This window comes from Thermobia domestica, chromosome 15 (genome assembly GCF_964235325.1).
Source record: "Thermobia domestica chromosome 15, izTheDome1.hap1.1, whole genome shotgun sequence".
Lineage (NCBI taxonomy): Eukaryota > Metazoa > Arthropoda > Insecta > Zygentoma > Lepismatidae > Thermobia > Thermobia domestica.
Window position 1 is genome coordinate 186,075,856 of NC_137468.1, and position 72,089 is coordinate 186,147,944.

Below are 72,089 nucleotides of genomic sequence, written 5' to 3' on the forward strand. Positions count from 1 at the left end.
AAAGCTTTCTTGTTTGAGAAATGTCTTTGTCCCGTCAAAGAACCAGTTTACCCTATGTTTTGAAAGGAACATTCACATAGACTTCAAAGCAAATTCAAGTCAAATTACTCACTTTGGAAAATCTGCAAGTTACTGCTGCGCAAAGTCTCATGGAGCGTCAGAAGTTTGCCCCAAGATGTCATGTCGATCATTTTTTAAAATTATAACGATTAATTTTTGAATCGCTAAAGTATTTTCTGAACGATTCTCAATAAAAAATTAACTTCTTCATAATTTAACTAATTGAATTTGAAATTAACAAAATCATCTGATTGATTTAATCTTTAATTGTTTAAAGTTTTAATACAGTCTGGCTTTCTACAATCATCTCCACTATCATGTTACAGATATTTAACCATTTCTTACTTAGAGCTTTATTTATGGTTTCCATTTCGTACTATCGTTAATAACACTACCTAAGTATTTAAAATTAGTCACCTATTGTACTTTCTTTTCTCTGCAATTGTTAATGCCTCAATCACCCCAGCTACCATTGCCTTATTTTTTCTTATTTATTTTAATGTTAAAATATTGTCAAGTTTTTTCTTTAGCTTTTCTCACATTATTTTAATTTTCCATTTAGATTTGATTCAATTCTAAAATCGTCACTCATGTTATCTAAAAAGCAAATATCACAACCGTTCTCTTTTCTATCAAACTCCGTAGTCTAGGGGTTAACAATAGATCCTGTTGGATCGGAAAGGTCGAGAGCAAATTATTACTGGACTTTGTCTAATGGTACTAGTGGATGATTTCTGGCTTGGTCACATGTTCTGAAAACAGTGATTTTTGGCAATATGGCCGCAAAGGTCAAAGGTCACCGAAAACTTAAATTATATCAGAAATCTTTGAATATATTTAAAACGGTTGAGTTTTTTCAAAAGTAGCTTTCTACAAACTTGTTCAGAATTAAATTGTGAGAAAATACACTATTTTTACCTTTTTCTCCAGTGGCGTAGCGTCATCAAAAATTTAAGGAGGCACTAGCTTATATCCTAGACTATCTTATAAAAATCTGGGCCATACAAATATCCATATGATAAAGAGGTAAGTAGATATTTCAGAGAAGAAAGTTGGGGCATGTACCTTCCTGTTCTACCCTCCCCCCGACGTGTCATTCTTGCCTAAAACCTAACTTTATCGCAGGAATGCGCGCAAAGTTAAATTCTGGTAACCACTTCGCGCATCTATCTATAACTTCCACCAAGAAGAGAACATGAAATCTAGCATCGCAGATTCATGTGACACATTATTGGTTTTGTTTCAGGAAAAGAGGGTTCCCCGAATGTCACATGGTGGTCACTCTTAATGAGTGTGGCTTTGAAAAACGAAGAAAACTCTTAGTCACATTTTAGACTGTCAAAGACTGATCAAGTGCCAAAACGCAAAAATCACGAGGAGAAATTGCTTCAGACTTCATGTCTTCACAACTTTTAAATGTCACTGAAGAACAAATTGTTTGTGACAACGATTGTGTTTGAATTCTAGCTAGCTTTCTGTAGTCTTCATATTTGCCTGGTCTCAACCTTTCAGACACAGTGAAAGCCTCGACCTTCCAGATGCTAATTCTGCCACATACCACTACAGATATGAATGTTGTACACACGACAATGTTTAATATTTTGGATGCGGTCCCCAGAATGAAAAATAATTCAGGTCTTTATGGTGTGACGAAAGAAATTATAGACTTTCAAAAGAACTGCAGCTCTGGCCCGACGAAGTTTAAAAACATTTCCTAAGGGCCTAGGTCTGTTCCACATTTCTAAAGTTATCATCCATTTCATTGGTAACTATCTGAATGAAAGTGGAGTAAAAGAAATGCTAACTGAGGCAGAAATATTTAGGACAAAACTGGTTGAGAGAGTAATTAGTAGTAGTCACTACTGTAGTGGAGTTCAGGGTCTATTTCTATTCCTAGAAGCAATTCAAATTTTACAACGACTACAATTTTTTCGGAAATCAGATCCCAGAAAATATATGGATGTCATTCAATCCGTGAAATGTCTTCAAGATGCATGTGAAGTTGAAGTCTAATATGTAGCAGTAGTACTTTCTCATATCGAAGTTTCCAACATTATGTAACCCACGATGGATTATTCAATTTATATGTGAAAAAACGGATGCAATAAGTCAAAATTTTGGATTACATTGATCAGTGTTGTATTTCCAGTCTTAAGAGATATGATTCGAGCTCGACAGAGACGGCAATTGAGTGCTTCATTTGTCTGCTCTCCGACGGGCCCTTTAACTGTTCTTTGCGGTCTAAAAATACTGCTTAAATAGGACATTATTACTACTGGAAAATCCTGCATTCTAAATATAGGTAAATTTCCTATTTAGGAAGATGCCGAAATGAATTTCTTGTTGGAAAATAAATTATGAATAGCGGCGGATTCAAAAAAGTAGTTTGATAGGGGCTTCACTCACAAAGACTTCGTTTCTTTAGAAGTCACTAGACTTTTTTTTTTTTTTTTTTTTGGAGGGGCTTGCAGCTTATACGCATAGGAATGGTTAACATTGGAGTTTTAAAAAAATAAATCTTGCAATTTGTGTGGGCTTCAGTGTGAAAATCCCAAATCCCGTAAATCTTCCACTGATTACGGTTGCGATAATATTCTTGGACATAAGGAATAACCAAGGCAAATCAGTTCACTGGGATCTTTTTCTGTACCGGAATGTGGTTCCTGTGCCGGTACCAAAAAATACATAATTTTCTTTATAAATATCGATAATTCAAACTAAGTACTGATAATAGTACCATCGGTCTAATATCAATATTTGTAGATTGCATGCAGTATTGCGTAGAAAGTAAAATGTATAAATACTGAAGGGAAAACATTGCACAGAAACGTTGTGTTCGTATGTTGAACATACATTTTGTATATTGCGCAAAGTAACCGCAGTTAAGCAAAGTAACCGCAAGCGCTGAATGGCAAATTGGCAACACAGCTGACGTCATTCACTTCTTTTCCCTAACCAAAAGAAGGGTTTCCTCCCTCAGAGGGCGGCAGGGGTTGCGCCGAAGTATAGTTCGCATCGTTTCTGAGGGTACAGGTAGAATAGACAGGCTCTAACTGGTGCCACCTCCCGAAACTGGATCGTAGAGGTTAAATTGAGCGCATAGACGGAATCATTGAGTGACAACCGGAGAGAGGCATTGTATACACGACTCCAAAAGTGCATTACAACCTGCAATTCTCCTTTTCCCGCAATAGCAAGCAACCCAAAAAACTCGGCGCTTCGGTTGGTTGCGAATTCGAAAGGCGTTGGACCAAACCTCAATTTTGTAACAAACATATCAGTGTGGCAAACTGCAAATAAGAGAATAAAACAAATTGGTAAGAATGACAACTTTATTATTGTGACGGAGTTGAATAACATCAAAAGTTACAAAATGATTGTACTTAAGAAGTTCAAACAAGATGAATGGCAAGAAACAGATATCAGAGGAAACCATTTCTCTCCTTCCATCCCGGAAGAAGAATTTCATAAAAAGAAAAAATACATAATTTAAAGGTTTAATATAAAACCCAATCCCAAAATTTTCAAAGCTGACACCCGGAAGGCAAGAACAACTGAACCAAAGTGAATGAAACTGTGCAGAGATATTGCAGACGTAAAATGAGGGAACACGGGTTTCGTATTTTAAAGGAGAATACGGTTGAGTGGGGTACGGACCCCTCCAAACATTTGATCACGAAATATCAAACGTGCTACTAACAGTATATCAGATGTGTGTAAAGGACATGAAGAATTGCAACGAAACTTTATGTATGGACAATACGCAAAAAATAAACGAATACGTTTTTTTATTTTCTCCGGAAGAGCCGTCTCAGGGGCAAAAGGCCCAACCAAAAATTTTGAAAGTTGACGCCTGTAAGGCAAAATGAAGTTAACCGAAGTGAATGAAATTCAGCGCAGATATTGTAGAGATAGAATGAGGGAAAACGGGTTTTGTATTTCCCTGGAAAAAAGGGTTGGGTGGGCCTCGGACCCCTCCAAACCTTTGATCACGAAATATCAAAAGTGCTAGTAACAGTATGTCAGATGTGTGCAAAGCACATGAAGAATTGCAACGTAACTTTGTGTATGGAAAATACGCAAAAAAATAAACGAATACGGGACTTTCGTTCTACGGAGAAACGGTTTTAGGGGGAAAAGGTCCGCACCTGAAATTTCGAATGTTGACGTCCGAAAGGCAAGAAGTGAAGCGAAGTGAATGAAAGTGTGTACAGATATTGCAGACGTAAAATGAGGATACGGGTTTCTTATGTTTCTGGAAAAACGGTTCGGTGTGGCAGGCACCCCTCCAAACATTTGATCACGAAAAATCAAAAGTGTTAGTAACAGTATGTCAGATGTGTGTAAAGAATATGAAGAATTGCAACGACACTTTGTGTATGGACAATACGGAAAGAATAAACGAATACGGATTTTTTATGTTCTGCGTAAAAGCTGTTTTAGGTTGCAAAAATCACCACCCAAAACTTTTAACGTTGACGCCCGGCAAGAAAGGAAGAAGTGAATCAAGTGGATGAGATTGTCCGCAGATATTGCATAAGTAAAATGTGGATACGGATTACATATTTTCCGAGAAAAAAGGGTTGGATGGTGCACGGACCCCTCCAATCCTTTGATCACGAAATATTAAAGTGCTAGTAACAGGACGTCAGATTAGTGTGAAGGACATGAAGAATTGCAACGAGACTTTGTGTATGGACAAAACGCAAAAAGTAAAACGATACGGTTCTTTTTCATTTTCTACAGAAAAACGGTTTTAGGTGACAAAAGCTCCCACCTAAAATTCTGAAAGTTGACGCTCGAAAGGCAAATTAAGGTGAATCGAAGTGAATGAAATTCTGCACAGATATTTTATAACATCAAGTGAGGGAATACGGGTTTCGTATTTTCCTCGAAAAAAAGGTTGGGTGGGCACGGATCCCTCCAAACATTTGATCACGAAATATCAAAAGTGCTAGTAATAGTTGTCAGATATGTGTAAAGGATATGAAGAATTGCAACATAACTTTGCGCATGGACAATACGAAAAGAAATAAACGAATACGGGATTTTTATGTTCTGCATAACGACGGTTTTAGGTTCCAAAGTCCCCATCCAAAATTTTGAAATTTGACGCCCAAAAGGCAAGACGAAATGAACCGAAGTGGATGATATTGTCCACAGATACTACAGACGAAAAATGAGGATACCGGTTTGATTTTTTCCTGGAGAAAACGGCTGGGTGAGGCACCGACCCCTCCAAACCTTTGATCTCGAAAAATCAAAAGTGCTAGTAACAGTATGTCAGATGTGTGTAAAGGACATGTAGAATTGCAACATAACTTTGTGTATGAACAATAGGCAAAAATGAAACGAATGTTTTTTATTTTCGGGGTAAAAACGCCTTTTATGGCTAAAGCCCCCGTCCAAAATTTTGGAATTTGATCCCGAAAGGCAAAAAGAAGTAGACCGAAGTGAATGAAATATGCACAAATATTGTAGAGGTAAGATGAGGGAATACGTGTTTCGTATTTTCCTCAAAGAAAAAAAACCGTTGAGTGGACCGAGGCGTTGAGTGGCGTGGGGAGTAAACCGAAGCGGATTAAATTGTATGTAGATATTGGATATGTAAAATATTGCCTTTCCTGTTTCACAAGTGTCCTGTCTCCATCCGATTTCTTCAAATTTGACAGATCAACTACACGCACAAACAGTATAGCGTATTTTATAGTATTTCAGGAGGTACGTTTAACCCTTAGAATGTTTTTGCGCATAAAGAAAAAGACGTGTCGACTTATTTCCAGTTTGCTCTTGTCTGCCAAATTTGAAGCAAAACTGATACGGTCACTTCAGAAACACAAAAGGGCTTATTTTACATAGGGTCTATATAATATCTGCACAAAATCTTTTCCTTCGGGCCACTCCTTCCTTCACTATTACGGTATCATTAATTCTTTTTTCGGATGGGGCCTAGGCTCAACACTGTTTTTCCACAAAAAATAAAACACGAATCATTTATTGTTTTGCAAATAGTCCCAACGAAGTTTCGTTGCAATTTTTCATATTCTTTAGGAACTTCTGATATATGCGTTTTTTATCCTCGTCACCAAGACTAGCGTTACATCGCTGTGACGGGTATGTGACCGCGCGGTACTGCAAGGAAGGGATAGTTGTATAAGAATTTGTGATTAATTTTGAAGAGTTTTTATTTTGACTTGGTAATTAACATAGGTATATGGAGTAAAGAGACAGATTTGAAGCATCAGTGCACTGTCGTCTCTGTAAAATTTCGTATTCTCAGATTTTCTATTTATTGTTTGATATGTTAAGTTAAACTCCACAACATGTATCACTGATATGGTAGATCGTATTGTTTTTTTTAAATCGTGTCTGTAACGTGTCAAAACATTTATCTCCAGACATGATGTAGAGAGAAGAGAAAGAGATATATCTGTAATATATGTATATGTGATTTATGAAATAAGTGTAGGAATTACGAAGTTAAAGGACACGTAAGAGAGTGAAAAGGAGATATAGAAGTCTGAACTTTCAGAAACGTCCTAGATAGGTGAAAATACAGTTAAAAATTGCAAACGATATCACGTAATTTATCTTTCTTATATTCTAGTATACCTTTTTTCACATCCAAACAACTCTATCAAGAATTACGAGATAAAAGTGAATAGAGAAACACTTCCATCTGAAGGATTAAACCAGAAAAAATCTTTTGACTCAGACTAGTTTCGAACTCACAATGAATCCTTGAATCCATGAGTCAGCGCTCTACCGATTGAGCTAACAACTTGTAACGAAACACCCTTAATCCCTTTTCTTTCAGAATGACCACCCCGGGGCCAAATCCGTACTCGAAAGAATGAGAGAAGAGCACATATCTAACCTTCAAATTACAGACCCGCCCACCGGGGAAATAATCCTGAAAAAAGTGGGGAAAGTTTTCGCCGGTACTGTATTAAAAGGCCACGTAGCACACCCAGATAACGTATATGTATCACTCTCACTTTTAGTATACAAAATTCAAGCAAAAAATATTTCAGTTATCTTAGGAAGTTACTTAGTAATGACAACCCTACTATTTCAAATTAACAAGGATAAACAATTTATTATAAATGAAGATAAAATAAAAAATAAAAAATAATAATACACAAAATATTAACAATTGGATAATAATAAAAAAGCCTATAGTTCCTGGTGAAAAACAGCCTAGAATACATTTTTTCTCATAAGCGCCATTCCAAGATGGCCTACAGCAACCTCCAATTTTCTCATCTTTAAGTAGTCAAATTTTTCAATCAGCAAAATTTTACACTTGCTCGTGTCTAAATATGTCAATCCTTAAATATTAATCTTTCAAATACATTGAGTATACTCACGGAATCCACTGAGAAAAATATTTTTCACCATTTTTCACAAAAAAACAGATAATTTAATTTAACAAAATGTAAAGAACAAACACTACGTACCTTAAACAGTGACCAACTGACGATCTACGTCAGTTGATCCATGGCTTCCATTCCAGGTTCGAAACCAACCAATCACAATCCGGATTCTAGATCACGAGGGCCTCGTCATTTTACATTACCAGCTGGTACCAGATCTTCGAATATAATTTTCTCAAATGATTACACACCTGTTTGAGACCAGAAAGTTAGGATGGAAAGGGCAAAGGGAGAATAATATCGTATGTCTCCATAAAATAAAAGATGGCGCCATTTACTTCCTAATAAATCCATAATGATGAGTTACATCTTTATATATACATACATCACTCAAATCCGTATTACATATTTGTGACAATCCATGTCGTCGCGAACTCCTGTTGTAAAAAACTCATTTCTACAACTACCCGTTGATGAATGGTGTGTATTAACCAAGTTGGCCGAGATAAGTGCTTCATATAGCTATTGCTATAATAATAATAATAATAATAATAATAATAATAATAATAATAATAATAATAATAATAATAATAATAATAAGAAGAAGAAGAAGAAGAAGAAGAAGAAGAGAATTTTAAAAGGCGCATTTGTTAAAAGTTTGTCTTGCCTAGTAAGTTCAAATTTCAACATGAATGTCTATTACACAGAGGTTCAGAAATGAGGCAGAGAGAGGGAGAGAAAGAGAGAGAGAGAGAGAAGGATAGAGAGGAAGAAAAAGGAAAGGGAAAACAGATAAATGTGGAATTTTAAACTTAGTAAGAAAAGAACCTAACATTTTAAAGTTCTATTATCAGAAATCCAACAGTAATATAGAAATAACGTTTGTTTTTATATATTTTTCAGGACTTTTTGAATGTATAGAGGATACTTGAAATATTCATTAAGTCACTTTCATAAACGATAGCATACTCAGTTTCCAAAAGAAACTGTAGATCTCACAGACACATCTCAGATAATGTCAACAGTTTAACACGTGCTTTGTTTTCGCGTGGTTCGGTTGTAAATTCGGTAGTATTCATTGGAGGTACTAATGCAAACTACATTCTAATAAACCCAGTAGGTAGCGTAAATCATATCTTCCATTCCAGACCACTAATGCAAAGTAAACAAAAAAAGAAAGAAACGAAAAGAAAAAGAAAGAAAGAAACAAAGATATAATTGAATGACTGCTATTTTACTAGTGAATTTTTATCAGAAATTTCCTATATTAAAAGTCCAAACCGTAATAATAATGAAAAGTTACAAATGTTCAAATGAAAAATTGGATGTTCCTTATAGATGTAGCAGACCTTGCATGTTTCAAATTTCAACATGAATAAATCACATTGAATTTTAAGATGGAATCAAATTTGTGTCGAACTAGTATAAACAAAATTTTGTTTTCAAATAACGAAAGAGGTTGCCATTTTCTAGTCTTTTCCGAAGAGTTATCTGTTCTGAACATCCAGCATCACTACCATCTCTTGCGGATATAACGTTGTGATTTGCACAGATAAAATGAACACGCTAGAGCTCAAACGGATCATAGTGTCAGTCGGATGATGTTGATTAGCTTATGGACCACCACTGGGTCGAGGATTCAAACCAGTAGAGTCCCGGTAATTTGACTGAGACTCGGTAGCCCAGATGATAAAAATTATATTTTGCTTATTCCGTTACCTTTAAACAATATTTGGCGATGTTATGCCTAGAGCACGAAAAACTCGACGCTGAAGTTACCAGTTAATTACATTCTCCAGACCAGGTCTATCGGTCTCTTGCTCCGTTTTAACTTTGGAACACGCACACGCACATGAAGTGCGTGTGTACGTGAGAGAGAGGGGGGAGAAGTGAAAGATGCAACGACAGGATAGGGAAACGTCAAGAAAGAAAGAAAGAGAGAGAGAGAGAGACGAATATAAATATGAAACATGCTTATCATTACACTGTATGATGAAGAACACACACACTGTTTATTTGAATTCTCGCCAGTGATGCTTTGTAAATTCTCCAACAGAAGATAAATATCTGTTTGCAGCCATTATTTTATGCGAAAAATTTATATTAAATGACGGAGAATTGAGCCTACATTTTCTGCTTCGAAGTCTGGTACTTTACCACTACACCACCGATTGCTTTACCCAAACTGTGCTTGCTCTGTGCAGCCATGTTTATTATACAATAATACAGCTCATGGACGTAAAAGTCTTATACTACGCTCATTAGTGCATTACGAGTAACAGAGAAGATATGTAAAACTGCTACACCGTATGTGATACTAATACTACAACTACTGCAGCTGATACTACTATTACGATTACGATTATGAACGCTAGTGTTAATACCACTATCGCTACCACTGCTACTACTATTACTACTATCACTACTGCTACTACTCATTACTATACTAATACGACAGCGAATACCACTATTGCTATTACTAGTAATACGAAAACAAAACAATGAAAATGAAATCTTTGTGTTTTACGTCCCACAGTTATGCCGGCTAGGCTAAAGGAGGCGGTGATGATGAGAAATAAATGAAATGGTGGAAGGAATAAAGTGGGAGGGAACGGGAAAACGCCTAGAAACCCCCCACACGGTGTTTGTCCACCGCAAGGTTCACTTGGCGAGAGCTGGCATCGAACCAGGGACCCCATCCACTAGAGATGAACGCTCAACCACTGAGCCACCATTCCAGGAATACCTAATCAACCCTGGCATCTTGGTGATTTATTTGATCATTATATTTTGTTATATTTGTAGTATCATACTATAAATAATACAGGAAGATGTAACACTATTTGGTATTTGCCTTGCTAATTGAACATTACTACAAATTGTACTGATCTTATGAGCACGCCAGTTCACGGTTTTGGCCTCCGTGGTCTTATGGTAGCGTACCAAATTCTACTTAGTAGGTCAAGTACTTGACTTTATCATACGTTCTTTAGGTAACTACGGCTCAGGTCGTATGGATGATGATGGGATGAATTGGTGGAATGAAAACAGTGGGAGGAAGCGGGACCAGCCCGGAAACTCCCAAGCACACGATGTTTGTCCACCACAAAGCTCACATAGCACAAGCAGTGATTGATCCGACTACCTCTAGCACCTGATGTGAGTGTTTTTCCTACTGAGCCACCGTTGTCGCTCGTAGATCAAGCATCGGTTCACACTCTATGCAGACCGGCCATAATAACTAGCATTTCTCCGTTTTCTTCTATACTTAGAAGGTAAATTCGGTATCACCAGATATGTCAATTCTGACGCGAAGTCGTAGCAGTTGTAGTAGTATTAGCAGTGGTCCTAGTAGTAATAGTAGAAGTAGTAATAGTGGTAGTATTACAGTACTTTGCAGTCTTGAATAAAAAGTCAGCTTCCCAAACACATTCCGATTAGCATAGGCCGACAGTAAGAACGTACGAACACGGCAAAGGCAGGGGTAATGGAGGACATTTAAAAACAGAATGACAAGATTAGTTTCCGATCCGTCTTTCAGAGTGGCCGGGCCCGGTTCGGACCTATAGCATTTGTGCTCGGCCCATAATGTTCCCTACCCGGTTCGGCCCGGTTAGGGTCCGGTCCAGTTTGATATTACTTGAAACGGGCAGCTATTCAGTGTCCAAATAATAGATTTTATTTCCTTCGTTAACCTTCTACTCAAACAGGAATTGGTTCAAATTAGCAATTTCCGGTTTGAACGTTTGTCGATATACAAAGAAAATGATAACGGATATTGAGAAGTGGTTTCTGCAAACGATTTAGAGTCTAAAGACGACATATCCTGACTATATATAATACTCCAATATATTCGGCTGTAGTTAGAATTTACTATAACTCTGGTTTCAATAACGGTTTCAACGTTTATCGCTATAGAACGAAAACGGCACCATATAGCGAGAAGCAGTTTGAAGCAAACAATTCAGCCTCTCAACAAACATATCGTTACTCTCCATATAACTCTACCAAAGCTGGTAATTGTTCAAATTTACTAGTACTTTTGGTTCCAATACTGATTTCTGTAGAGCAAAAATGTTAAAAGATATTAAAAAGTAGCTTTTTGTAATCGATTCATCGTCTCAAGAATAGCCTCCTTCTTCTCCGTGGGAGCTTTGATCAAAGCAGAATTTGTTAAAATTAGCCATATTCTGTTTGAACGTTCCTCGCCTTAGAACGAAAACAGTAACAGATAGCGAGAACATCTTTGTCCAAACGATTTAGCGTCTCAAGGCAATATACCATAATTATTGTCAACACCCTGCCGGAACAGGAAGTGGTTCAAATTGACTATTACTTCCTATTTCAATTCTTTTTTTTTCCATAGATCAAAACAATAGGAGATATCAGGATACGGCTTTTTTTACGATCAACAGGAAGTGTAATATCGATTCTATGATGGAGCTTTGGCGTGGGAGGCCTGGGTTCGATTCCCGGCGGGAGCTCATGTAGTTCGGATTCACCGTTAATCAGTAGGTCCACGTCTCATATAGCCTCGCTGCTGAACGGGACGTTGAACTCAAAATCAAGTTAAGTCTATGCTGGAGCTCAGGAAATCAGCACTTATAATTACTTTACTGTTAGGATACAGCTGAGTTGATTCACTATGTTTTATGTTATCAAATGAAGTATAAATATTTCATTGAGATTTTCCAGACAAGATTATTGGCGTGGACAGCAAACTGTATAGCGAAAAGAAAGATAGAAAGTAAAGGGTTAACTTTAAACGGCCCGCTCCAGTTGAAGTGCTTATACAGAGACAGGCAGACAATGAATGACACGGAGAATTAGTCGTATTAGCAAATGCTAAAACTAATCTTATGCTCTTACTCACTTTCACTAACGTGTCTGCTCACTACGGACGCATCGTAAGTATATACATTAACATATAGCCACGAGAGAATATATAGGCCGAACTCTGATTTTGAGTACAGTGTCAAAAGTTAATTTCCGTAAACTGTAAAAGGCAGTGATGCTCAAGCAATAATAGTCCACTTATGTTCTATTAAATCCACTTGTTTTATTTATTGGATATTAGAAATATTATGCAAACTTGCAAACTAAAATGAAATATAACAAAAATTAAAACAAGATGGTAATCGATACAAATATTATGACATGCCCGAGTATGATGGAAGAAACTATTTGTTTACTTCTTGGCCAACCACTAAGAGCATTTATAAATCCATATCCTACTTTTTATGCGCAATTAGTACCTTCAATATTCACGAACGACGACGAACTGAGGGGTATGAGGACACCGTTGCAAGTAAAACTATAGTCATAATATTATAGTTCAACTAAACAACGGTGAAAATAGTGGGGAAATTAGAATGAACAATACTGAACAGTTTACATCGCTCATTTTGAAATACGGCTAGCAGATTATACTTACAAGAAATGACAAAAATCAGGGAAATTTGGCGTTATACTAAGCATGGTTTTTGGGGGAAAGCGAGGATCTCCGGTGGGGATATTTCAGTTGATATCTTTGGGGGGGAACAAAATGTGATTGAGGAGGACAAAACCCCCTCATCCCCCCCGGTAATTCGCACCCTGAAAGCAAGGGTTGTAACAGCCAAGGTGGGTAATGTTGCCATTACCGTCCCTTCTCAGAAAAACTAAATCTTTGAAAATCAGGAAAGAGAGTTTTACGTTCCCTTCCCTCTACTCAAACAAGTAGCCCCTCCGAGAAGAGTTTCCCGGGCCAGGTATGTGGTTTACAACGCCGCTTAACGCACGTAAAAATGTAAGCTACTGAAAGAGAATGGTATGCTAAAGTTCAACAAATAATAATAAGTCTTCAAAGGTTGCAGGAACATAACTCTACTTGATAAACAACACAAAAAGAATTCCGATAGCATTAACAAATTTTATTATTATTGTTAAAAAAAAACGTAATGTTGAATCTAACAACGAATTTGTAAAGTTCGTAAAAGTTTGTCCGATTTTGAAAAATATTTTCAACTACTAGTAGATTTAAACAATTTCGATTCATGCAAAAACTACAAGAAATTTATAATTACTGAAAAATTTATCAGGCACATGTTGCATGAAGTAAAAGTCCAAGATGGCTCCTGCCTTATCACAAGACATATTCAGCATAAACCATATTTGAAATACACATATTTATATTATAGAAATTCAATACCAATATTTGAACTGATGGTTCAATTAGAATATTTATCAATTTTCTATCTACATGTTTTTTTTTATATATATATACTCACGGAAAAAAACCAGAATAGATTTTAAACTCACAAAATAAAATATACTATACACAATTTTAAATATGGTATAACACATACCTCGCGAAGAGAACAAGTGACGGGCCCAATCACTTAATTTCAAAGCTCCTTCATCGGAAGGATAAACAACCAATCAAATTTAAGTATAGCAATCACATGACATTGACAAAAGACTAACCATAATACCAGATCATTTAAATTAAGAAAACACCAACTCTCTATCGCAAAAATATACTGTAGTGGAATACAGGGAGAAAAAAGGAAGGTGAATAGGTTATCAAAATAATAATAATAATAATAATAATAATAATAATAATAATAAATATAGAAGGAAACAGTATAGAAGGAAACAGCGCTGTTTCTAATCTTAAATTAAATCCCTCTTTCATTCATTTTACCCTATAATACCAATGTAAAGATCACTACGGCACAACATCCCCCTCCAAAAAAAAAAATTCTTCAGAATATTTTTCATTTTAAACCAAAACACATATGTATCCTCGTCGCCATAAGTGCCTTTACATCGCAGTGACGGGTATGTGACCGCGCAGTACTCCAAGGAAGGGATGGTTGTATAAGAATTTTTGATTAATTTTGAAGAGTTTTTATTTTGACTAGGGAATTAACATAGGTATAGGGATTAAAGACACAGATTTGAAGCATCAGTGCACGAAAAGATTCGTATTCTCAGTTTTTCTATTTATTGTTTTATATGTTAAGTTAAAAACCACAATATGTATCACTGATATCGCAGATCGTATTATTTTGTAAAATCGTGTCTGTAACCTATTGTCAAAACATTCATCTCAAGACATGATGTAGAGAAAAGAGAAAGAGATAAGACATCTGTAATATATGTATAATTACTCAATAAGTAATTATAAGTAAATTAGACTTAATAAGTAATTGTAGAAATTAGTTAAAGGACACGTAAGAGAGCGAAAAGGAGGTCTAGAAGTCTGAACTTTTTAGAAACGTCCTAGATAGGTGAAAATATAGTTAAAAATTTCAAAAGGTATCATGTAATTTATCTTTCTTTTCTTATATCCTAGTATACTTTTTTCTTTCACATCCAAACATCTCTATTCAGAATTACGAGATGTTTGTGAAGAGAGGTGAAGAGAGAAACATTTCCATCTCAAGAATTATATCAGAAAAAAATCTTTTGACTTAGGCGAGATTCGAACTCGCAACCCTTGAATCCATAAGTCTGCGCTTTACCGATTGAGCTAACAATTGCTGTTGCAAAAGCCTGATTTCTACAACTACCGGTTGCTGAATGGTGTGTATTAACGAAATTGGCCGAGATAATTGCTTCATATAGCTATTGCAATAATAATAATAATAATAATAATAATAATAATAATAATAATAATAATAATAATAATAATAATAATAATAATAATAATAATAATAATAATAATAATAAAGAAGATGAACAAAATTTAAAAAGTCGCATTGTTAAAAGTTTGGTGTGCGAAGTTAGTCCTAATATGAGATTTTATTAATTATATATAATAAATGTAAGCGTGGTTTATTCGTGCGTGCTACTCAAACTGCGCAATTCATAAGGGTTGTACGCGTATGGTACAGTAGTCTTGCGTCCTCCAACCGTGAAGAAAGATTCGGTTTTGAACCTATGCGTGTCCTAAGAGGAAGGAGGAGATTCAAAGAAAGAGAAGTGGTTTAGAAATTATGCAAAAATAGAATATCTCACGAGGTGAGGTGATATAGAGTTCAGCGTGTCTTTCAGCTGTGACTCTATACAAGATATGCATCTATGACGTAACGTGGAACCCGAACCACATGACTCCTGCCGGGAATCGAAACACATATCACCTCTAGCTCTATCATGGGAGACACAGGGACATGTAAAAATAATCGAAAATAAACGATATTAATGTTAAATCCATAGTTTTCGAGGTCCTAAAAATTCCTAATTGAAAGATATGAGTGTCTATTCAATAGTTTTCGTGGTCGCTGAAGTGAATAATGACACTCCCGATACCATAAAAGCCCAAGTTTTTATTCTTCGTTAGCGGCAAGTTAATTCATTTGCTCCTGCTGGAAATGGATCCGTACTATTTCATTCCGATTCAAATATGTATTCTACTGGGAAGACTAATCTCAAATATATCTTTGAAATATAAACCTATTCTTCCCGTGCAACGCCGGGTATTTCAATTAGTAAGAAGAAACAATGAATATATTTAATGGAAACAGACATATGTATTTTTGAATGTTGTATATGAATTGCTAATTCATACTTTATCTAGTAGAAAATGATGCATCCATTATATATTCTGAAGCAATAGGGAGAACTATTGGAGGTGTATTTTATTTATCTACTGTCGAATTTAGTGTGGAATAATTTCAAATAATTTATTTCGAAACTATCGAGACGAGACTGAGACCGCTATTTGTCGGTTGAAAGGAGACTAATACTGTAAATAGTCTCGTATTGTCTCGTTTTGATACCAGTCCTACTTTGGGGTTTGTTCTCTAGTAACTGGTTGCGTAGTGCACCTACAGTATATAAGACGTCGTATATTTAAATGTTTGAGAACTTACCCCACCTCCACTTGACGGATCGTTCTAACTAAAACTACCAGACCGTTTATGTAATTTTGCGTTTAAGTACAGGTCCTATCCTTATGTCAATTATTTTCTTGCAACAGAGAATGAAAAATGTAACAGTTATAATGTTGATCGCGCATAATCCTGTATAGATAAAAGGCACTTTATAGAGTGTCGAACTCCGTGGTGTAAATACAGTAGTTATTGGCTTGGTAAGTTCATCACTGAACGCGTTTCCGTCATATCGTGCAATGACGTCACCTTTGACACATGCTCGGGACAGGACCACAGCAGGAGTAACGCTGTTGTTTGCTTACTCGGTGCTGTTTATTCTCTTTGGAACCTGATGTGAAATTACTGCTTTCTCCTTACTTTCAGCTGTTTTTGCTATTTCTAATTTTGATGTTTATTATATTAGTGGAATTTTATTCCATCATGGAAATATATTTTATTTCTTTTTAAATGTAAATAAAAAGAAAAGTCTATTTGGACAAGTTTCCCCACAACTCTAGAGGTATTGTCTTGGGTGCGCTTTTATTTTCTTTTCGTTTAGGGCCGCGGTGGCTCAGTGGCAGAGCTTTCACCTCTAGTGCTTGGGGCCTCGGGTTCGATCCCAGCCCCCGCCAATTGAACTTTGTGGCGGACGAACACCGTGTGCGTCGGTTTCCTCGGGGTTCTCCTATTACCTCCCACTCTCTTCATTTCATTCATTACTCATCATCACCGTCTCCTTTAGCCTAACCGGCACAACCGTGGGACGTAAAACTTAAAGATTTCATTTCATTTCTTCAACACAAATGCAATTAAAACCTGACTCTGAGAGCGCAACAATGTTATCTTGTTCGAAGGGTCAGTGATTTTGTGTCGAAGGAAATGTTACGCGAAGAGACAGGCTGCGCGTGGGCTTACCTCGTCTTACGTTTGGCAACATTGCTCTTGGTCAAGTGGCCTATTGCTTATGCCTTTAGGTATTTGCCCTAAAGCCATACAACGAGCTGTGTGCGTTCTGTTACTCCCTCCCTGCCCCTCGCGGTGTTTGCGAAAATATTATTTGCTTTTCATGCATTGAGATAAGGGGTAAGACATACCTTGGGACAGGAAGGGAGTCGAGGTCGCTGAGATGATTAGGCGTAAAGCTATCAGCTATTTTCTGTTAGTGGTTTCTTCATATACGTCTACCAAGTTAACGAACCTTGACTTATCCGCGTACAGTAGTTGGTTAGTGTGTCCTCGATGGCTATTTTTACTTTTTCCATGATCATCCCATACCATACAGTATTTTTTATGTTTTGAAAAAGCTTGATTTTATCAATTCGTTAAACAACAATGTTTCTTTTTTTCTAACCATGTTTCTTAGTATTATCCTCTTCATTCTAACTAATTTAAATATTTTCAATAATTCAGAATTTTGACTAAAAAATGTTACAATGATCAAGATTTGTATGAGAAGAGGAGCCTTCATTTCTAATCATTGTCATAAACGGAAGGGAAAACTTATAAAAAATTGAAATAACTTAGTAGACGTAGAAAATCGATAGAAATAATGAACATCAACTATTAGTTGACTGTTAGAAGTATAGTAGATATAGTTCTCAACCCAAGTAGAAGATGCACTCTTTGCTTCATGAAAATAATAAACATTTTTGAAAAATAATTACAGAAAAGTAATTTGAAGACATTTACTGAGCGAACGAAGGTTACTGGTTAGTGTTGACGCTTCGTAATTGAGAGTCTCCCGGTTCAAATTTCGATACGAGGCATCCTGACTAGTGATTTTGCAGTACCACTGGGCGAAGACCAGGGTACCTTTAATACATAAGCTTTGGCAAATTTTCTTGAAATCTTTGTTCTTATGTTGTTAATGTTTCAGTGTGAAATGGCATTTTGCTGCATGGAAAATATTTTTAGTAAACAAAATATAGTAGATGAATGGTTAGTGCAAGGAACTCCTACTTGTATGTCTTAGGTTCAAATCCCGACTGTTCTTATTGATTTTTTCTTTTAGCTACGCTCATATGTTGCACTCCAGAAGTTCAATTTTGAATTAAATGTAGTCGCAGCTAGTTTAAACTGAAATTATTTTCAAAACTATTTGCTATTACATGTTTTTGTTTTACTTGCGATGTTTCAACTTTGATATTAGATCTTAGAACCCTAATGTAACTCATTTCCCTACGTCATATCATGATGAATGCTTTCACAACAACGATAGTCGGGCGGTAATACAGAATTTCATTGTTACTGCAGGGCCGGATCTTGAAGCCTGCGAACTACGCGTTCGCCGGAGGCGCCAGGTGAACAGGGAGCCAAATTAGAAAAATGAATTTTGTTTTAAATGTAAATATTTATTTAAATAAATGTTATGATGAAAAATTTTCCTCATATAGCTTCAAATAAATATTGTACAGACTGAGATACAGACAAAATACATCAAAAGGACAATAAAGTCGAATCTTTGCGTGGTTGGCTGTAAAACACCCTTTACAAATGAAATGGACTCGTACATCAATTGATGCCAATACCACACGCACAAGTGATGCCAGTTTGAGGAAAATTTCCACGGCACAGGATAGACTTTTTTAAAGAGGGAAAAGGGATATTTTACGAATATGAGATAAAATGAAGGTAAATTTAGCTTTCCAATAGATGTTGTATTAAGCACTATGACCGTAGAGCTAAAGACAGTGGTATAGTTTCCACAATCCCACCATATGCACAAAATACAAATATAACAGACTCTTCATTCCTTCCTCAACAATCCTTCCGACACCTTGCAAGAGAATATCATTGCCAAATATGTCTTTAAAATCCGAATGGATCAACAAACCTAAGGAATTCAACGCAAGTATTGTTTATGGATTGGGTGGCATTATCACAGTAGAAAGAAATGTCTCCAAGGGTGCTCCTCCATCTTGTCTTAAACAGTGTCTTCGCATAGTACTTTGGTTCAATGACCTCAGTTAAGGGTTGAGAAAGATCACCGTAAATGAAATTCACATTATAAAAGTTGAAGCAAGCATGTTCGCCCAAAAGGGGACGAGGGATTAAGATTTTCTTAATACAAATAAAAATACCAAACGTAATATACCAACCAGGAAGATGACCCCTCTAAAAAATTCTTCGGGCCCCCATGGAAGCAAGTAGGCTTTTCTTGTCCATTCGCCCAGGGAGTGGAGCGAATACTAAGAAAACACGGGCGGTACAAATGGAATTTTTAAAAATCATTTCTGAGGGAAATTTTAACTTAAGTTCCTAATGGCTCAAATCGCTGTCCACTGCTTAATGCTCACTTGGTTTAATATCTATTAGTTCATTTGTCGTTCGTCAAGATTTTCATTTCTATCCTAAGTCATTTCGTTTTTGTTTTATTTTTTAAATTTATAATGATGTGTGCTTTCACTTTTTAATAGTACTTTGTTTTTCATATAATAATAATGAGCAACGATATAAAACCAAGTGAGCATTTTATCGAAAAAAAAAAAAAAGCTACAAAACATGAAAGAAGATAAGAGGCAACCGAAGGCTCTAAAAGGTTTCTTTCGCGTTCTGGACAAAATCATACAAATGTTGAGGTGGGGAGTTGTCAATACCAGTCACTGTTAACGAAGCATTTGCAGGTCGACATTCTTTTGAAACTGTAAGGTTATTTTACCTGATTGCAGTAGTTTAATTGTTGAATTAAAATGGGACGATACGGTCATTTCTGTTACGGGTCTGAATTAAATTTCATGTATTTCAAAATATGTTTGAATACAATTAGTTTTCACGCGGCATATAAGTATATAACTTGAAAGGATATAATCGAAAGCGATGAAAGGTCATTTGGATGACAAGTAGTTTTTTTTTCAGTACTCTCACTTTCAATCACAGCAGCATATACAGATGCTTGTTTTATTATAACAGTATAACAATAATAATTAATCCATTCTCTGTTATTAAATTTAGATGGAGCGATATTTTAAATTAGTAATAATTCTAATGCAAAGTAGAGTTTTGATTATTAGTTACTTGTGTTCAGGGATGCACCGACATAGGTGCTAGGGATGCGCACGAGACGAATCGAGACAGGATTTTCCAGACAAAATTCGAGTCGAGACACGGTTCTTCCAATAGAGAAATATACATTTTTCGAGTCGAGACATCACTTTTACAACACATTTTCGAGACGAGACAGCTACACATCTTGTCTCGTGGGCATCCCTAATAGGTGCAGTGTTCCTTTCAGAAAAAAATCTTCCGGGGGGGTACACTTAGTATTCAGAGGGCCACTGCTGCTACTCTTTTATTTGTTATGATATTACAGACGTATTATTTTGATCTCCTCCTGGGGAAAAGTGGCCCCCTAAAAATATGTGTGGACGAAACACTGCACAGGTAGTCTGAGAGTCTGGATCCTTCAATTAGCACAATTTCAGGGGCAGATACACAAAATTATTTGCATTTGTAGGCTATTCCGAAAAATCTTCGAACCCGAAAGAAAAATCTTGGGTGCATCTTTGCTTGTGTTTACATTGTGTTACTGCCTGATTTCGTACGTTTATGTTGGAAAGAAACATGAAAGAATTGAATTGTTCTATATGCCTAAAGGGCCCTGAAAAGAATTTTTGCGAAGGAACCTTATTTTAAAGTGCTGCCACTGGATCGAGGACAAATTAAATATCAATTAAGACACACACTTTTGTCATTTGTTGTGTATTGAACTAGTTTAACTAAAATTAATAAAGAATTATTTGAAATCAAGTATATCTCAAGAACGATTAAATGGACTAGCTTTGATGGCCATTGAAAATTACATTCTGAATGAAAGTGATATTGATGCAGTAATAAGAGATTTTGCCAAATTGAAAGCCAGAAAAGTGTCTTTATAACATGAACTTTACAGTAACAAAGAAAACTATATATTCCGAAAAATATATATTCGACAAAAATAAAGGATGTTTTCGATTTTATTTTATTTTATTTATTTATTTATTTGCCTGTCACCCTCCCACTCTGACCTCCATGCCAACCAAGGCTTAACTTGAACTTAAGCAACATCGACAGCGTCACTATTCATCTGCGATCACGAAATCTAATACCATAACGATTTCGATATTAATATTGTTCATATTGAGTACTTTTACATGCCACTTGCCCCCTTATTACGGATGGCTTCAGTGTCTCGCCCCCACAACTATGGAGCAATTTCAACAATCTTACGTATAGCTATAAACCACCATCTGTAAAATAAATGTGCGGGTGACCTTTTTCGGGGAGGAATTCATTAGCTACTTTTCCAATATCAATGTGGTGGCTTTTTTCTCTTTCCATGCTAAAGATTGCCGAAGAGCTCAACTGCATTTGCACCACTGTCCTATGAATATAGATTTTAATGGCATTTACTTTACTAAGTGCTTGCTTAGGTGTTACAGGAAAAGTGAGATTCTGTTATAAATGAGTAGGGGTCTAAACAAATACGGAAAACTATTAGCAATGACACTACTCGAAATGAGTTTTCGCAATATAATGGAACAGTATTTTATTCGAATGTGAAGGAAATCATTGCATAAATTGGCCCTTCCCCTCCTTAGAAGTCTAAGCTAAAATACGTATCTAATAATTTTGAATTAGAAAAATATGCATCGAGTTTCATATCCTTAACTTTAAGGTCTCCTGAGTTAAGTAAATGAATAACCTTCCTGCTAACGAAAGAGTAAAGCTTTGGGCTTTAATGGTATCTGGAGTGTAATTATTAATTTCAGCAACCCCGAAAACTATTGAATAGACACTCATATCTTTCAATTAAGAATTATTAAATTTTCACCCCTCCCATTAAACCTCCATGCCGATAATGCTAAACTTTGATGTGAACGATATAGAAGGTTTCATAATTCATGTACTCAAAAGCTATGGATTTAACATTAATATCCTTTATTTTCGATTATTTTTGCATGTCCCTGTGTCTCCAGGGGCGCCCATTAAGGGAGTAAGACGGAGCGATTGCCCCCTCTAGAGGAAATTATACTTTGCAAGATCGAAAACCCAAAAATTGTTTGAATATTTACCCCAAAATTTGGAACTATATTTGAAATGTCGCTTATACTTGCCCCCTTTGAAAACCACAATATGGGCGCCCTTGTGTGTCTCTCATGATAGAGCTAGAGATAATAGGGGTTTCGATTCCCGGCAGGAGTCGTGTGGTTCGGGTTCCACGTTAAGTCGTAGATGCACATCTTGTATAGAGTCACAGCTGAAAGACACGCTGAACTCTATATCACCTCACCTCGTGAGATATTCTACGTTTGCATAATTTCTAAACCACTTTTCTTTCTTTCAATCTCTTCCTTCCTCTTAGGACACGCATAGGTTCAAACCCAAACATTCTTCACGGTTGGAGGACGCAAGGCTACTGTACCTACTCTTATGGGACTAGGTAGTGAGTTGCGCAGTTTGAGTAGCACGCACGAATAAACCACGCTTACATTTATTATATATAAATAATAAAATCTCATATTAGGACTTACTCTGCACGTCAAACTTTTAACATATGCGACTTTTAAATTCTGTTCTTCTTCTTCTGCTTTATTATTATTATTATTATTATTATTATTATTATTATTATTATTATTATTATTATTATTATTATTATTATTATTATTATTATTATTATTATTGCAATACCTATATGAAGCAATTATCTCGGCAAACTTGGTTAATACACACCATTCAGCAACCGGTAGTTGTAGAAATCAGGCTTTGCCAACAGAAGTTGTTAGCTCAATCGGTAGAGCGCTGAGCCATGGATTCAAGGGTTGCGAGTTCGAATCTAGTCTAAGTCAAAAGATTTTTTTCCTGATATAATTCTTGAAATGGAAATGTTTCTCTCTTCACCTTTATCTCATAATTCTGAATAGAGATGTTTGGATGTGAAAGAAAAAGTATACTAGAATATAAGAAAAGAAAGGTAAATTACATGATACCCTTTGCAATTTTTAACTATATTTTCACCTATCTAGGACGTCTCTAAAAAGTTCAGACTTCTAGACCTCCTTTTCGCTCTCTTATGTGTCCTTTAACTAATTTCTACAGTTACTTAGTGAATCACATATACATATATTACAGATGACGTATCTCTTTCTCTTCTCTCTACATCATGTCTGGAGATGAATGTTTTGACAATAGGTTACAAACACGATTTTAAAAAATAATACGATCTCCGATATCAGTGATACATATTGTGGTGTTTAACTTAACATATAAAACAATAAATAGAAAAACTGAGAATACGAATCTTTTCGTGCACTGATGCTTCAATAGCAGTGAACTGATGCTTCAAATCTGTGTCTTTACTCCCTTCACCTATGTTAATTCCCTAGTCAAAATAAAAACTCTTCAAAATTAATCACAAATTCTTATACAACCATCCCTTCCTTGGAGTACTGCGCGGTCACATACCCGTCACTGTGATGTAAAGGCACTTATGGCGACGAGGATACAATACAATATCGTAATGAGCATGAGATGAAATGATGATGAAAAGGGTTAGTAGCGAATGAATGATGATGAACATGAACAATAAATATACAATTCAAGAAACTACAATTTACCTTACATGGTTCCACCATACACATTTCTGGGCTCTCTGTAGAGCTTAGCTAAGGTAGTATGTGTCACGACTATTTTATTATCGTTTGTTTTGCATTTTAATGTATTTACCGTAGGTTTAGCTATCACAGTAACAGGACCCCACCAATTAAAGGCTAATGATTTTGTAATCTTATCCTGTAGGGATGACTTTTGCTGTGATTTGATCAAAACACGATCACCGACAGCAAAGGTGACAGGAACAGTACGCTTATTATATATCCTTCGTCTCTCTTCCCAAGCTTTGTGCATGTTTTCTAAAGCTTGCTCCCATATAGTGGCATTATTAGGGCCATCAATATCTTTAGAGGAAATTTTCCACTTAACCATCAAGGTATCTATAGGATCTCTCCCAAGAAACAATCTAAATGGAGAAAATTTCAACTCTGAATGTTCAGCAGTATTTAGAGAAAACTGCAGTTGGTTTATAAAATATGCCCATTTCTCCTGTTTTCCATTCAAATAGGATTTCAGGTTAGTTTTTACTAATCTCACGTATTTCTCGACTGCATTTCCACCAGGAAAGTAAGGAGAGCTCCTAATATGTTTTATTCCATTTCCAAAGAGAAAATTCTTGAATTCTACGGAAGAAAAACACGGACCCCTATCGCTCGTAAGAGAACGACAAAATCCGAAACGACAAAAAATATCATTCAGGGCTTTGATAACAAGCTTGCTCGTTGCATTACGTAAAGGAACTAAATGAAGGAATCGAGACGCATTATCGAGACAAAGTAGAATGTATCGGTATCCATAACTACACGGGAGAGGCCCAGCCAAATCTACGTAGTTATGGCCATTCACTTCAGAACAATATTCTGAGATCAACTGCCCTTGAGGAAGATAGTTTCGAGCCTTCGAGAGTTGGCACTCATGGCACCCTCTCACATACTCTCGAACTTCGTCGTACATGTTCTTCCAAGTGAAATACTTGGAAATTTTCTTGTAACTCTTCAAAATCCCAAGGTGAGCCCCATTAGGTAACATTGAATGATAATAACTTAATAACATAGGGACAAGTAAACGGGGAACCAAAATCTTATAAGGTGAATATTTTGCCTTAGTATTTTGATACAAGATATCCTTCACAATCTTATAATCTTGGTATTCCCCACCATGTCCAACCACCTCTCGATAAATATCTTTAGTATCAGCTTCTGTTCGTTGATGTTGTACAATATCTGTATGTGACAATGGCAAACTCCATAGACTAAACATACAATTCTCCGCGGAATTAATGGAACAAGGATCAACATCTACATCCGTGGGATTGATTTCATAAATCCGCGTCAAAAAATCCACTTGAAAATTCTTCGCACTCGAAATGTGCACTATTTTGAATTTAAATTCAAATAAATTCTGTACTATATTACCATAACGACCTAAATTCTTCGGATTACGTAACATGTGTACGAGAGCATTATTATCTGTAAATATAGTAAATTCGTTACTCAAGAATGAACGAAAGCGCATTACCGCATTTTATATAGCAAGCAATTCCAATTGATATATTGTTCTATTAAAATCAGCGGGTTTTAAAGTCTTACTGAAAAACCAAACTGGTTTCAACAAGCCCTCGTCCGTTTTCTGAGACAAAATTGCGGCTTGAGATCTCAACGTCGAATCTACATGCAAATAAAATCTTTTATTTAAATTGGGGATGTACAAAATAATCTGTTCCTCAAAAGCTTGCTTTATTTGCTCCAAACAAGAGTCCTCTCTGGGACCCCAAACAAATTTCTCACGCGGAGAACGCATTCTCGATAAGGGTTCGATAAGGCCCGCGAAGTCATTACAGAAACGAGAATAGAAATTTAAAAAGCTCAAAATCTTCACAAGGCCACGTCGGTTTTGAGGGGGTTTAATATCCCTAATCGCCTGTAGCCTTTCGGGTAACATCTTAATCTCACCATCCTCGATCAAGAAGCCCAAAAATTCAATTTTTGTCCTCAATATCTTACATTTGTCGGGAGAGAGAGTGAGGCCTCTGTTCGAAAAACGAGAGAGAACTTGTTCAAGCATGGAATTGTGTTCCTCAATAGAACGTCCATATACGACAATGTCGTCCGCGTAGAATTCAACCCCCTTTCCTCTCAAGTCTCCCAATATATCGTTAAGAGCCCTCATTAAAGCCTGTGTCCCAATGCAGATTCCCATCGGTACTCTATCGTACTCATATAATTTGTCTTGTACAGCGAAGGCAGTGAGCTGTCTACTCTCAGGGGACAGCTGGACCTGGAAGAAAGCTCGACGAGCGTCAAATATTGACATAATTTTTGCATCAGAAAGCGAACTAATACACTCGTCGAGGTTCGGACACGGGACCCCATCTCCACAAATGATATTGTTCACCCGAGCGAAATTTACTACTAGCCTGGAAGATGAATCCCTATTCTTAACTAGAAAACAAGGAGATCTAAACTCAGAGAGTGAAGGACGAATAACATTATTTTCCAATAATTGTTCAATAATATGGGATAATTCCTTCTGCTGAGTTCTAGAAAAAGGGTACTATCTCTCACGTATCACTTCATCTGATTTTCTTTGGATATGGTATACAAAATCACTAATGCAGCCTATACGATGAGTGATCACATTATCATATTTACTCAATAACCTATCTACATAAGCCCCTAAACTCTTATCTTGTTCCAATAACTTTTTATCTATACCATCAATAATTTTCTTTCTCTCTTCTACAGTAATATCCCACTTACTCTCATCACCTGACTGTAACATACATAACAATGGATCGCCCCCTATTTCATTATCATAATTGACATTATTAACATCACAATTTACACGTTTCCCACAGACGTTATCGTCATTTACTACATCACAAGTATCAGGTCGCGAAGAAGGCCCAGGCACGGGCTCATTTTCTAACATTGAAATATTATTTTCAAAATTATAGTCCGAAGTAACATTTGTTTTTCTTTTTAAATTTGATGAAGGCAAATGAAATGTCCTGGAAGAAAAATTTTCGCTGCAAGAGTACCTGTAACCATGTAGTCCCACTGTGTCGCTCCTGGTCGGCTTAGAAGGCTTACGGCTCCTTATCTGCGGTGCCCTGGTCGCATCCAAATCTTCCCTACTAGGATGTTTACTTCCGTTGTCAGAATTTCTCTTACAAGTCCAGAGCCTACAGGAATGAGGCGAAGAATCTCCCAAGAAAAGTTTTGCGGCAGCTTCGCTCACACTCCCCTCCCTGGAAGGATAAAAACCAGCAACAGACTTCTTTTTGTTATAAGTAAGAGGGGAGGGGGGAGAAGGTTTTACTAAGGGAACTTCTATTTTTGACTTTGTCCAATATAACGTGTTTTTATCAAAGTCAATACATAATCCCTCTCGACGAAAACAATCGAGTCCCAAAAGAATTGGATATTCAAGATTTTTCATCACATAAAGCTTGCACTGAAACTTATATCCATCTATAACCAAGGGTAGCAACACTGAAGGACGTAACACTAATGCTTCTCTGTTAATAGTTTTTCCACGAAAACAGTCTTTATAATTAACACGGACTTCATCTAAGTTCTTAACTTTATTAAAAAGGTCCAAACTAATTAAATTAGCCGTGCACCCACAATCTAAGGCAGAGACGACTGAAAAATCCCCAACTTTAAGGTTCACCAAGGCAACGCCCCCACTATCTTCTACAGAACACACTTGCTTTTCATTATTTCCAACAAACGACATAGATGAAGACGAATTTTTATTTAAACTACAGTTCCGTTTTAAATGCGGACCGCCACAAAGAAAGCACGCAACAGTTTTTTGTTTTTGTTTATTTGTAAAGTTTTTATTCACAACTGGCAACCCTACGTGAGAACGCACCTTAAAATCAAATTGTTTAGAATAGAGTCCATGAAAGGTATAGTCGTTAACCAATCGGTGTAATTCACTCATAGTTTTAGGTTTCTGGTTATAAAATAACCTCCCTTTAATTCGAGGCAGAACGCCACTGGTAATGAAACTTATTAATCTCTCATCACCACAATTTAATTTAAGCAAGCGATCGACTGTGACTAAACGGTTAACAAAGTCTTTCAAGTTCTCTGCCTGGCCTTGGGGCTTATACATATATTCAACAACTATGGATTGTATAGCACATTCCGATAATAAATTATGGAAAATATAATCTCGCGTGAGCTCCCAGGTACGAAGCTGACTAGGCAATTCCAATAATACATTTTTTAAAGGACCTGATACTTTTCCTCTTAAAGAATACAGTAATGCCGGAAAAGGAAAACGGTCTACATTATAAAACTCATCTATTTGTTTAACAAACTCATATAACACTATAGGGTTAGATCCATCACAACTTGGTAAATTATCAAAGAAAGATCGAAGTACCAAAGCTGCGGAATTCTGTTCTAGTTTCGAAAAACAAGCATTCGAAGAAGAAGTTAAGTTACATTCCTGACCTTGCACATTCTTATCAACTAGCGAGCCAGCAAAAGGTGAATGAACACTTGGTACAACAGGCACCGTGTTTGTATTACTCACAGGTGCTACGTTAACTACCTCCTGCTTATCAAGGTCAACAGACGACTGTGGGTCAGCTGTTTTATCTGCAAGGAATATATAGAGTAGTAATTTTGCTTCTCCTTCTGATAACGTTTCTACACCTGTCTTTGGTCAATTGGATTCATTGTAACAATTTCTTTCAAAAATATTGATTCGACCTTTCTTTGCTTTGCGTGTTCTACATTTTCATTTTCCTTAAAAAGTGGTATCTCATCCATAAAAAAGGAACTATCACCACCAAAAGCCATGATGACTATAAACAAGTAAGCAAGGATATTGACTAACATGTGCCAAGAATTGGGTTCAATCCCGCCTGCTTTATTTTACCAATGAAGACTATAACTGACTTTAAACTTCTAAAGCATACCATAAAAAAATAAGACTTGTTCTCTTCTTTTGTAACAGCCAAGGTGGGTAATGTTGCCATTACCGTCCCTTCTCAGAAAAACTAAATCTTTGAAAATCAGGAAAGAAAGTTTTACGTTCCCTTCCCTCTACTCAAACAAGTAGCCCCTCCGAGAAGAGTTTCCCGGGCCAGGTATGTGGTTTACAACGCCGCTTAACGCACGTAAAAATGTAAGCTACTGAAAGAGAATGGTATGCTAAAGTTCAACAAATAATAATAAGTCTTCAAAGGTTGCAGGAACATAACTCTACTTGATAAACAACACAAAAAGAATTCCGATAGCATTAACAAATTTTATTATTATTGTTAAAAAAAAACGTAATGTTGAATCTAACAACGAATTTGTAAAGTTCGTAAAAGTTTGTCCGATTTTGAAAAATATTTTCAACTACTAGTAGATTTAAACAATTTCGATTCATGCAAAAACTACAAGAAATTTATAATTACTGAAAAATTTATCAGGCACATGTTGCATGAAGTAAAAGTCCAAGATGGCTCCTGCCTTATCACAAGACATATTCAGCATAAACCATATTTGAAATACACATATTTATATTATAGAAATTCAATACCAATATTTGAACTGATGGTTCAATTAGAATATTTATCAATTTTCTATCTACATGTTTTTTTTTATATATATATACTCACGGAAAAAAACCAGAATAGATTTTAAACTCACAAAATAAAATATACTATACACAGTTTTAAATATGGTATAACACATACCTCGCGAAGAGAACAAGTGACGGGCCCAATCACTTAATTTCAAAGCTCCTTCATCGGAAGGATAAACGACCAATCAAATTTAAGTATAGCAATCACATGACATTGACAAAAGACTAACCATAATACCAGATCATTTAAATTAAGAAAACACCAACTCTCTATCGCAAAAATATACTGTAGTGGAATACAGGGAGAAAAAAAGGAAGGTGAATAGGTTATCAAAATAATAATAATAATAATAATAATAATAATAATAATAATAATAATAATAATAATAATAATAAATATAGAAGGAAACAGTATAGAAGGAAACAGCGCTGTTTCTAATCTTAAATTAAATCCCTCTTTCATTCATTTTACCCTATAATACCAATGTAAAGATCACTACGGCACAGGGTACCATAATTAACGATATACAGTAAGGGGTTAATATGAATAAATTGTTTTCTGATGAGCAGGCCCATTATACTACTAGAAAATAGTTTGTTGATGGTATGTAATATTGGAGTTCTTTCAGATCATTTTGCATATCCTACGCTTCTCTATATTCTGTATTTTTAATTTTACATAACAACATTGTTATTATTATATAATTAGTTTAGCACAATAATAATAAGCTTCCATTTTTTCTAATGCCTTGGGATGGGCACGAGTCAAGCTAAAACTCGACTCGAATTCAAGTCGAGTTTCGAGTCTAATCAAACGTAATTTTCTCGAATCGAGTTCCGAGACGAGTCACTGTTTTTGATGTCGAGTTTCGAGTCGAGCCGTTTGATAAATGGCTCGCTCGTTCCGCTCATTTTAGAAAGACTTCCAGCAGTTATGCACAGCATAGGTTGGAAGGTCATATCTATATCAACTTCATGAATTAAAGGGAACTTGTATTCCTCGAAAGTCATTTGTTTTGTCCTTCAAGGTCAATAGAAGAATGAAAACGCTGATACTAGGAGTATTTTAACACGCGACTCACTACAGCGATATAACAGAATGCTGCCTCCGGCTGTTAATAAAAGGCTTGACTAGCTGGAACTCGCCAGTATAGTAGCAACGTTCTATGCCAAACAACCATGTTTTGTGTAAGAAATGCTAGGGGTTGTTCTGTCCATGCGAGCCGACTACGTAGGTGCTCCCTGGCTCCAGAACTCACACAAATAATCTTGTCTGGGCGCTGCAGGCAAGATTTTTAGGTTCATAGATACATAATAAAATAAATATTTCTCACTTGCCACTATCAAAAAATAAACAATTAAAACATCGAGATGGAAGTTAAAATTTGTAACCTCTAAAGCATAATTGTTTGTTTCAAGTTTGTGCAAAGGCAGCCAAGGAACACTAAGTTAGTCACTTTATACTTTATGTCCACAACAAAATCTTTGCAATTTCTTTCTGCAATAACATTAAAATTATTTTCTTTTATGATGATTTTTTAAATTTATATAAATGTAGTATTCTCTTTTAGTAACGTTTTAATAATATCATTGCTTCTTGCACTCATTGTGCATAACGTAACTTGTTGACAATATACATTAAATATCACGATTGTATATGTTGGGAATATGCATTATAGTAATTAAACTTGAACACGGGTTTAAACCTGTTTCTTTACGTTTAAGTCAGGCGTGTTACCGACTGAGCTAGGACAGCCCCAACTTATCCTTATATTACCGATATATTTTACTTTATCCCAGCATAGCCCCTTATGACAGTTTTCATAAAAGATTTTAACTGAAAAGAAATCAATAAAAAATCTATACTCCCCTGAAAACATATAACACACCCCGCCATTCATATGGACCCACATACATTTTGGAAAGTCGGCGCCGTTGGTTCTATCTGTTGTGTTTGAAATCAGTGTTTCTTTCAGAAACTATGTTCCCGGGGGGCACATTTCGTATTCCGGGGGACACTGTTGATATTATTCTATTTATTATTATACTATACACGTATTATTTTGGTCTCTTCCGGGTGTACTCTCACAGCTCCGGGCGGGCAGTGCTCCCTAAAATCACTTCTGGAAAAAACACTGTTTGAAATACACCTAATCTAATATAAATAAAATAAAAAGTTTGTTCATGTGTCTGTCTGTATGACAAGATTTGTGACTGTCTGGTCTCGAAAATGTGCTGCAAAAGTGATGTATCGACTCGAATTCACGGATGACTCGAAAAATGTATATTTCACTATTGGAAGAGCCGTGTCTCGACTCGAATTTTGTCATGAAAATTCTGTCTCGACTCGCCTCGTGCGCATCCCTATATGTATCTTTGTGCTGCCTGCAGACCAGACGAGAGGACCGAGAGTTACCAAATTTTGATCTCGGGTACCTTGGTCCAGACCCCAGATCAAGATGAAGCGTTCTTTTTTTTAATCGAACCAGGGGGTTTCAGGAGACCTTTACAGGGACATGTAAAAGTAGTAAAAAATGACTGATATTAGTGTCGAATTCATAGTTTTGGTGGTCTCTGAGATCAATGTTGAAACTCCGACTGCATTAACTTCCAAATTCACCCCATTTGGTTGCGGGTCGGGGTACCGGAGGAGATACCCCGATATGTAAAAATAATCCACAATGACCGATATTAATGTCAAATCCATAGTTTTCGCACTCGCGGAAATCAACGGTGATACTACTACAGGCGTTGACTTCCAAATACAGCCACCATGCGAATAATGGGTTTTGCAGTAGTTATTAATAAATGCAAGAAATAAATTATTAATAATAAATGGGAATAGATAGGAATACATTTTGAAAGAAAGAAACGAAAGTGTAAACATACATAACCATATCTGACTTTCCATAATCTTTCTTAAACAACGATCACTAATCTAACAAGAAGAAAGTAGACTTTGGTAAATTAACTTCGCTGTCATTTTTCGCGAGGTAGTATTGCACATTTAAAATATGAATATTTAGGGATGCGCACAAGTCGACATGTGTCAAATCTCGACTGGAATTCGAGTCGAGACTGTTCGTAAAAATCTCGACTCGAGTCGAATATCTCGAAAATCTTTCTATAATTTTTAATGTTATTTTGAAGAAAGTATTCACTCAGAAACAACCTTGAAACCAATTCCAGCATTTATTACTTTAGAAAGATACAGAACGGATAAATCAAGATTTAATTTCCAGCTCAATTCAGTTAACCCATTGCTGCCCCTTGGCAACTTAAGTTGCCACGGCAATTTTTCGTTATAGCGCAGAAATTCATAGATTGACGTTGCAGGTTTTAACCATGAAGTTACTTTGGAGTGTGTTTCGTCATAGCATCGTTGCATTTTCTTTGTATGATATATTGACGTAAGATTAGCATTGTTTTTGGCTAAAATGTGTTTTGAGGAGATAGGCTCAACTGGATTGATTTCAAAGACTCCAGAAGGAAGGATTGAAGGTCTGTAAAGAAAGAGTTAACTTGATTTTAATAGTTATGTTTTCGCAGTGTATTTTCTCCCTCAAAATTGTAACTTTCCAAAATGTTCCCTTTTTTTGAATATGTATGTGCCATTTGGCAACTTAAGTTGCCGGCCTAAAAAACAAGAAAAAATAAATATTTTTCAAAAATATTATAATTTCTATTTTAGAGTACTATTAAGACCAAATAGGTGAAAAGAAACTTTTCAAAATACCAGTGGGAAATTCTGGGCACTAATGGGTTAATTAAAACTAATAATTAATGTCGTGATATTTGGTTTTAATAAAATAATAATAATAATAATAATAATAATAATAATAATAATAATAATAATAATAATAATAATAATAATAATAATAATAATAATAATGCTCTGGGGAACATTCACGTGAGCATCCATGTGTCTAGTGGAGCTCGAGCAAGGCACAATGATGGCCGAGGCGTATCGCACACTGCTTGCAGACTATGTACACTCCTTCATGACAACCATGTTTCCCAACGGTAGTGGCATTTTTCGACAAGAAAATGTACCATGTCACAAGACCAGGAGTGTGATGAAGTGGTTCGAGAAATGTTCAACAATGTTCTATATCTGTTGACGGTGTGCGAATTACAAGGAGGATGAGGGAAATCCCCATTGGTAATACTGGATGTTGCTATAACCAAAGAATTCCCTCTATGTCAAAGAACTATGTGCTGTGTAATTAAAATGCTATGAGTAGTTCTATCTGTAGTGTGTATGAAATAAATTATTAAGAAATGCAACATATGTGGCATTCCGATTCCAAAAATGGCTTTGGATCGAATAACATCATAAAACAATAAAAATAAACTAAATTTTATTGTCAAACCAGCATCCACTCAAAGTCAGACAGAAAAGGACTGACACGTTTGTGTCTTTGTTCGGAACAAGAAAACTCATGAAACAATGGTTAGTCACTAATGAAACTGGCATTAAGAGAACTTGTATTTCTATAAAGGATTGTTATGTATACATATAACCACCAGCCCTCGGAATGAAATTTTCTGAAACACTGATCTCGATGCATGGTTTATCATTTTACTTGAATCTGGAACACTATCACAAAATATTTAAACTTAAATCGATTGGAAAATAGAAATGAAAGCTGTTTGTAAGAATCATTTAAAAAACTAACTTTAGGTATTCCTTGTTTATAGGATAGTCCTCATTTGAAATAATAAACGCTGGTATACTTTCGAAGGCAATAATTTATTCCGAGCTAATAAATTTTTAAACACTTTCAAAAACTGTGTTTGCATTTTTGAGACATGAGACGAGACGAGGCACTTCAAGAGACGTCTCGTCTCGTCTCAGAAACCAAGCCGCCGAACCAGGATATGATCAAGGTAGGAACTAAAGCATAGTTTCTAACTTTATCCAGTGTAAATAAAGTAGGATTGAAACCCATTTTATCCAGTATATACCAAAGGAAGGGCGATAATTATTTCATAACTTCACACACGGCACGATCAAGCACTGAATCTATTGAAATCTTACTACGTAATAATTATCGAATGTCTGCACTTTTTCTATTAAAACTTATAGTATATTCTATCATAATATAAATTGTCATTCATGAACTGTATGCTAATGTAACTCATGATAAAAGTGTTTTGTTTTAAAACAAAATGAAACGGTTGAGGTGGACTCTGGCGAGTAGAAGACATGCAATTTATTAAATCGCCTCGCAACCTACTTGGACGCACACTTAGGTTACACTCTTCACCTTTTTCCCATGCTATCTAAAGTATCGACTAATCTTAAATTCGTATTGCCAATTCGGGTTTTCTAACAATTTATCTATTGCAACTTAATTTTGATGCAAAATCCTGACTTAATTAGCATTTAAGAACTTTACAGTGTGCATTAAAATGATGACAGAATTATAGTGAAATCTCAGTTTCAAATTTCATGCCTACCTTGAATCCAAATACCTGTGCCGTCATTTCCTTCAAGGTTGAAAGGAGCCGAACTTGCAATATATCTCAATTTTTCGCTTAAATAATCTTTACTTCCCACTATTTGTTCATAAAATTTTAAAGAAAAAATCAAATGAAATCTTTAAGGTTTACGTCCCACGTTAATGGCGGTTAGGCTAAAGGAAACGGTGATGATGAGAGATGAGTGAAATGAAGAATGTGGGAGGAAACGGGAGAACCCCGAGAAAACGCACGAGCACGGTGTTTGTCCACCACAAAGTCCACACAGCGCGAGCTGGGATCGAACATGGAGCCCCAAGCACCGGAGGTGAACGCTATACCACTGAGCCACCGCGCCTCCAAAATTTTAAAGAAATATTAGTTACTAACAAGTAACACTTCCGATGTGTAACACTTCGATTTTGATAAAATTTGGCAGGTAGATATTACACATGAAATAAACGAATACGTGTCTCCTATTTTCTGAAGAAAAACAGTTTTAGAGTGCAAAAGCTCCCACGCAAAATTTTGAAAGTTGACGCCCGAAAGACAAAGAAAGTGAACAGAAGTAAACGAAATTTTACACACATATTGCAGATAAAATTAGGGAATACGGGCTTCGTATTTTCCTTAAAAAAAAAACGGTTAGGTGGGGCATGGAACCCTCCAAAACTTTCATCACGAAATATTGAAAGTGCTAGTAACAGTATGTCAGATGTGTGTAAAGGACGTGAAGAATTACAACGAAACTTTCTGTACAGGAATACGGGTTTTTTATATTCTGCGGAAAAACGGTTTTAGGGGGCAAAAACCCAACCCAATTTTTTTTTAAATTGAGGCCCAAAAGGCCAGAAGAGTCAATGAAATTGTGCACAGATATTGTAGACATAATATGAGGGAATATGGGCTCTTTATTTTTTTGAAAAAAAAAAGAAAACAGTTTAGGTGGGACACAGCCCTCTCCATAACGTTGATCGTGAAATATCAAAAGTGCTAATAACAGTATGTCAGAAGTGCATGAAGGACGTAAAAAATTGGAACAACACATTATGTAGGGACAGTATGGAAAAGATATAAGAATACGGGTTTTCTATTTTCTGCGGAAAAAAGGTTTTGACTGGCAAAAGCTCCTACCCAAATTTTTGAAAATTTAGGCCGAATGGCCAAAGGAAGTGAACTGAAGTTAATGAAATTGTGCATAGATACTGCAGACATCAAATTAAAGAATACAGGTTCCTTATTGTCCTGAAAAAAAAGAAACCAGTTTAGATGATACACAGACCCCTCCAAAACTTTGATCGTAAAATATCAAAAGTGCTAATAACAGTATGTCATAAGTGCTTGAAGAACATGAAGAATTGGAACAACATATTGTGTAGGGACAATACGCAAAAAAAAAAAACGAGTACGTTTTCTTATTCTGTGGAAAAAACGGTTCTAAGGGCACAAAGGACACCACCAAAATTTATAATTTGAGTCCCAAAATGCAAGAAGAACTGCACCGAATTGAATTACATTGTGCACAGATATTGTAGACGTAAGATGAGATAATTGGGTTTCGTATTATCCTGGAAAAAAGCGGTTGAGTGAGGCACAGACCTTCCGAACCATTGATTACTAAATATCAAAATTGCAAATAACCATGTCAGACGTTCCTAAAGAATATTTCAAATTGCAACGAAACTTCGTATATTCCAAAACAATAAATGAATCGTGTTTTAATTTTTGCGGAAAAACACTGTTGGGGCCTAGGCCACATCCGAAAAAAAGTAAATATTTCCGTAATAGCGCAGGAAGGAGTGGACCGAAGCAAATGAAATTGTGTGTAGATATATACACCCTATTTGAAATAAGCCCGTTCGTGCTTCTCAAGTTTCCCTATCCGGTTTGCTTCAAATTTGGCAGATCAAGAGCAAACTGGAAATAAATCGACCCGCATTTTTGTTTATCCGCAAAAACATTGTAAGGATTAAAAGTGCCTCCTGAAATACTTTAAAAAACGCTATACTGATTGTGCTTGTAGTTGATCTGAAAAATTTAAAGAAATCGGATGGAGACACTGTGGCGACATGGATTGTCACAAATAGGTAATGTGGATATGGGTGATGTATGTATACATAATAAGGTAACTTATCATTATGGATTTATTAGGAAGTATATGGCGCCATCTTTAATTTTATGGAGACATACGATCTTATCCTCCCATTGCCCTTTCCACCCTACCTTTCTAGTCTCAAACAGGTGTGTAATAATTTGAGAAAATATATTCGAAGATCTGATACCAGCTGGTAATATAAAATGACGAGGCTCTTGTGATGTAGAATCCGGATTGTGATTGGTTGGTTTCGAACCCGGAATGGAAGCCATGGATCAACTGACGTAGATCGTTAGTTGGTCACTGTTTAGAGTACGTAGTGTTTGTTCTTTATATTTTGTTAAATTCAATTATCTTTTTTTGTGAAGAATGGTGAAAAATATTTTTCTCAGTGGATTCCGTGAGTATACAAATGTATTTGAAAGATTAATATTAAAGGATTGACATATTTAGACACGAGCAAGTGTAAAATTTTGCTGATTGAAAAATTTGACTACTTAAAGACAAAAATTGAAGGTTGGTGTAGGCCATCTTGGAATGGCGCTTATGAGAAAAAATGTATTCTAGGCTGTTTTTCATCAGAAACTGTAGGTTTTTTTTATTATTATTATCCAATTGTTAATATTTTCTGTATTATTATTTTTTAATTTTATCTTCATTTATAATAAATTGTTTATCCTTGTTAATTTGAAATAGTAGGGTTGTCATTACTAAGTAACTTCCTAAAATAACTGAAACTTTTTTTGCTTGAATTTTGTATACTAAAAGTGAGGGTGATACATATGCAATATCTGGCTGCGCTACGCGGCCTTTTAATACAGTACCGGCGAAAACTCTCCCCACTTTTTTCAGGATTATTTCCCCAATGGGCGGGTCTGTAATTTGAAGGTTAGATATGTGCTCTTCTCTCTTTTTTTCAAGTACGGATTTGGCCCCGGGGTGGTCATTCTGAAAGAAAAGGGATTAAGGGTGTTTCGTTACAGAACAGTGACCAACTCACTTAAAATTCTCTCACTTAAAAAATTTAATTATAAATTAAGTTGTTTATCTTTCATGTTCATGTCATATAAAGTTAGGGCTGTGTATGGAAACACTTGCTCGAATAAATTAATTGGGTACCTTATAGAGTGTCTTTGTAGGGCAGTTCAAGGAATTGGTTCCGGGGATCGAACCCATGCTATCTGGTATATAAGTATAGAATCGTATACAAAATAGAAGAATGGCTGTAGGTGGTGACTCTAGTTTCTTTCTTGAAGAAGAGTTTGTATACGAAATTCCTGTGGATGTTAATGCGTTTTTGAATATGACTATAGACGAAAAGCAATCAAAAATATTGTCTATGAATGAAAGTAACGCTAAGAAAATGCTGTTGGCCATAACTGATAACAGCAAGACTGCACCTGTCGGTTCGGGTGTTGTAGTAGGTCTGGGTAGAGGCACTGATAATACAACCACACAGCAAGGTGGAAGTGTATGTGTGCAAACAGTTGGCAGTCAGCCAGGTCATTTACCTCTTAGCTCGGTGAACGATGAAGACAGAGCTGAACCTCTATCTGAATTGATTCAAAACAACTGTTTTAATAAGATGGAACAGTCATCAGCATTTTTAGTTTTACGATCATTCATGGAATCATTAGAGAATTGTGATGGCACGGATCCCTTAAAATTGTATCAATTTATTCAAAAGATTGATGAATTTTGTAATATTGAGCGTTTTCCTTTTTCTGCGGTTCTGTATTCATTGCGTGGAAAAGTTACGGATCCACTACAGGAAATGCTGAACGAGCTGCCACATACATGTAAAATCTGTGATTTTGCACGTGATTTTGTTTTTCATAATTTATTATCAGAATGTGTTATTCAGATAATAATAGTAGAATACATGTATCGCCATCAAGAGAATAACGAGGATTTAAAAGCTTTTGTAAAGCGTGTAACCACTGTTGATAAACTTTTGAAGTTGCGTTGTGGGGACGAAAAGCTGATTAGTTTTATTACCAGTGGCGTTCTCCCGAACATAAGGGAGCGGTTGTTCTACCATAGAAAACCCCAGGCTATAGATGAACTTAATAAACTAGTTAGTGAATATAGATATCATGAACTTTATATGAAGCAGTTTACTTATAAAATGAGGTCCCAAACAGGGTTGCCGGATGCTCCGGTAGGGAGTCACTGTAAGATTTCTCGTAGAACTATAAGCTGTTACAAATGTCAGGGTCCACATCCAGTGAGGCTATGCCAAGAAAATAAATCTTCCAAAACCTTTTCTTCTTTTTTTAAATAAGACTAATAGGAACTTAAATCGTTTAAATAAAAAGGATGATGCGGCGTGAATTGAAGTTAAAGTATGTGGAATTGCAGTGAATAGTTGTTTAGATAGCGGGCGTGTGACTAATCTTTTGAATTTGGAGCTTCTCAATAAAATTAAAAACTCTAGTAATGTGCAATGAAATTATAAAGAGTGCTTTAAAGGAAAGGCTATAAATAAAGAATCCTGTGTGTTAAGACCTTCAGTTTTGGTTCCGTTTACGGTGAATAATTACACATTTAAATGCAAACTGTTTTTGTTTAAAGATTTGGAATTTACCATTGTAACTGTATCAAAATTTTCCTTAAAATATTTTTTGTATAAACGCAAATTCTGCGTTAGTGCATTATGTGACGTTCATCTGAATTTGTACACTTTGTGTGGCATATGTTTCTCATTGATCGTGCTGCCGCCTGGTGGTGCTAAAAGACAGGGTAGAAGAAGAGGAAAAGGAAAGAAATGAGAGGCAATAGTTAGGGTTTCGATGTAAGTGTGTGTGTGCAAGGAATGACTCGACCAAAATTCTAGAACAGAGTCGAGTCTAGTACCCAATATACTTTAAAAATATATAAATATTAATATACTTTTTTTAAAAAAGTTCGACATTCGTAAAACCACGTAAACAATCAGTAAAAATAGTGTTGATGATGCGGATATTTTGGTGATTTTTACGTAAGTCGTTGTCAAAGTAAATCAGCCCCAAGTTATATTTTATAACGACAGGGGGGCGTGATCGAGATTACGAGTGAAACAAACGACTTCGCAAGTGGTACTTGAAGGTAATGGACTCAAGATTACTGACTAAAGCAAGAATGTCTGATTAACATGTTTTCTTCGACAGTAGTTGCAACGTAATAATGTTAATACGTCAGCCAGGAAAGACTGTTGCATAAACATTAAAAATTGGAAGAAAGGACAATTTCTACAAGAAGATTATTCCGGATTTGTAGTGTGTCTACCAAAATGTGGTTATAGTAACAGGCGCCACGACGAATTAGAACTGCTTTTGTAAACGATTTCAAAACGTTTTTACGAACTTACTACGTAATTGGGGCAATATATCCAAAATAATCAATGTGTTACAGGTATGTTTAATTAGTGAATAAATGGCACTCTAACGTTTAGATTTGTTTGTCTTCTCTCTTTTTAGATCGCATGACGAAGTAAGATTATGGTTGTTATGTCACTTGTAAGTAATCCATGAAAGTAGGTGATGTTGTCATCTATTTTTCATAACACGCCTTAGGTCTTCGCCCAGGTGATTCCGTCCGAATCTGGACCGTTACGGTGAGGTGTATCACGCCTTCCTTGAACGATCGTCGTGGGGACGAACTTTCTGAACCCACAAATAAAATAGTGCAAAGCTATATTATTTGAGGGAGAAGAGTAGAGAGTTCTCCACAGTGGCCGGTTAAGGATGGTGTGTACCGGGCAGCGCTATGCTGTACCGTAATAGAATGGCGTTTCCCTCCAGGGACGGATCAATTAATAATAATTCACGTTTTTATTAATTGATTCGTAACGGATGTAACATCTGGGAGAAGATCTAGGTGTAATATTCGACAGGTTTTATTTCTCATGATATGCTATATGCGCTAACTTGAAGATATTATTGATATTTATTGTGTTTGTGAATTTGTAACTTGTAGTCATGGCAGAAAGTGAAAATTTAAGTTTGCAAACATTGCTTGAAGCTATTAATAAAATTAACGATGTTGTTAATGATACTAAACAAGAACTCAATGACGTTATTAACGAGTCGAAAACTGAAACCCAAGCTCAGATAGAAAAATTTTCTAACGACCTTACAGGTAAATTAGAAACGTTAGAACATAGAATGGATGGGCAAATTCAGACGTTGTCGACTGAGTTAGTACAAATGAGAAGTGAAATAGACAGGGTTAGTCGTACTTGTGCGGATAACTTTGAAAAACTGTCAGCACAGTTTCAAGAGAAATTAAATGTACAAGAAACAAAAGTTGATGAGGTTAAGCTTGCCGTGAAAAATAACGAAGACAAAATACGTTTAGTCAATGCTAAAGCTAATCAGCTAGGAGATCAAGTTAGGAACACCGAGGAACGTATTATAATGATTGGAAATACAGTTAAGGATTTAAGTTCCGATGTCAATTTAGTAAATGATAAAGTTGAGCGAGCGCAGGAAAAGTGGGAGAACACGAAAGTAGAATCTTGAAGTTAGATCAAAATGTTCGTGAGATTTATGAAGTTAGTATTGCTACCCGTGAAATAGCTCATCATACCCAAACAATGATAGATGATGTAAAGGGTGATGTAGAGAGCAAGTTTGATATAGTAACCAAGAGGTCAGAAACTTGCGCGTAAGCATGATTGAAAGCCAAATTAGGTCATCAACGTTTGTGGGAAATGTAAAACCCGAGGTAGAAATTAAAGAAGAAAAAGTTGAAACCAGTGTGCGTAAAAACACCAACCCTTTTCTTGATTATGACGTCAGTCCGGTGTTGAGCGAAAATGATTCTTCGGATTCTCACAGTGATAATAGCTTTGTTGGGGTAAAAACTATCAAACGGAGGAAAAAGCGAGAAAGAAAAGTAGCTATAAAGTTAGGAGATTTAGAATCTTTCGAGAAATTCTCTGGTCACGAAAAAGAATTGACTGCCACTGCATTCTTACGTAAGTTTGAAGATCAAGCTTCGCTTATGTCAATTTCTCGTAGTCAATATTTGGACATTATCAAATTTTTGTTGACTGGTTCTGCGCAAAATTGGTACATAAACAATTGTGTTTTTTTCACTTCTTACAATCGTTTTTGCCGAATTGTTCAAATTAGAGTTTGAGAATGAACAGGTTCATGCTAATAAATTAATGGTATTGCAATACAAACCATATGATGCAAAAGTCGACGGAAGTGTGTACAATTTCGTGTCATATAGATGTAATAAAATTTAAGAAATTAATCCCGACATAAAAGAATCGTTGGCTATCAGTATGATTCTCAATTTGATTCGACCTTACTATCGACGTCAGTTAACAACTTTGTCTACTATGAATTTGTCTTCTGTATTGTCCGTTATACAAAGGTTAGAAGCAATTCCCAGGTCTGATAACCGTAACAACAGCAATAATCATAGGTTTCTGAAAGTCAACCAGGTGTCTGTTAATAAGAACGGTAAGCGTAAAAGTAATCAGAATAACGTTAATGACTGTGATGAGTCAGATCAGGTACATTCAGACGAAAATTCAAACAACAGTAGTAATCGGAAAAGAAAAAATTCTTTTAGTAGAAACAAAAAGAAAAAGTGGAATAATGATAGTAGTTCTGATAGGCATGAAGAAAGTGTGTGTTTTGTAATCATGGTTCAAATGTAGATAATAACAATGCTAATGTAAACCAAAGTGAAGCCACTAGTGGTGTGACTAATAGGCCAGCGAATGGTAATTCCCAAACGAGAAATTCACCTCAGACCGGTTACAGTAATGGAAACTTTGTAAATCCTTCGAATTTTGGTAATCCTACTGGGTTTAGGCCACCGAGTCCGAATTTCACTAATGTCGCTGCAGGCAATTTTGGGTTTCAAAATAGATTTCCTCCCCCAAACTAGAAACACCCTGCCTGAAGAGTGCTCATAGCAGGGAATTAATTCAAACGTGTAGTAATGAGTTAAATAATGCACTCCTTCCAAATGGTCAGACTGTTTTTGTAAAGCTTGATAAAAATTTAATAAATTTAGCACAGTGGGATGATGTTTTCTCATCTGACGAAGAGGAAACTAAAGATTTTTGTAAAACTAATGTAAATTCATGTGCCACTGCTGAAATTCCTGTCAAAATCATGAACGAAAATCTGTATGCTCTGTGCGATTCAGGTGCTTCGGCTAGCTTGTTAAGTTACAATGCGTGGAAGAAAATATCTAACATAGTGTCAAACGCTGTATTACAACCAGCTCCTCAAATTGTTCTAGTTTATTATAGTGGAAAAAGAACAAAATCTGTTAAGGGCGAGGTTACCCTCTGTGTAGAAATTGGACCTGTAACTTGTGATGTTAGATTTATTGTTGTCAGTGACCTTAATTGTAATTGTCTGCTAGGCAGAGATTTCTTATCGCTAGCTAATGCGAAATTAGACTTTGGCGAGAAATCTGTTACTTTAGGTTACGACACTAACACTTGTAAGGTACCAATGAAAGAGTATGAGCACGGATTTGGTAGTGATCCCCTTCAGAATAATGAAAATAAAGGTAAAGTAAAAATACTTACTAGAGAGAGTGTTAATAAGATTGGTTGTTATTTAAGAAAGGCGAATTGTGTTGACACTGATTCTGCTATTGAAAGCGAGAACGAAGATGTAGTCGAACCTGTGCTAGAGTGTCCGATAATTCAGAATTTAGAAATTCATAAGAAACAGCTGACGCAGGAATGGATGGATAGTTTGTTAGAAAACAGTAAAGCATTTGAACATGTAGAAAGGTATACGTTCATTAATGATTTAAATGTAGAGCAAATAAAACAAGCACGTTTGAACGAAGCTGCTGAAGTCAATTTTTTGTATCATTTTTATGGGGAAGAAATTCATAAATTGGATGAGGAAATTCAAAAGTCTTATAATAATGTAACAGTAAATCGGGATGTTTGTAATTCAAGTAAAGTTACTCGTAATACCCAAAGTCACTTTCCTTCTGTTACTGAAATTAGAACAAAAGTTCTTGAAATTGAAAATTTATCTAATGTTCAAAAACAGCAACTATATGATTTGTTATTGAAACATAGATTGGTTTTTAGCGATTTGACAGGTAAATGTAATAAATTCGAATACGCTATTGAAGTTGAAACAGACCAACCGATTGTAAAACGCCAGTACCCTTTACCCTTTAAATATAAGGAAAATATTGAACAGCAAATAGTGAATGGCTAGAATGTGGCGTGGTGGAAGATATGTGTTTCTGTGCATTGTCACCCTTTGTTGTGTGTAACTAAGAAAAACAGTAGTAAACTTCGTACTGTTGTAGATTTAACTCAATTGAACAAATTTGTGAAATTAAAGCAGTTAAAAGTCAATAAGATCGATGATCTTCTCATCAAATTTCAAGGAATTCAATTCGTTTCTTGTTTAGATTTTGTTGGAAGTTATTTACAAGTATGTTTAAGTGAAGAAAGTAAACAATACACAGCCTTTTGTTGGAACGGTAAAGTGTATCAGTACACTCGAGTTCCGTTTGGTTATATAAACGGAGGAGCTGCTTTTATGTTGTGTTTGAAAGCTGTCCTTGGGGCAGGTTTGTATGAAAAGGTAGTTTTATATATTGATGATATCTCTGTAATTTCTGTCTTTTAAAGAACAGTTACAATTTTTGGATCAAATATTTCAGAAAGTCTACGAGGCTGGCATGACTTTAAATCTACAAAAGTGTACTTTTTGTAACACGAAATTTAGTTTTTTGGGGTTTGACATCAGTCCGCAAGGCTTTACAAAAAATCCTTCTTATGTTCAGTGTATCAAAGATCTTCCGAGACCTAGAAATTTGAAAGAAATACAAAGAGTTTTAGGTTTGTTCGAGTTGTGTGCCAAATTTGTTGAAAATTTCGCTCAAAAATCTGAACTTTTGTTTGGTTTGCTAGGGAAAAATAAAAAATGGATCTGGGATCAAAATTGTGTAGATAGTTTCAATCAATTGAAAAATGATTTAGTTCAAGAAGTGATGCTTGCACATCCTTTGTTAGATCATGATTTTTGTTTAATTACAGATTGTAGTTCAGTTGCTTTGGGAAATATTATTTTTCAAGAAGTAGACGGTAAGAAACATATTTTATGATTTTATAGTAGAACGTTAAAACCTGCAGAGAAAAATTACACGGTAACAGAACGTGAATGTCTTTCAATTGTAGTCGCGCTTAAACGTTGGTCTCAATTGTTGTATGGAAGACATGTAAAAATTTACACAGATCATAATTCATTGGTATATTTACACAAAATGAGACAGTGGAATTCTAGACTTGCTCGTTGGAGCTTACAAATTCAGGGATTTGGTGTACAAATTGTGTATATTAAAGGCCGAGATAATCAAGCTAGCGACGCATTGTCGCGTATTATTCTGTTTCCTGAGATTGAAAAGTATGAAGTTAATAGGTACGAAGTGTTGCCTTCTTGTTTTAAACATTTGTCTGTACAAGATTTTATCAGTAAACAAAGAGAACACCTAGAGTATAAAAATATTATGAAGTACTTAGAGAATCCCAATGATCCTTATATTAAGGTTAAGAATAGAAATATTGGTGAATTTTACAAAATTGAAAATGGAATTTTGTTGAATCGCAGTTATTATTTTCCTAATCAATGGAAAATTTGTATTCCTCCTTCACTTGTGAACGATGTAATTCAAAATTATCATGAACAAGGGCATTTTGGTTTCGAAAAGGTTTTAGGTTTTATAAGTGATTGTTGTTATTGGAAATCCATGCGTAGAGATATCAGCAATTATTTGCGTGATTGTGTCGTGTGTAAACGTACGAAAGTTGAAACTTCGCCACCTGCTAGACCTTTACAAACTGTAGCTGTAAAGAATGTAAGAGACATGGTCTCAATTGATTTGTTAGGACCCCATCCACCTTCTCATACTGGAAATAAATTTGCATTGTCAATTTTGGATGTATTTAGTACATATTACACAATGTTCCCAATCAGAAATACAACGACCAAATGTGTTTTAAGATGTTTAGAATATTACTATTTTGTAACCATGGGGATTCCAAAATCCATATTGGTGGACAATGGTGGATATTTTGTATCGGCAAAATTTAAATCTAAAATGGAAGAGTATGGTATTAAAATTCACTATGTAACTCCTTACCATCCGAAGAGCTCAATTGTAGAAAGAATCCATAGGGAGACGAATAGGTTGTTCAAATTATTGTGTAACGAAGAAGATACTTCTTCGGAGAGATACATACCTCAAATTGTCATTTTGTTAAATTATTTTGTATGTAGTAGTTTAGATGTCAGCCCTGCTAGCCCTCATTTAAATGTAAGAGCAAATTTATTCTGTGTTGAAGCATTTTGGCATTGTAACAAACGAAAGCTATGATGAAAGTGAACCTGTAAATTGGGAAAATAAACTCATACTGGCTGACTACCGCAGAAGTGAAAAAGTTAGAAAGAGAAACGAGAAATATAATGCATCCCAAGAAAGAAAATATAAAATAAAAGAAAATGATTTGGTATTTTTGTTGCAATCACATTTGAGTTCAGCAGTAGACAAAAAGTTTCGCAAGTTTTTCTTGCTTTACAAAGGTCCCCTGTTTTGTAAAAATAAAATTTCAGATAAAGTCTGAACTTGTAGATCCTTTAACAGGAGAATCTTCTGGCGTACATTCTATTGATCGTATGATAGTGTGAAGACCCACTCAGAAAACTAGTAACATCTGGTTAGAATTAGCTAAGAAACATATACATGAAAAAGAATTTGATTCTGTAAAAGAAAATAGTGAGAAAATTGATTCTTGTTAACCGGAAACTTTAGTAAATGTGAATTCTTTGAATATAACGAAAGTTAGTTTATCTGTTTTCAATAACAGCGAAAGTAATAAGTTCAATGTTCAGTTGTTGTTGAAAGAGGTACTAAAATGTGACTCGTATTTGCAATATTTAAATGATAAGCTAGATTGTCGGTATCGCACTCTTATATTAACCTTAAATCATTTCCTGAATCCTAAGCTAAACAGACGTGACGTGTAAAAAAAGTCACGGACATGATTGTTTTCTAAATGCTAATATGTATGAAACTGTTGTTCATAAGTATTCATATGTAAAAGAAATATGAGTTAGAAACTCGTTTACATAAATTATCGTATTGTCTTGTTGATGCTTTGCGATAAGTTATCAAGACCAACTGTAAGATCTTAAATCACCAATTGTACGAGGTGACTTGTTTAGCAATCATGCATTATTACAAATGTAAACGATGATAAGCTCTGATTTTATCAGAGTAAAAGTAAGTTTTTATGTGTCAGTGGAATACTGTAACACGAGTATTGAATTATGAATGGCAACTCCCCCCCTCATTTATTTTTAACCTTTGGGTTCATTTTTCTATGTTGTTTTATATTCCTGCCTCACTAGAAGGTCTTGTTGCCATTTCAAAGGGGTGGGATGTAAATATAAATGTAATGGGGAAGGGAGACTTAAAAATTTAAGTGGATAGGAGCTCATTAACGTAAAAGTGTGGCAGACTTACTTCTATCCGGCCTCACTCTTATTGTAACAGTACTAAAGAGTGGTTATAAATTTATTTCATGTAGTTATTATGTTTAAATGATGTATAATTCTTGTATTTGTGAATAACAATTTTGTTTTCGTAACTTCTTTGTCAGAATAGCGTGAGAAGTGCAAGTATGCTTCGTCGTTTATGCAATTTGAGTATAATGTGTGTAGAATAAGTTTGTTCATTTCCTTTCATGGAATATTGAGATATATTATTCAAATAATGTTTGTTTTATCTATTTGTTGAAACGTTGAGTAATTCGTAATGATTATTTGTTTATGTTCTCTAGTTTTTGCATAATATCGTAAAGTAAGTAATGTGAATATTTTACTTCTAAATAATGCCATGATTTCGTATAATGTTTGTGTTATTTTTAATAATAAGAGCGCATATAGCAATATTGTAATTCAAATGTCAAAGGTATATCATGACAATTATTTGTATATCAATTGTGAGTCATGCACATATAAATATTTAACTTAGTGACAGTGTAAAAAAAAACTTTACACACTTTACGAACTTTACATATAAAAGCCCCATAAACTTTTATGTATGTGTATAAATGCCCCACGCGTTTGTCGTTTTTCTACGTTAAATGAAACTTTTTCATCTGATGAAGTGTGACTCGACGAAAGTTCTTATAAAATTCCTAGTGAACTAGTGTTCATCTTAACTTTGAAACAGTGATGATTATTGAAGTGAAACTACAGTCAGGGTTCTTGAACGTTTACCATTATTCAATGGTGCACGTATATTCCTTTCGACCGCCAATGTAACTGTACCAAAATTTTGCTTAAAATATTTTTCGTATAAACGCAAATTCTGCGTTAGTGCATTATGTGACGTTCATCTGAATTTGTACACTTTGTGTGGCATATGTTTCTCATTAATCGTGCAGCCGCCTGGCGGTGCTAAAAGACAGGGTAGAAGAAGAGGAAAAGGAAAGAAATGAGAGGCAATAGTTAGGGTTTCGATGTAAGTGTGTGTGTGCAAGGAATGACTCGACCAAAATTCTAGAACAGAGTCGAGTCTAGTACCCAATATACTTTAAAAATATATAAATATTAATATACTTTTTTTTAAAAAGTTCGACATTCGTAAAACCACGTAAACAATCAGTAAAAATAGTGTTGATGATGCGGATATTTTGGTGATTTTTACGTAAGTCGTTGTCAAAGTAAATCAGCCCCAAGTGATATTTTATAACGACAGGGGGCGTGATCGAGATTACGAGTGAAAGAAACGACTTCGCAAGTGGTACTTGAAGGTAATCGACTCGAGATTACTGACTAAAGCAAAAATGTCTGAATAACATGTTTTCTTCGACAGTAGTTGCAACGTAATAATGTTAATACGTCAGCCAGGAAAGACTGTTGCATAAACATTAAAAATTGGAAGAAAGGACAATTTCTACAAGAAGATTATTCCGGATTTGTAGTGTGTCTACCAAAATGTGGTTATAGTAACAGGCGCCACGACGAATTAGAACTGCTTTTGTAAACGATTTCAAAACGTTTTTACGAACTTACTACGTAATTGGGGCAATATATCCAAAATAATCAATGTGTTACAGGTATGTTTAATTATTGAATAAATGGCACTCTAACGTTTAGATTTGTTTGTCTTCTCTCTTTTTAGATCGCATGACGAAGTAAGATTATGGTTGTTATGTCACTTGTAAGTAATCCATGAAAGTAGGTGATGTTGTCATCTATTTTTCACAACACGCCTTAGGTCTTCGCCCAGGTGATTCCGTCCGAATCTGGACCGTTACGGTGAGGTGTATCACGCCTTCCTTGAACGATCGTCGTGGGGACGAACTTTCTGAACCCACAAATAAAATAGTGCAAAGCTATATTATTTGAGGGCGAAGAGTAGAGAGTTCTCCACAGTGGCCGGTTAAGGATGGTGTGTACCAGGCAGCGCTATGCTGTACCGTAATACCATTTTGATGGGACTAAACAGTTTTCGTCAGGAAGGAGTTTTAGTGGATTTCAATGAATCTAATGTTGTTTTTAGCAAAGGAATTGTTACTACCCCTCTTGTTGACTTCCCCTCCTCCTCATCTTTCCAAACGAATTCTTCTGCGGCTTCTTGTCATTCCAGGGGTCCTGGCGACGGATGGGCATCCGCTAGGCTATTTTTGGGAGATTTCTCTAGTCGCGATGGTACGCCCTGGAGCAAAAGAAAGAACAAACGTGGAGTAAATAGGCAATTGGTCTTCGCTCGCTCGAGTTTTCCTGAAACTACTGCTGATAGAGAGAGCGACACTGCAACTGCGTCTGGTGGTCCAAGGATGCTTTGTAATGGAGAGGAAGAGAACATGTTTGACAAAAAGCATTCATTCCAGAAGAAACAACATAAAACAGTAAATGGTCTGAGAAACAAACATTCGGTTGCGGAACTTAAAGAGAATTCCAGCTTTAATTCTAATCGAAAAAGTGTCACGGATGTAGGTGGCTCTGTTATTACTATGCCAAGAGGGAGAAAAACAGTGTGTTACTATTGATGTAACGTCTTGTTATAGTAATGATTATAATTCTTCTGATGTTTTGGGTCAGGAAGGGGATCCGTTACTATTAGCATTTAATAATTGTAAAAGCGATAAGTGGGAAATTAGTACAGATGAAAAGATTAAGATTTTGAATGGTATCGATGAGGAAATTGTGAAACAAGATCCTACTTTGGTTCAGTATGTAGAATATTTATTAGACAAATATGCGAATGTCATTACCCACCGAATTGGTACTATCAGCGACTTTGCACACACTATTCAATTATAGTCTGATGAAGTAGTTCGCGAGCGCCAATATCCTTTTTCGAAAAGTCAGCAACAAGAGTTATCGAACTTAATTGAACAATTATTAGAAAATGGTGTGATACAACCTTCTAGGTCTGAATATAGATCTCCATGCTTCCTAATGCGTAATAAAGATGGATCACCTAGACTAGTAGTCAACTACTCTAAACTGAATAGGCTCATTTGTGGGGACGTCTTGCCGTGTCCTAATATAGAGGAATGCATTAGTTCGCTCGCTAAGGCTAAATATGTAAGCAAGATCGATGGAAAGAAAGCTTTTTTCCAGTTACAGTTAACTCCCAATAGCCGTAAGCTCACAGCATTCGCCGTACAGGATAAATTATACGAATATTTGCGAATCTTAATGGGTATCTGTGTCGGAGTACAAGCACTTATGAGGGCCTTGGGTGATATCCTGGCAGACCTACGTGGACGCGGGGTAGAATACTATGCAGATGACATTGTGATTTTTGGTCCTACAATCCAAGAACATAATCAGTTGTTAGAAGACGTCTTATCGCGATTTGCGAAAAGGGGCTTAACCATCTCACCAGATAAATGTTTACTTTTGAGAAGTAGTATTGAATTTTTGGTGTTTCTTATTAAAGATGGTGAGATATCTATGTTGCCAGATAGGTTGCAAGCCATACAGGATCTCCGTCCGCCTGTAAATCGCCGGGGGTTGTGTAAAATGTTAGGATTTTTAAATTTCTACACTAAATTCTGTGATAATTATGCAGGTATCGTAGAACCGATGAACCGATTAAGATCGCCGAAAGTGAAGTTAGAGTGGGGTCCGTTACCGGATGCGAATCTTGCGCAAATAAAAGAGGCTTTTGCGGAAAAAATTATTTTGCGAATTCCAGACATGAGTAAGAGCTTTTACTTGCATACTGACGCAACTTTACGTTGCCAAGCGGCTTTATTGTCACAAAAGGACGAGCAAGGTTTATTACATCCTGTTTGGTTCTACAGTAAAACTTTGAAACCAGCTGATTTTAATCGCACTATTTTTCAACTTGAACTTCTTGCTATATATAATGCGGTAATGAGATTTCGCCCGTTTTTGTGTTTGGAGTTTACTATTTTCACGGATAATAGTGCCTTGGTTAACATGTTGTGAAACCCGAAGAACTTGGGAAGATATGCCAACATTGTGCAGAACTTATTTGAGTTCAGATTTCAAATAGTACATGTCTCGACTTATAAGAACTATCAGGTAGATTTTCTTTCCAGGATTTATGAGATAAATCCGAATGATATTGATGTTGTCCTTTTAATGACTCAGAAGGGTATAAGTATAGTCTGTGGAATTTACCGCTAGCACATGAGGATATTAAACAGTACCAGCAATCAGAGGCAGATACTAAGGATATTTATGAGATGGTAAAGAGCCATGGAGGAGAGCATCAACAATATAAGTTAATGAGAGATACTTTATACATAAAAACCAAGGCCAAGGTGTCGCCTTATAAAATATTCGTTCCGCGTATATTGAGACCTACTGCTAAGTTATTATCATATTTTATTGCCTAATGGCGGGCACTTAGGTTTATTGAAAATGTACAAAAAGATTTGTAGATATTTTTCTTGGCCAAATATATTCAACGAAGTGCGGGACTTTGTCCGCTCGTGCCATGAGTGTCAATTAGTAAAGGCACGAAATACTCTTCCGCAAAGACAACTAATTTCGGAATATTGTAAGGAAATTAACGCACATTATTACGCGGACTTAGCGGGGCCGTTGGCTTCTAGTTTCGGGTATCGGTATGTCCTTCTGTGCTTAGTTAACGCGAGTCGTTATCTACATTTAGTTCCGTTACGCAATGCTACTAGTAAGTTAGTAGTTAAGGCACTATATGATATTTTCTGTAAATATGGATTTATTAGAGCCTTTTTGACGGACCGGGGCCCTTGTTTTTCATCGGCCTACTTCAGACAATTTTTGTTTGGTAATGGGATAAAGCACATACGCTGTTCTCCGTATTTTCCAGGAGGGAACGCAGTATAGAAATATGTGAGACTGGTTAAAAGGTGTCTTCGAGCATATCTCGATGGTAAACAGGAGAAATGAGTGTGTTTCCTGAATGAGCTCCAATTTTGTCTTAATGCTGCGGAACATGCGGAGCTTAAGTTTAGTCCATTCCGTCTATTTTTTGGGAGAGAACCGGTAGATACTTTGATGGTGAAGTGGAGAATTACACCTGAGGATTTGGAGGGTCCTAACAATGCCCAAATATGGGATCAAGCTTTCGTTAATATGGATAAAGCATAGGAAGCAAGGCGTCGGTTGTATAATAAGCGGATGCTTCCAGGCACGTTTGCTGTCGGAGACAGGGTGTTGGTTAAGTCTCAGTTAAAATCTTCTCTGAAAGATAACGTAACATATTCATTGATGCCACAGTGGTGGGGGCCAATGACAGTTGTATCTAAACGTACTGCCAATACACTTCAATGTAAGACTGAAGATTGTAAAATGGTTGTTACCCATACAAGTTTAGCAAAGATATATAGAGAACAAAGAAATGTTAATAACATCAGCGAAAATTGAAAAAAATGAAATGAAATCTTTGAGTTTTACGTCCCACAGTTATGCCGGTTAGGCTAAAGGAAACGGTGAAGATGAGAGATGAGTGAAATGATGGAATGAAGAAAGTGGGAGGAAACGGGAGAACCCCGAGAAAACCTACGAGCACGGTGTTTGTCCACCACAAAAACGAAAATTGAAAAGCATAATGAGAATTGAGGGTACCGGTTTTGTGTGTATATTTTGTTATTATTGTTCACCTTCATAATCAATCAATCATCTACTAGCAATTTTTCTATCATCATTTCATTTCATCTTCTTTGCAAAATGTGTAAGGTACTCCTCAAATCTTGTTAAGAAGATTTAATTTGTTTATTTAATGAAATATTGGTCAGTAAGGAAAAATTTCTTTGAGTAAAATTTTTCATCTACGGAGGGGGATGTGTGACGACATGGATTGTCACAAATAGTAAATGTGGATTTGGGTGCATACATAATAAGGTAACTTATCATTATGGATTTATTAGGAAGTAGATGGCGCCATCTTTCATTTTATGGAGACATACGACCTTATCCTTCCATTGCCCTTTCCATCCTAACTTTCTGGTCTCAAACAGGTGTGTAATAATTTGAGAAAATATATTTGAAGATCTGGTACGAGCTGGTAATGTAAAATGACGAGACTCTCGTGATCTAGAATGCGGATTGTGAGTGGTTGGTTTCGAACCCGGAATGGAAGCCATGGATCAACTGACGTAGATCCTTAGTTGGTCACTGTTTAAGGTACGTAGTGTTTGTTCTTTACATTTTGTTAAATTCAATTATGTTTTTTGTGTGAAAAATGGTGAAAAATATTTTTCTCAGTGGATTCCGTGAGTATACTCAATGTATTTGAAAGATTAATGTTTAAAGATTGACATATTTAGACGCGAGCAAGTGTAAAATTTGGCTGATTGAAAAATTTGACTACTTAATGACAAAAATTGAAGGTTGGTGAAGGCCATCTTGGAATGGCGCTTATGAGAAAAATGTATTCTAGGCTGTTTTTCATCAGGAACTGTAAGCTTTTTTTTATTACACAATTGTTAATATTTTGTGTATTATTATTTTTTGATTTTTTTATTTTATCTTCATTTATAATAAATTGTTTATCCTTGTTAATTTGAAATAGTAGGGTTGTCATTACTAAGTAACTTCCTAAAATAACTGAAAATTTTTTGCTTGCATTTTGCATATTAAAAGTGAGAGTGATACATATAAATTATCTGAATGCGTTATGTGGCCTTTTAGTACAGTACCGGCGAAAACCCTCCCCACTTTTTTCAGGATTATTTCTCCGGTGGGCAGGTCTGTAATTTGAAGGTTAGATATGCGCTCTTCTCTAATTCTTTCAAGTACGGATTTGGCCCCGGGGTGGTCATTCTGAAAGAGAGGGGATTAAGGGTGTTTGGTTACAACACGACACATGTGAAACACGAAGAGCCATAGTTTACACTCCCAATATCTACATACAATTTCATTCGCTTTGCTCCACCCCTCTCGCCCCTCAATGCCTCGGCCCACTCAAAAGTTTTTTTCTTTCATGAAGAATACGAAACACATATTCCCTCGTCTTACCTCTACAATACATGTGCGCATTTCATTCTTTTCGGTCCATTTCTTCTTGTCTTTCTTGCGTCAACTTTCAAATTTTTGAGTGGGAGCTTTTGCCACCTAAAACTATTTATCCACAGAAAATAGAAAAACGCGCATTCGTTTATTTATTTCGTATTGTTCATACAAAAAGTTTCCGTCAAATTTTTCATGTCCTTCACAAACATCTGGCATACTCTTACTAGCATTTTTTATATTTCGTGATCAAAGGTTTGGAGGGGTCCGTGCCCCACCTAACCGTTTCTTACAGGAAGATACGAAACTCGTATTCTCTCAGTTTATATCTGAAATATCTCTGCAAAATTTCATTCACTTTGTTTCACTTCTTCTTACCTTTCGGGAGTCAACTTTAAAAATTTTCGGGTGGGCTCTTTAGCCCCCTAAAATCGTTTTTTCCGCAAAAAATAAAAACAACAGTATTTGCTTATTTTTAACGTATTGTCCATAGACAAAGTTATTTTGCAATTCTTCATGTCCTTTATACATACAGGGTATGATTGAAAAGTAGCGGAACTTTTCCCGCCGCGCGGCTCCCTGGCGTTCGAAAAATGTGAGGGATGGGGGAAAAATGTGCGCGGGACCTTCCTCTTTCAAGCAGAACTTGACCAAGTGCGCTGCGAGTAGCGGTTGAGAAAGCATCGCTGACCGCGTGAACGTCGTTTTGGTCGTCGGTCACGTTTTTTTAGCGCCGAAAATGGAGTTAAAGTTTAACCAACGCTACGACATCAAGTATTGTTTCAAACCACAAAAGACGTTCACCGAGACCCAGGACCTGCTCAAGGAAGCCTTTGGGGAAGATGTGATGTCCCGTACTCGGATTTTTGAGTGGCACAAAGCCTTCAGGGAAGGTCGGGAGGACGCCGATGACATACCACGCTCTGGGAGGCCGTCGACGTCGAAAACAGATGAAAACGTCGACCGAGTTCGCGAATACCTGAACCTGGACCGTCCGACAACCCTCCGGGAGATCAGCGAAGAACTTAATTAGACATACTATGCAATGCAAAAAATTGTGACTGAACAATTGAACATGCAGAAGGCGTGCGCCAAACTGGTCCCCAAGGTGTTGACCGAGGAGCAAAAAGAACTGCGAGTGAAAATGAGTCGTGAAGTGCTGGATTGTGTGGAAGCCGAAGAAGAATGCTTCCCCACCCCCCCAATAGTCTAGACTTGTCTCCCCCAGACTTTTTTTGTTCCCTCCCATCAAAGGGAAGATGAAGGGAAAGCGTTTCGCGTCGGTTGATGCGATACAAAAGAGTGTAACTGCGGAGCTTACAGCCATTCCGGAAAACGACTACAAAAATTGTTTTGAACACTGGAAAGACCGCTACTGGCGTTGTATTGACGCAAAAGGAATGTAATTTGGAGAATTTTGACAGTTTTTGTAAAAAAGTTCAAAAAACCTGTTGTTCTAAAAGAAGTTCCGGTACTTTCAATCACACCCTGTATCTGACATACTGTTACTAGCACTTTGGATATTTCATGATCAAAGGTTTTGAGGGATCGATGCCCCAAACAACCCTTTTTTCCAGGAATATACTTAACCCGTATTCCCTTATTTTATGTCTACAAAATCTGTGCACAACTTCATTCAGTTTCGTTCATTCTTTTTGCCTTTCGGGTGTCAACTTTCAAAATTTTTGGTGGGAGATTTTTTCCCCTAAAACCGATTTTACCAAAAAATAAAAAAAATATGCTTATTTTTTGCGTATTGCCCATACACAAAGTTATGTTGAAATCCTTCATGTCCTTAACACAAATCTGAAATAGTGTTACTGGCACTTTTGATTTTTCGTGATCAAAGGTTTGGATGGTTCGCTGCCCCACACAACCGTCTTCTGAAGGAAAATACGAAACCCGTATAATCATTTCACGTCTACAATGTCTGCACAAAATTTCATTCACTTTGGTTCACTTCCTTTTTGCATTCAGCATTAACTTTCAAAATTTTCTGGTGAATTTTTTGCAACCTAAAAACCGTTTCTCCGTAGAAAATTAAAAAAAAACTCTATGCTTTTATATTTAACGTTTTGTCCATTCACAAAGTTATGTTGCAATTCTTCATGTCCTTTACAAACACATCTGACATGCTGTTACTAGTACTTTCCATTTTTCATGATCAAAGGTTTGGATGGGTCGGTGCCCCAAACAATTCTTTTTTTTTTTTTTTAGGAATATACTAAACCCGTATTCCTTCATTTTATGTCTACAATATCTGTGCACAACTTCATTCACTTTGGTTCATTTCTTCCTGCCTTTCGGGCGTCAAAACTCAAAATTTTGGGTGGGGGCTTTTGCCCCCTAAAACCGTTGTTTTTAGAAAATAAAACACAGTATATGTTTATTTTTTGGGTATTGTCCATATACAAAGTTTCGTTGCAAGTCTTCATGTGCTTTACACACATCTGACATACTGTTACTAGCACTGTCGATATTTCGTGATCAAAGGTTTGGAAGGGTCTTCGCCCCACCCAACCCTTTTTTGCAGGAGTATGCGGAACTCGTTTTTTGTCATTTAACATCTACAATATCTATGCACAATTTAATTCACTTTGGTTCACATGTTTTTGCCTTTCGGGTGTCAATTTTCAAAATTTTGGGTGGGGGCTTTTGCCCCCTAAAACCGTTGTTTTTAGAAAATAAAACACAGTATATGTTTATTTTTTGGGTATTGTCCATATACAAAGTTTCGTTGCAAGTCTTCATGTTCTTTACACACATCTGACATATTGTTCCCAGCACTTTTGATGTTTCGTGATCAAATGTTTGGAGGGGCCCATGCCCCACCCAACCGTTTTCATTAAAATACGAAACCCGTATTCACTCATTTTACGTCTGCAATATCTCTGCACAATTACACTCATTTCGTTTTGAGTGGTTCTTGCCTTTCGGGTGTCAACTTTTAAAATCTTGATTTGGGCTTTTATATTAAACCTTTGCATTATATAATTCTTTTTTTATAAGATTCTTTTTTTAGGGCGAAAGAGAGAAATGGTTTCTTCTGATATCTGTTTCTTGCCATTCATCTTCTTTGAACTGCTTAAGTAAAATCATTTTGTAACTTTTGATGTCATCCAGCTCCGTCACAATAATAAAATTGTCATTCGTAACAATTTGTTTTATTCTCTTATTTGCAGTTTGCCACACTGATATATTTGTTATAAAATTGAGATTTGGTCCAACGCCTTTCGAATTCGCAACCAACCGAAGCGCCGAGTTTTTTGGGTTGCCTGCTATTGCAGGAAAAGGAGAATTTCAGGTGGTAATGCACTTTTGGAGTCGTGTATACAATCTATAGTTTTCGGAATCTCTGAACCAATAGTGACGCTGTTAATGCCGTTCAAGTCCAAGTTCAGCCTCATCGTCAGAGGGAGGAAGAGGTAAAAGGAAGATATCAATAATGACTCAAATTAGTTTTGAATTCATAGTTTTTGGTGTTGTGTAAACGGCTGATCTGTTTCAAATGAGTTATGGAACATAGCATAGGGTTGCCATTTCTCCCGGAAAATCCGAGACCGTCACGGAATCAAGATCTCCGAAAATATTTCTCCGGTGTCCCGAAAATATTTCTCGGGATGCTTAAATGTCCTGGATTTCAGTGAAAAAGAAAGGAATGCAATATTATTGTTTTTTTTCCCACAGGATTAGGTATATAATTATTCTCTTAACAGATGTAAAGTAAAAATTCAAGGAAAGAAGTTCTTTGAAAATAACAAACACCGCCAGAGCATATTGCCAATGAATTAATCGTTCTAAAAAACAAGAACAACAACACGAACAAACAAAACGTGTGAAAGGAAAGATCATACCTTGAATGAGCTAAAACAGACTGAAAGTCACGAAACATAGAAGTTCCTGAGAAGTTAAAAGAAATGATTATCAGCCGGGAGAGGGTAAATTATCTGTTTACGTTTGCTTAACTAGGGAGGAAAAGGTCTACTAAAATGAGTAAAAATGTGATTACGTAATACTTGAACAACTCTATCTTATCAAAGAAAGTACATGAGTACATAAAACACTTTTTTAATTTTAAGCATTTCGAAGATTCTCGTAATCTAGCAGTGTCCCGGATTTTCATTTTTGAAATATGACAAGCCTAAGTTAGTACCTACTTCAAGCTCTTTTTGATCATGTCAATTGAATTAAAAGCGTATTCTGTGGGGGTAGAGTTTTCAAAAAAAAAAAAAATGATTTCTCGTTTGGACCCGTATTCTTCAATCTTTCCGTCAGCTTTTATACCGACTTACTAGGTTTATTAAAAGTGAGGGTCGCGGGGGACGACGTGCCCTCACCTTGAAAAAATATGCACGACGTCCCTTCAGTTCCTGCAAAAATTATAATGGGCAAAGATAGGCAGGGGGACCGCCGTAACGTCATGCCACTACGTACCGTCCTCCTACATTTTCAGATCCACTTTTACCCCTACTCTAAACTTAATTTTAAAAAGATGCATTCATGTTTCTTTTGGACGTAACAAATATTAATATAGACAGACAGGCATCAGAAAAAAAGATACTGAAATATGTGCTAAAAGCACAGCAGAAGCTCGTGCACGCTTAATCAAACCAACAAAATAATTATGAACGTGCCAGTCGCTTACCTAGGTGTAATTACGTGGTACTTTGCTACAGAGACTAGAAAATATACCAATTAAAGCTTTTCACAACTAAACTAAAATGAGAACAACTATTCATAATCTTTTATTCAATATTTTTCCCCAGCGCAGGTTAATCGATGAATATTGACTTCTAATTACTTAAAAAAATAATATCAAAGAAATACTGTATATAGACCTAGCTGCGTACATATACATATTAAATGAGCTTCGATCATAATACATAATTACATTTTTATTATTTAATAGCTTTTGTTTACAAAATGTAGAATTATGTATTTCATACTAGTCGATGTGCCAATGAGGCTAGCAGTTAATATCGAATTAAGTATTATAATACATTGTATTGTTATTTGTTTCATATTCACCTTAGCTGCAGGTATTGTATAGCATAACCTTTTTGTTACTGAAAATCAATCACGAACATTCCCATTAGATATTCTTTATAGGTCACCACCATCTTGGTCCAATAAGGAATCAGTATTCATGAATGTATAATGCTGTTTGGGAGACAGTAATACTATAGGGAATGTGTTTCCAATACTTGGTTATGAATAGATACACTACTTGTCATTATGTTTGTATATCTGAATTTATTTCAATAAATCAAGTTATACAATGTGCATTTTTCTTATGAAGACAACTACAGTCTCATACAACAAACTGTTAAGCCCAGTGCCGTATTTATGATTTTGTTTCGGAGGGCTTTCCTAACTTTATTCCTGAAAATATGAAAATTCAACAAGATAGTTCATTTTCTTTAAAAAAAAAAAGTAAATACAATTTTGGGGAGCTTAAACCGGGAAGCCTCTCTTAAATATGCCACTGGCTACGCCTAATAAAGGGCTACCGAGAGAGAAAAAAAAAGTCAGGTCACGGTAACAAGGAAGACCACGGCAGTAAGGCACGCACACGCTCTCTTCAAGGCAGAACTTCAACGTCGGAAACAGAAGAGGCTTCATCCATCATTCACTCATCATCTTCTGATTTATGTGTCTTTCGGGATTACTGCTAAAGTATGTTACTTTCCTTGAATCCCCCGGTTATATATATATATATATATATATATATATATATATATATATATATATATATATATATATATATATATATATATATATATATATATATATATATATATATGGTGTTTCAAACCAACACCGACAACGTTTCGGAGGTGATTCCTGACACCAAGATAAGGCAAAAAGTATAGACCAACCTGGGTGCACAAATGCTTTCTTTCGGGGTTATAGGCTGCCGAAAACACGAGAAACTGAACTTTAACGGTCATAGCTCAAAAACTATACCACTTACCGTAGTCGAGTCAAGACTTTATTTAGGAACTAGTATGTGCCCTATCGAAAAGTCCACGTGTCAGAATCCTGCGGTACTTCCGCAACAATTTTTAGAGATTTAATTGGTGAGTACTTCAAATTATATGCCCGTAGCCAAACTCCCTGTATTAAAATTGCTGCGTGAGTACCTTAGGATTCTGAAACAAGAATATTTGGATATTGCCAGGGCCGTTTCTAACCTCCCGACGGCCTAGGCACTTCAAATTGTTACGTCCCCACTATTTCCAGAGCACCCCCCTCATCTGTCAGATATTACCTTACCAGTTTTGGTTCGGGAGGGATTTTCCCTTAACTTTCTTACTCTTTTCCCTTTCTTTGTTTTCTGCTCTTTGAAGAGTCTTTTCATAATCTACCACCTGTGGTCCCGCAGTGTCCCCAACTGGCAACCGGCAGCCGAAAGGAAAGGATAGTAGCATGGTTTGGCCATTCTGGTTCATCTCTTACCTTACGGCATCACGGACCACCCACCCTTTTGTAAATTACTACATAAATTAATGAAATCGTTTGCAATTACAGTATAGGGTATACATTATTGTATGAACGGTTTTCATCTTGTTAATTATCATCTTTTTCGTCGCTTTACTATCCTTTGTTTTTAGACATCCTTATTCTTTATTGAGTCACTGTCATCGTACTTGAACAACAAAGTTTTCTTCGAACTTTGATCATTGCAAAATTATTAATGGCATCATTGTAATCAATTTTCATTGTAATATCATTTTGAGTACGTAGCAACATCGAACTTTTAAGCTTTTCATTCAGGGCAAAAGAGCTTCTCTCTGCTGTACAGTTTGCCTCATTAGGACTTCTAAATTTGCGAAGGTACTACTATTAGCAAAATAAATGACGCGTCTATTTATTTTGAAGTTTTTTGAAAATATCTCTGTTTTCTTTATATGTTCGAAATTTCGGAAGGTTTCCTCAGGAGGAAGCGTTAATAACAAACCAGTTTTTAATATTTGTGTCACATATTAGCTTAAAATAAATAAATTAGAAGAAAAAACATTAAATCGACCGAAATTACGAGAATTACCAACTCTGCTAAAGTGAGAAATTTTCAAGAACGCCAGGAAATTCTGCATTTCAACACGAAGCAACGGCATCTCTGTCATTGAGAGAAATGTGGACTATGTCAACTTTTAACGAAACATTTCTAATATGTCTTATTACGTACATTATCTCCAAGCTCCAAATATATGAATCTATGCCAAGTATTAACGTATAGATAGAGCAAATAGTTGAAATTACCTATGGAAAAGGACGAATTGGTAGCACGATCGTAATGAAAAATCATTTTTACCGTAGAATAGGTTTAGTTGACGTAAGAAAACTAATAGCTCAGTTAATTAAAGCAAGAAGCCTCTATACCTCAGGTGTAGCTGGTTCGAACACCATAGAAGTGCAATTGACACTTTTATTACTACGGTTATTTTATTTATTTTTTATGTGGGAAAGAATCAAATTGTAACATATGTGTAAAACTCATGACAATACCAAGAAAGAAAAATGTCGTTGTCGCACTTGCATTAGTGTCCCTAATTTTTGTTTGCGAACAGTTACATAATTATTTCCCCTGTGCTCACTGCTCACAATATGCTCGCTGGTGTATAACGAATGTTTTACTGTAAACGTTAATTCTAATTTGGAGAATTTTATAAAGCTTCACAATGTTTATCATTAAATAATCTTCTATCTACTTGTTTGGACATTTTGATAACAGATTTCCCTATTAAATGTTTATTTTCCTTATATATATTTAATTATGAAAAAGTTTTACAATGTATTTGTTTTAAATTGAAATTGTTTTGAATTTACCACATGAGATAAGTAGCCCGAAGGAGGAGAACTGAAGTAACTGATACTCGACGTAAAAGCAACCTATTGTAGAATGATGCTGCTTCTTATCTTCAGCACATAATCTTTACGTTAGAAAATCAGATAGAGAAAAATCCTGTTTTTTCCTCCCCTATGACCACCCATATTAAACCTCTACATATCACTGTTCGTCTTACACAGTTTCGGTGCTCCAATGACATTCATATAATAATAATAATAATAATAATAATAATAATAATAATAATAATAATAATAATAATAATAATAATAATAATCCTGAATATGCCATCCTTACCTAATGTAGTAACCTTAGACATCTTAGTTTAAAATGCTTTATATAGTAACAATTTGAGGAAACATGTGGGAGGCGGCACGACGTTTCTTTGCCCCTCTCATTGCAGTATCCTCCCAACAGACAAGGACAACGTTACGTAATTACTGATAAGTGGGGCAGACAAAATGAATAAGAAATATATTTATAGCATCCTCTCCCTCTTCATGATTGGAATATCACGTAGCATTTTTTATTCTACCTAAGATGGCCCTGTGCGGTTAGGGATAGGTAACTAAAGAGATACCTAATACATAGCGCCCCTTGATTGTAATATTACCCCTTCTTTATTTGCTCGTGGGAGCTCTTACACAACCAAGGGTGACGAAAAGAATAGGAAAAGTGTCTAGTGATTCTAGTGGCTGATCGAGCACGGACTCCTGGGGGGGCGGTGAAGTGAAGGATTCCTTTGATGATGTAAAGCTGTCACAAATTACCACTTGACTAAATATAATAGTGTGGTTAACCGGAACCCAGTCAGTTCAAATTGATGTAAAAGTTTAATATTTTACTTTATATTAAAGTTTTGGTTCCAAATGAGAATTTCAGTCCGAGTGGTCAATGATCAAATCTCGGGGGGGCTATTCAGTGTAGAGGCTAGGACCCCCTTATGGGCAAAGGCAAAAATATTAAAATTCTTAAAACTTTCGAAGTTTTTGTCTATTTTAAAGGAATTTTTGGCTAAATATTAGTGTTTGTTCCAAATGACAGTTCCAGTCCGAGTAGACAATGATCAAATCTCGGGGGACTCTGCAATGTGGGAAAAATAATGACGTCTATATAGTGATCCTGTTGGGACACCATGAGTCATGACGTAAATATAGCACAAAGTAAACGTAAAATGCTGTCGGCTCTCGTAGCAACATGCAAAATATATATAAGGAGCTAGCGCAACATGCTAGTAAGGTTTTGGTTTTGGTTTTGGTGTGGGTTCAAACCCTGCCTAAGAAGAGTTATTTTTATCATTTAAAAAAAGTTTATAACACTTCTTTCGTTAAAAAAGATTAAAAATAATATTCAAAAAGTGATTTAACTATTATTTTTTAATTTTCATTAAACTTTGTACTATACAGTTTAATTTTCATTTTAAGTTTGTCCTTGTACTATACAGATCCATAGCAAAAGTTAGTAGTAAAAGTAGCAGTAGTAGTAATAGAAATAGGAACGGGTTAGAATGCAATTCAGCACTGATTTGTTTCCGTGCGATGTTGCCAAATGTAACTCGCTTACAATGCCTTCTGACTAAATCTTAGTGTGTTTCGAAAATATGCTTGTGTTCGGGATGAAGTTCCAAGGTTCAGCATTGACTAGGAGTTTTTGCTATTAATATCCCTTCTAACAATATTGCCAGTGGACAAAAGTTAGACCGTGTTGAAGCTTTTTGTTCCCAATTTAGTTATTTTACTTTATTTTTTTAACGAATATATTGAAAACATATTTGCCAGCAGGCACATATGCAGAAATTTATTTAGGGAGGGATCCAAAACTATTTGGTGGTCCGACTTCAATATTAGGATAAATTATAATAAAATTTTTAAAAATAACCCCCAAAATTAGGTTAAATTTACAGAAAAGTTAGGATTTCAGAGGGGGTCCGGACGCCCTGCACCCACCCCTAAATGCATCCTTGTTTGTCAGTAATGTTTTCTCATTTTGAAGCCCTCAGAAACTTGAAATATATAAAAGAAAACGAGTTATTTTCGATAAAGTATCACTACAAAAAGACGCGACATTTTTATTGCACATGGTGGTACCCCACCTTAAGAAGGGCAAGAATTCCTTCTCTTTGGTTCTCTGCCATTGCGCTCTATCGAAAGGTTAGGTTTGTAAACTATACTCCTAAGAACAAACGTGTTTGCCAGAGAACCGTGATAATGAACAGAGCTCCACAGAAATGCACGCTGAACTTTCGTTTATAGCTACCCTTTGGTGATTTTTGCCCTCAAGGTCAATCGAGTGATAGCTCAGTTGAGTCCCTGGTCTTAAGCCGTGTTCGTATTACTTCGAACAGTTTTGACGTGTGTTTTCCAACCACCATATGAACAGACAATCAGGGCAAATCATAGGATACAATACATTTAAGCAAGTATATTTGTCGCGAAATTATTACACACATTACCCAAAGACTCTTAATATATAAATCTAAACATTTAATTATGTAGATAAATCAAACAGTGTAAATTACCTTTCGAAAGAATACATTAACAGCACGATCATAATGAAAAGCATGCCTCGTAATACAACAGACTTCTTTCGCGTAAGAAATCGAAACTCGGTAGGTCAGAGCAACTAGTCTGTACGAATTAGGTTGTTAGTTCGAGCCTAATACGAGTAAGGGTTTCTATTACTATTGTTTTTCTCTTTTTTTTATATGAGGAAAAATCAAATTGTGACATCGCGATATTAAATGTATTTGGTTAGGAAATTTTGTCTTAGCTAAACTTTTAATATCAGTAATCATCGAAATTATTTCACTAACCAATCAGTTACTGAACATTTCAAACACGTCAAACCAGTGGCATAACATGAACGTCAACCTCACGTCCGTAGTTCTTAGTTATGCGTCCATACTTTCAGGGGCGAACCAAAGGCTGGACAACCCGGAAGACTGCCCGGGGCACCAAAACGAGCCTCAAAGAGTAAATCTTATAATGTGATTTCTACTGACTTTTTTTGGTTTATATTCTTGTAAAGTAGCGGCAATTACATAATCTTTTTCCATTTCATCATGGAAGAAGAGAATTTCATAGCACTAAGGGGACTATATCGACAAATGGAGAGATGGCATATAGAATAAAGAGTGGAGGGGGAGTAAGTATTGTTTGTTTGTTTGTTTGAGTTTAGCGCTCCACGGTTATGCCTTAATGGCCAAAGTAGATGTGGATACTGATTATAGTGAAATCCAAACCACGTTTATCGTTCAACAGTAACCCACCGGGAATTGGACCCGGGACCACAGAAGGCAGGTGTGCTAGCCACTAGACCAAGCTGCGGGGAGGCGGTGTTCGTATTGTTTATAGCAGGCCATATTCTTTGTGAAGTTTTCCTAGCTAATGAATGTCTTTTTAAAAAATGGGTTTAAACTATTAAAAACACTAGGATAAAATGTAAAATATAGGCTAGTACTAGAGGAGAGGGCGTCAAAAAGTCACTTTGCCCAGGTGAAAATTTGGCCTGGTCCGCCCCTGCGTACTTTCTATATATTTTCTGGCTTTGCAGGTTGTGCGGTCTCCACGCCACAGGGTTGTGGGGGCGCTATTTACGCCAATGCTTCAAACGTAATTTAATAATTGTTTCAGAAATTCTACCATCAGCGTGGAAATGGGAATATATATTTTTCTCATAGTTCCATAGAACTTTCATCCAGAACACCAGATGAAATATTTCAGAATGAGCTCTGGCTAAGTATAAGGAGGATCTGATGTTTCCTAAGTAAGTTCCTTTCAGAAAGTTTGCTATTTCTTTAACGGTGTTGTAAATAAACATACTCACCGTTATTAACCCGACACCAAATCATCGTGGACAAATCCCTCTAGACCAACGATCGGCAAAAGTTTATTCTGGCTAATGTTATTAGCGACTAAAGGGTGGAACACTTGTTAACGAAAGCAATGCTGTGTATACACTGCCATGCTTCTGACAAAATATAAAGTGTTTTGTAATCTTTAGACACTTCTCATATTCTTTTTGTCACCCTTGGTTGTGTAGTGCGCCCTCGAAAAAATAAAGAACATGTAATATTACAGCCAAGGGGCGCTATAAATATATTACGTATTTCTTTTGTTCCCTAACCATAACCGTCTAGAGTCATCTTCGGTAGAATAAAAAATGCTACGTTATATTCCACTTACGGAGGAAAGGATGCTCTAAATATATTTCTTATTCATTTTGTCTGCCCTGCTAGTTAGAAATTAAATATTTTCTTTTGGGAGGGTGCTGAAAGAGAGGGGTAAAATAAAAGGTCGTTCCCCTCCTACATTTTAAATTCTGTTACGTGGTTACTCCAATTATTACTAAAGAAAGCACTTTAAACTAAGATGTCTAAGGTTACTACATTATGTAAGGGTGGCATATTCAGGAATAATAATAATAATAATAATAATAATAATAATAATAATAATAATAATAATAATAATTATTATTATTATTATTATTATTATTATTATTATTATTATTATTATTATTATTATTATTATTATTATTATTATTATTATTATTATTATTATTACAGAACAACCCCTCAAATCCGAACTAATTGGGGCTGAAGCCTGTTCGGATTTCGGGGGATTCGGATTATCCGGGAAATAATATTACGTATTTATTTTCTAATCTTCGACAGTTAAAGATAACTAACTTCAAGTGAAAAATCAGTGTTTGTTTAATCTTGTGTTGTAATTTTCCGTGTGAATCGTAATCCAGTTAACTTAAAATGATTTCATTGTTTTGGATTTTTGAAATACGTAAATAGACGTAAACTATTTCCTATCTTATATAAACTTAACTGTATTTTATAACGTTTTGAATAAGCATTAAGTCTAAAAATGTTAAAACCTCAAAAAAAAACTAAATTTGTGTGATTAAATCTCTCTTTTTTAATTTTCCAGCTGTAGTTAATTTTTTCCCTGAGAACGTGTTCGGATTTGCCGGGTTTTCGGTTTTCCGGGGTTCGGATTTGAGGGGTTCTACTGTATTATTATTATTATTATTATTATTATTATTATTATTATTATTATTATTATTATTATTATTATTATTATAAATATGAATGTCTTTGGAGAGCCGATAGAGCTTTACGATGAGTGGTCATAGGGGAGGAAAAAACAGGATTTTTCTCTATCTGACTTTCTAACGTAAAGATTATGTGCTGAAGGTAAGAAGCAGCATCATTCTACAATAGGTTGCTTTTACGTAGAGTATCAGTTACTTCAGTTCTCCTCCTTCGGGCTACTTACCTCATGTGGTAAATTCAAAACAATTTCAATTTAAAACAAATACATTGTAAAACTTTTTCATAATTAAATATATATAAGGAAAATAAACATTTAATAGGGAAATCTGTTATCAAAATGTCCAAAGCGGTAGATAGAAGATTATTTAATGATAAACATTGTGAAACTTTATAAACTTCTCCAAATTAGAATTAACATTTACTGGAAAATAATCGTTATGCACCAGTGAGCATGTAGTGAGCAGTGAGCACAGGGAAAATAATTACGTAACTGTTTGCAAACAAAAAGTAGGGACACTAATGCAAGTGCGACAACGACACTTTTTTTCTTTTTTTAGTATCGTCATTAGTTTTACACATATGTTACAATTTGATTCTTTCCCACATAAAAAATAAATAAAATAACCATAGTAATAAAAACGACAATTGCACTTCTATCGGATTCGAACCAACTAACTACGGCATATACATTTTTGTTTTAACTAACTGAGCTATTTGCTTTCTTACGTCAATTAAACCTGTTCTATGGTAAAGACAACTTTTCATAACGATCGTGCTGCCAATTCGTCCTTTTCCATAGGTAATTTCAACTATTTGCTCTATCTATACGTTAATACTTGGCATAGATTTATATATTTGGAGCTTGCAGATAATGTACGTAATAAGACATATTAGAAATATTTCGTTAACAGTTTCGTTTGTAAATTTAATCCGCATTTCTCTCAATGACATAGATGTCGCTGCTTCGTGTTGAACTGCAGAATTTCCCACTTTAGCAGAGTTGGTAATTCTCGTAAATTCGGTCGATTTAATGTTTTTTCTTCTTATTTATTTATTTTAAGCTAATATGTAACACAAATATTAAAAACTGGTTTGTTATTAGCTCTTCCTGCTGAGGAAACCTTCCGAAATTTTGAACATATAAATAAAACGGAGATATTTTCAAAAAACTTCAAAATAAAGAGACGCGTCATTTATTTTGCTCACAGTTGTACTTTCCAACTTGTTTTTCTTGATGTAGGAAATAGTTCCTCTTGTTGTTATTTCGTTCATCTTCATACACATTTTGAAATGTTGACACTCTTGCACAAACTGTTCTTCATCGATGTCTTTGGGGTAGCTTTGAGCCAAGTATTTCGCCTGTTTTGTCACTAATTTTTTGTTTGCTCCTTTTCATGAAGATTTCTGAATATCTGAAATCGTGTGTAGAGATTCCTAGCAATCCCTTCTTTTATTTAATTGTATTACAAGATTGTCAATAATTGGTAGGAAAACTCCAGGACAAAAACAAAAATAATGTCTGTAACTCCTCAGTAGCGCCAAGGAAATCAAGCTTTTTCTTCTGTAATAGCAGAAAACAAGTATTTTTTTAATATTAGTACAGTTAATAGTTTGTTTTCACCCCCAGTTATTCTCAGACAACTGTCCTTAAGTATTCTTATTTATCAAGTAGCTCAACTGGAACAAAAATGACGTTTTCTGTACCAGCGTATTTTATTTTTTTCTTATTTTTTCATACTTCAATTTTTGCGCCCTAGACACACGCCTAGCGTAACTCAGCGGAAAAGCGGCCCTGGATAGGGCACATATTATATTCCTAAGTGAAGTCTTGACCCGACTACGGTAAGTTCTATACTTCTATAGTAGGGATGATCTACCTTTTCTCGGCACAAAAAAAAAATTATATTGGACCTTATGGAGAGAACATGGCTACCGAATTTCCTCAGTTTCTAAGGAACTAGGTATCTCTAATTGGAAAGAAAAACTTTGCAGCATTCTACAGAAGTTTATTAACGGGTTGAAATACTTAAGTTGTATATTTGTCTGCTAGTTTAGCAGAAATAAATTATTAAAAAATAAATAAATTAGTTTCTTTTTATACAAATTATAATATGTCTAACTTTTGAACCAATTATGGTAGAAAGATCAACTTTTTTTGTTTTATTCCTTGAGAAGAAACGACTCTAATAGTTTTAATCACAACCATATCTGATACGCCAATTAAAAAATAGTATTATAATATAAGTATTAAAGTCCACCTGTCAAAGTTTGACGAGGGTAACTCACGCGCCACACTAAGCTTGGCCGCGGAAAGGGCGGGGGTTGGTGAAATGGAGGGGGAAGGGGGTGGATGTTTGAATGAAACAGGTTCTCGACCAGTTCCTGAGATTACCTGTCAGCTGCCAAATACTGTTAACTTTATAGAGTTTGTCTCCCTCAATGGTTCCATACTAAGAGACTGGACGATGTGGTGTGAAGTATCCTCTTTACCCCGTTACCTCTGGAAGTTCATCAAGATGCATTCTAGAGTGCGCGGAAAGAACAGTATATATCAGAAAACGCTGTCATTTTGCATGGGAATTTTTTCCCCTTCCGGACAAATATTATAGCATACAGTAGTGGCGAAGGGGAGGGGACAGAGGGGTGCCCCCACAGGATTCCGACAATGTAAAGTCCTGGCCCCCATATATAGGTTTCCGTAAAAAATGTCCCCTAAGTTTTTTTATAATGTCTTGGTAATATATTTCAAATTTGAGGTGTTTTCCTGGTAGCCGTCATTTTCCAATATGGCCGCCGCCCTACGTAAATCTCTCTCTCTCTCTCTCTCTCTCTCTATATATATATATATATATATATATATATATATATATATATATATATATATATATATATATATATATATATATATAAAGAGAGAGATCGTGAACCAAGGCACTTAGAAAGATAATTTTGATGTCAAAGTATAGGTTTCTGAGGCCGATGAATTTAAATATGGCATTGTTTATTGCCACTTAGAAACCTTACAACCTGGCAACACTGTTGTCTAACGATTAACTGTACAGTTACAAATGCGTATATGCACGCATTACTCTAGGATGTAGCGTACTTCCTCTGGACTAAACGAAACCTACTTTTTCTGGTAGCTTTCACCACGACAAGGCATATTTTACATGGTAACATGAGAAAACATTTGTCTAAATCCAATATGGCAGCCAATATTATGGCTAATTACTAGGCAACCAAGTAATGGACTTATTCAAACGCCTGTCAGTCCTAATTGGCCTAGAGCCTAGAGAATGGGAGAAAGAGGCAGGATACGGTCTCATTGAAGAAACGTCTCCTGAGGGGGCGAGGAAAATTTAAAATACTCCATTTTTTAATGAAAAACACGGTTTTGACTCCTTGTCCGCAGACAACACTGCACACCAAATGCTCTATAAGACGTTCTCTAAATAGCCGTGTTAGATCCAATCTGTATTGTGTGTAAACCGTGCATTTTCACGGGGGAACAGCGGAGCAAAAGCCCTGTTTTTTTGTGATATTTCTGGTTTCTCGTGTTTACTTCGCTAAGACTAAGCACTGTAAGCCAATCTCTAATTATCCTATAGCAGTGTTAATTTCACACTGAGAAAAATTTTCATAGAAAATTTAACAGTAAAGACACGTAAAGTTGACTTTTTCGTAATTCCGTACTTAAATTACGTACATTTGGACTTGAAACCATTATAATGTTAATTTATCATGTGGCGAAATTGAAATACAACATGCTGCATTTTGTCTTTTATGAAAAATCTGTAGTACGCAATAAATGTACGTAACGACAGAAAGGTTTTCAGTTCTGTAATGTTAAGAATACATTCCAGACTGGACAGAAAATGTGACGTAATCCACGAGAGATAAATGCCTTTCAGGAATGAAAATATTACAGGTTATCCTATCCAGTACGTGTTTTTTGACATGAGTAAGGAAAATATCGCAGGAAGAAGAACAAATAGTCTTTGTAATGCATTTTTTACATTATAATGTTAAAAGAAACTCAGTAATGTGAAAATGTTCGTAGTAAAGTGCAAACTTCACGTCAGTAATGAAATTTTGTCATGATAATGAGACCTACCCATTCTACACTGCAAAGATCAAACAAATCCGTACTTTACAGACGTTATGCAAGGAGACGAAATGTTTTATCATTACTTTTAAAAGACAGTCTAAGGAAAACATGATTACGTACAATTGCTACGTACAACTGACCTTTCACTCGGAAAGTGCGACAAATAAAGTACGTAAAGGTATGATAGAAAGTCATTATAATGTTATATATCCCAGAAGATGGATAAAACTACATTTAGAACGAGTAATTTACAGTAAGTAATGGAAAAAAGTCCTGAAACTCTGTGTAATCATACAGTTGTTTGGTATTAAAGTCTGTATTGTCATGTTACTTTAATATTACCATACAGACAGTAACGCATTACTCCAGTTATAATAGGTGGGGAAAAAGAAATGCAAAATTTCCATCACCCACAATTCCACACTATATGAAAAAAACCGGAATGTTTTTGTGCTAGGACACAAGAATAACAGATATGGCTAACAGATGGCAGCACTATTGACTTGTAACTTTTATCCAACAATTCACACGTTCACAAAACTATTATTGAGACAGATGG